Raw genomic sequence first — 66,887 nt, 5'->3', positions numbered from 1 at the left:
CTCCTCAGAAGACATGCTGCCGGGGAGGCTGAGGAGGCGGGGAGATAGACACTCCAGAGGGGGCGCTCCCGGGGGAGGCTGAGAGGCGTGGCCAGAGCTGAAAGGGTGCTGGGAGGACGGAGCCTTAGCGACCAAGCGGCAGCGGTCAGAGAGGACCTCTGGTGCTTTGGCTACGGCCTGCTAGTCCAGAGGCCCGTGCAGGCGATCTCTTGCCTGCTGGGCCCGCCTGCAGGATGAGAGGGCAGAGCAGACCCTAGGGGGACAGCTCCAGGTCCGGGGGGGGGGGGGGGGGTGGGGGGGTGGGGGGGGGTGGGGGGGGGGGGGGGGGGGTGGGGGGGTGGAGGATGTTAAAGCATTCCAGCCCCTAGCCTCTCAGGCTTCCCACAGGTGCGGCCACACACAGTGTTGGGGGCCCTGCTGAGATAGACATTTGTGGGTCTCACCCCGGTCTTAGAATGGGGACGGGGGCAGGCTGGACGGTCTGTTCTTTTAACAAGCCTCCTGGGGACGGTTCTGCAAAGCAGGACACAAAATGTGAGGTCAGTTCGGCTAGCCAGATGCCCCAAGGGGAGTGGTGAGGGCCCCCCCTGGCCTGAGTGGAGGGGGGGGGGAGCCTCGCCTGGCCCCAGGCAAGGCCTCTGCTTAGGGGCCCCCTGTTTTGCAGGGATGCCAGGGCAGGGGAGCAAGGTGAAAACTTAGCAGGGCTTGGCCAGGGCGGGGCAGGGTGGGGTGGGAGGCCCTGCTGGGCAGGAAAGAGAAGCCCAGGGTCCTGCGGGCGGGCGGGCTCAGATAACGTGGAGCAGGCGCCCGGGTGTTTATATTTTCTGAGACTGGCAACAGAAGGGTGACAGCAATGGCGAGGTGTGGAGGGGACCAAGAGAAGTCACAGCAGGATGCAGAGGGGGCACCCTGGGGGTTAGGACGCAGCAGAGGGGGGGGGGGGCTGCTATCCTGATTTCAGCAACCCCCTGCCCCCTCAGCATCCCTAGCTGGAGGCAGGAAGAGACCTGCCTGGCTCTCCAGGGGCTGGGCCTTGCTAGTCACCTGGTCCAACCCTTTACCTTACAGATGAGGAAACTGAGGCCCAGAGAGGGGCAGGCACGTGCCAACGTTCTCCCAGCAAGGCAGAGCTGGTGACCTTGCCGTTGGGCCACTGGGCGGAGGATGCAGCCCTGACCTCCCTCCCCCACTCCCCATACACACAGAAGAGTGACCACAGGGCAGGGCCCGTTAAGAAAAAGCCCCGTTACCTTTGAGTCATTTATCCGACCTTGAGGTTAGCCCCATCCCCAAAAGCGGCCCAGAGGAAGAGAGGGAGGCAGCCCCGTGGCTGTTTCTTCAGGTTTTATTACATGGTGGGGTTGGGCACAGCCTGGGAGATCATCAACGCAGGAGGGGCCCCTTGCTCAGCCCCTGCTGCCCCCAGACTCTCCCCAGGGCAAAGGGAGGAGCGGCCCCCTTTCCCTTCTCACTGGTTCCTGCCGGCTGCACTGCCCCTGTCTGCACTGCCCCTGCGGAGCCCCTGCCCGCCCCCTCCTGGCGGGGGTGGGGGGCCCTCGGCACCCAGCAGGGCACAGGGCGGTGGGAGCAGCCAGGGAGGAGGCTGAGTCCCCCTCCCCCTTCCTTCGACAGGGCCGACCCCCACCCCCTTCGTTCCACCAATACCTGAATCTCCATGTGGGGCTGAGCAGATCCTTCCCCCTCTGAGGGAAGGGCGAAGGGAGGGCCACCCTCTGCCTGGTGCTTTGTACACTCCCCGAGGGCTTTCTGGGACCCTGCTCCTCTTTGTCAACCTCACAACAACCCTGTGAGGTAGGTGGCGGTGGGGAGAGAGAACCCACTGGACAGATGGGGAAACTAAGGCTCAGGGAGGAGATGTGACTGGGTCAGGAGGGAGGGTCTCATTCATGCAGCTGGGGGACCCGGGGGAGGGACCATGGCGGCGTGGGAAACACAGCTGGACAGCGCCACACTTTGGCCACAGGCCAGTGGCTCTGCCCAGGGGTCCCAGGGCCCACCTCAGGCCTTGAGAGGCTCCAGCAGGCCCCCACCCGGCCCCCAGAGGCAGGGGTAGATCACAGCCCCGCAGGTGTAGACAGAAGTGGCAGGGGGGAGAGTGCTTCCTCCGCCTGGAGCCGGGGCCCCACCCCGTGGTACAAAAATAAAGGATTTCAGATCGGAACCCCAAGTCCCTGGAGGTGATCTGGGGCCTCACATCCGGGTGCCTCTGGCTTGTAACAGCTAGAAAATAAGAGGGGGAAGGGGCAGGGGGACGGGTGGGGGGGTGGTCAGAACACCAGGAGAGGAATGACAGGGTGGGGCCAGTGAGGAGGGGTGAGGCGAGGCCAGGGGAGGGCAGAGAGGAGATTGAAATGGAGGGAGGGGAGGGGAAGAGAGGGAGAGAGAAAGAGGTAGGTGAGTTACAGGGTCCCTTCTCAGAAGAGGGGGGGTGGGGGCTGAGGCCCAGAGAAGGTGAATTCAGAGCCGAGGAGGGGGAGCAGGAAGGGGACCCAGCTCGCCCATCCGGGAGCCCCACGCCCCATCCTGGGCTGGGTGGTGGCTGCCGTGGAAGCCAGAGCCTTGGTGACTCTGGCTGGGGAAGGTGGGGCGGTCAAGGTCAGGTCCCTGCCGGCTCAGGCAAAAGGTGACAGACAGCAGCTGCCTATCCCCATTTTAGAGGCAACTGTGGCCGAGACAGGGACAGTGACTTGCCCAAGGTCACAGAGCAGGCGGCTATGACTGAGCGGGGGCTTGGAGGCACCCGGCCAGGGCTTTTTCCGCGACGCCCTGATCCCCAGCCAGCTCTGGCTGACTCCTCGTAGGCCAAAGGAGCCCCGGTGCGGCCGGCTGTCCTTCCCACCCCGGAAGAGACGGGGAACCCAGTGCCGCGAGGCTGTGATGCAGGGGCTCCTGGATGGGCAGGGGCGAGGCCAAGGCGTCTGGCTGCCCTCCCCCCTCCCTCCTTCCCAGCCCGGCTCTGGGGCTGAGGGACAGATGGCAAAGAGGCCCCGCCCCCTAAGGCTCTTCTCTCTGCGCCCCACACCCAAGGCCAAAACAGGTGAGGGGAGAAAGTCGGCTGAAAAGTCCGGCTCAGGTCCGGGGACAGGAGACGCGCCCCCTCCTGGCTGCCGCCCGCCCTCCAGCTCCGCCAAGCTACAAACCAGGGATGGCGGCTCTGGGGGGGCGGGCGAGGGGCCCCGAGGAGGAGAAGCCCTCGCTGCAAGCGCAGCCTCAGCCCTGAGGGGTGCAGACGGGGACCTGCAAGGAGGAAACGTGAGGCGGCGGCGGCGGCGAGGACGGGAGGCGCTGGGCGGGGCGGCCCGGCCTCAGGGGTGCCCGGCGGGGCTGGCGGGCGCCAAGGAGACGCGGCCACGACCCTCGTCCCCAGGCCGGGAGGCGGCAGGCGCCAGAGGGGGCGCGGGAGGCGGCAGGCGGGAGGCTCTGGGATGCGGGGGGGCCGGGGCGCCTGGGTGGAGGGCGCGGGAGGCGGGGGCCGGGGCGGCCCGGGGATGGAGGCGTGAGCAGGCAGAGAGGAAACCCGGACAGGGGCAGAGAGGGAAGAGGCAGGGTGCAGATGAGATCCAGGAGGAGGAAGAGGTGGATGAAGATGAGGCGGGGCCTCCCGCGGGAAGCGGAGGAGGCGGCGGTGGCGGGAGGGAGAAAAGGTTAGCGGGCTCCTGGGAGGACTGGGCTGTAAAGAGAAAGCGAGAGAAGGGATGGTTATGCAGGCGAGGCGCCGGGCGCGCGGCTGAGCTGACCCTGGTGGCCCGTCCCCGCCCGCAGGCCCCGGCCCCCCGGTTCGGCGGCTGGCTCCAGCGGGGCAGTGGGCGGGAGGCTCTGGCTTTTATGCGCAATCATTCTCCTCGGGGGGCGGCTGCACCTTTCTCCTGTGTACCTGCCTCCACCTGCACCTGTTCCACCTCCTGCCGCCGCTCGTCCTCCAGCTGCTCCTCCGTGCTCTGTGGACCAGCCGGCGGACCCAGGGAAGAAAGAGTGGAGAACTAACGAGGGGCCAGGGCCGGCGGGCGGCTGTCCCCGTGGGCCCCCTCTCGGGGCGGGCGAGATGCGGGGGCGGGGGGGGGGCGGGACCTTAAGGAGGGAGAAGCTGGGGCGTCTTGTCCCGTCCCCTGGGGGCTCTGGAAGGGCCTGGAGGAAGGGCACGGGACGGGGCCCCCGCTGGGGGATGCTCACGGAGCAGTCCGGCCGCTACTACGGGGCGCAAGGCCGGGTGAGGGCTGGAAGAGGAACGGGTGGGTGCGCGGCCGGGGGAGCCTGGGAAGGCCTCACTTCAGGAGGGCTGACCCAGAGTAGACACGAGGCCAGGGAAGGCCCGGGGATGCCATCGACAGGTTCCGACGCCCCAAGCTCCCAGGCTTTGGCGCAGAGAGGCAGGAGCAGCGGGCTTGCTCTGCACCCTCGCAAGGCAGTGCCAGCCACTGACCCTGATGGTGGTGGGGTGGGCAGGGGGAGTCGCAGGACGGGGAGGCAGACAGACAGACAGGAAGCTCGGGTTCGTAAGTCTCCGACGCACTGGGACAGACCCCCCCTTCACCCCCAGAGGGAACGGTCTCCCTCTTTCCCCGGCCTGGCTTGCTGCCCTGCCCCATTGGCCCCACCAAAGGCCTTCGAGGCTTCTGACCGGCTCTGGGTTCGAGGCGGCAGGACCTGTGCTCAGCCCCCTTCCCCACAGCCGGCTTTGCTGCCTCAGAGGCCAGGGCAGGAACACGTGGCTGGGTCCCCCCCGGGGTTGCTGACCTCTCCCCTGCAGAGCACCTGAGGAAGGGGCCCGGGGAAGGGGCAGGATGCACAGATTTGGCTTCCCTGCCCCGGCCCCGGCCAGCTGGGAACATTTACCCACCTCTGGGAAATAAACTGGCCATTTTGGATCCCAGAAGCCCTAAGCGTGGCGGCACCAGAGAGGACGTAGTCTACCCTCACTTCTCAGAGAACACACCGGAGGGCCGGGGCTTGTCCAAGGTCACGCAGGGCGCGGCACACCGTGCCCAAACCCCTAGTTCGGTACGCCCTGTGGCCGCCGTGCGAACGGCATCCAGGCCCCCTCTGGCCGTGCCCTTGGGACAATCCTAGCTCCTTTCTCCCCCCGCCTGGGCCTGGGTAACCGGCGTGAGCAGACGGGACCGTGGGTGGCATGGGATGGATGGCATTGGCTGTGACCAGGTGGTTGGTTATGTGTGTGCGGCAGGAGGGAGAGAGAAGCAGGGATGGCTGGGTGGAGGGCAGGGAGAGGATGGAGGAAAAGGGTGGGGGGGAAGCTGAGGTGGTGGGGGGGCTCACCTTGGTTTTGCGGCTGGACTCAGAGCTCAGCCCGTGCGGGGAGGTGTAGAGCTCCTTGGACACCACGCACAGGAACTCAGCCTGGTCCTCGTTGCCATAGTTGTAGGAGGAGCCGATGTTCACCAGCTGGGGGGCGGAGCGTGGGGACAAAGAGGACAGGTTGGGAGGCCGGGTTAAAGGCAGCTGCACAGACACCCGCCCTGGCTCAGCCGGGCTGGGCCTGACCCCTGGAGGACGCCGCCTTCTCTCTGCGGTTCCCCACCGCTCACCCCAGCCCCAGATCTAGAGGCCGCTGCCTAAAAGCAGGCGGAGGCCACGATGGGCGGATCATCGTCCACCTCCGTCCCAGGCGTGGCTGAAGCCGCCCCAGAACCAAGCTGTAGGGTAGGGTTGGCATGGTGGGGCCCCACAGACTATTCTGTTCATTCTCAGAAGCAGAGGTGGAACAGGCTGTCCCCTCCTTAGGCCGGAGGGCAAACGATCGGTGCCCCCTGAGCTGCCTGCTCAGCCTCTGGGAGCCCATGCGATTGCCAGAGGCTCCCGGGGGCTCCACGGAGCCCCACCTTTGTCCCGGGGTCCTTGGAAGAACCACAACCACGAGGCCCTGCGCATGACATTCGGCCCCCCAGGACCCTCGCCCAACAGGCAGAGTGAAAATCAGCCCCTCTGGCAAACGGGGCTTGAAGAGACAGTAACCTGCAGGAAGTCCCCCAGCCAGGAAGAGTGGAACAGGGGTTAGACCCCGGGATCCTGAGTCCTCGCCGGAGTCTTGGAGACTGACATGCTGATAATCTGTATGATCCTGCCTGGCTCCGGTGTCTGGAGTTCTACTCTAGGCCAGGGACTTTACCCATGGTCCTTCTTTTTTTTCTTTTTCAATATTTATATTTGAGAGAGAGAGAGAGACAGAGTGCAAGCAGGGGAGGGGCAGAGAGAGAGAGAGGGAGGCACGGAATCTGGAAGCAGGCTCCAGGCTCCGAGCTGTCCGCACAGAGCCCGACGCGGGGCTCGAACTCACGAACCGCGAGATCGTGACCTGAGCCGAAGTCGGTCGCTCAACCGACTGAGCCCCCCAGGCGCCCCTGTCCACGGCGCTTCTAATCTTCCCAACAGTCTTGCAAAGGGAGCACGACTGGCCCACGCCACAGGATGGGAAACTGAGGCCCAGAGGGGAGATGTGACTCGCTCAGGGTCACATGGCCTGCAAGTGGCAGATCCGGGCCTCTGGCTCCTGGACGGAGCTATTCCTCCGTACCACCCGGCCATCCGGGGAGCCCTGGCCTTCTCCCTTCTTCAACCTCCACGTCCCAGGCGCCGTGGGCAGGTGCGGCTACAGAGCCAGCCAAACCCTCTTCCTTCTCGAAGGACAAATGTGACGTGGGGTTAACTTGCTGGCTCTGTTCCTCTGGAAACCTGAGCCGCGTGACGTGAGCTGCGTGGCCTGGATGGCACCACTCACGACAAGTTGCTCCTGACTGCATCGGTCCCTGTGAGTCCTCGTGGGAAGTCACCGCTTGGGCTTCCCGGGCGTGGCAAGGCTGTGACCCGGCAGGTCCCGGGCAGGGACCCGGAAGCTGCGCCTGTGGCCTTGTCACGAGAGGCGTCGGTCGACCCCAGGTGGGGTCCGCTCACCTACGGGGGGGATCGCGTCCCCTTGCTCCTGAGCTGTCGCCTGGGGGCCAGAGACCCGCCCGTGCCCCTGCGGAGACCACGCCCCGGGGGCTGGGAGAACCCCCACCGAAGCCGCCCGGGTCTTCTGTCTCTCTCCTTCTGGTCACTCCGCGGCCGAGCGTGGCCTTTCCTATTCTTGTTCAGCGTGATGGCTGGGGGCCGTGCCGGGGAACCCCAGCCTGGGGCTTCCCCGTGACGCCGGGTGGTTCCAGGGGTGGCCCCGTGGCCCCCACCCACCTGCTCGAAGCGCCAGCCGTCTGACATGGTGGAGACCATCTGCGTCAACTCCTCCTCCTGGCACTGCAGCACGCGGTACACGTGCTTGGGGGGGACCTGCAGGCAGAGAGGTGACCTGGAGGGCAGCCGGGGGAGGGGCGAGCACCTGTCACCCCCGCAGCTTCTTCTCCCCCCGCCCACCGCACACCCCTAAGGAGACAAGGAGGGGCAGGTGCAAGGTGGGGAGGCGGCAGCCACGTCCTGAGGACCCCCCCCGTGCGCCCAGCCCTCGACACGCACGGTCTCACTTCATCCTTCCCCGCACGCCACGAGCTACGGGATCTTCACAGAGGCTCTGACTTGCCCAAGGTCACGGAGCCGAAGCGTGGCAGAGCGGGAGCACAGGTGGTACGAGGGGGAAGAGAGGCCACGGAGCTCACCCCCTTCAATCTCCGGGGGCCACCCGTCCGCCTGCCCCCACCCACGTCTCCTCCAGGGTGGCCAGAGGGGCCCCCCCAGCCCCGCCTCCAGACCAGGCCCAGGGCGCTCAGAAGCATAAGCCCCAGCGCCTCGCGCTCTGCCCCCAGGGGTCTGCCTGATGTCACGAAATGGACAATTTACTAATCCTGCGTTGCCCCCACAAGGCCCCCTGTGCCTCCACACTGACCCCGTTTTGCCGTGGGGAAGGGAAGAGGGGGCAGGTCTCAGTGGGGGGCCCACTCATACCGCAAACAGAGGCGAGTCAGGGACAGAACCCAGCGTCCTTCTCCCCGTCTGGGGCTTTGCTGGGCAGTCTGGGAGCTGGACAAGCCCCTCGCGTCACCGGCCGGCTGGGCCTCCCCACGTCTCCCGACCCTCCTCCCGCCTCCCCCAGCTCTGGCTCTCCCGCCACAGCCTGCTCTGGCTCCCTGCTGCCTTGCTGCTCCTGACCTGTGTGACGGGATAGTCCTTCTCCTCCATCCGGTCTTTGATGATGCGGATCAGCGGGCCGATGTTGTAGAACTCGGCTTCCTCTAGGACCCCTGGCACAGACAGAGCGGCCCCCGGGTCACTCGGGCTGCCCCCGTGCCCTCCTCTCCCCGTGTCCCTTCTGCCCCACACCCACCCACACCCGCCAGCACCCCCATCTGGGGGCTGCTTCAGGGCTGGCAAGAGGCAGCAGACTCACTGGGGCCGGAACCTAGAACATCACAACAAGAAGGACCTCGGCTGACCCCCCATCACACAGTCCCATCGATGAAGCCCGTGCTAAGTGCCAGCTACCGTGCTAAGCATGTTACGTTCTCTACTGCAGTTAATTCTTAGCGCTAGAAGTAGGTACTGTCATTGCCCCCACTGAACGATGGGGGAAACCGAGGCCCGGAAAGAGAAGCAGCTGCCCAAGGCTCTACCGCCGGTAAGCGGCAGAGCTGGGATCCAAATTCAAGTTCCTCTGACTTCAGAACCCACTACAGATGCATCATCTTTGTACACGTCCGTCCCAACTACCAAATCCTTTACAAAGCCCCCTCAGGCACTCAGCAAGAGCCCTGGGGACACGGGGAAGCAGGCATTATTGTCCCCACAAAGCTGAGGGAACTGAGAGTCTCACCGACAAGCGGAATGGCCCCAGGCCTTTGGAGTCTCCTGAGTGCCTACAGGGCAAGGATCCCTCTGGTTCTTTCCTTGACTGGCCTCCGCCCCCCCCCCCCCCCCCCCCCCAGGACCGGGCCGTGTCTGATCTAGCCTCTGTCCCAGGTTGCCTACACAGCACCTAATACCAAGTAGGCGGCCCGCGAGTGTCGCTGCCTGAGTGCGCCTTGGGGAGCCCTGCCCATGACAGATGACGAACACGGTGTCAGTGACCCTTGGTGCCAGGTGCTGCGCTAAAGGACATACTTGTATTCCTTCCCTCCGCCCTCACAGCAGCTCAGGAAGGCGGGTGCTCTCGCCACCCCGCTCCACAGACGCGGGCATGGAGGCACAGAGAGAGAAGTGACTTTCCGGGTGTCCCACGGCTAGAAAAATCTCGTCCCAGATCCTCCGGGGCCCTCGATGGGGGCCCCAGCCCTGTCTCAGGTGCCGGGAGTAGCAGAACCGGCAGAAACCCGGCACCTGTAAACAGATGTCGGCGGTGACGCAGTGTTTACGTCCCCTCCCCGCGGACCCTGTTCCTGGGCCCCAGCCGTGCCCGGGTACCTGTGCTCCCCTGAGGGGCTGCCCGAGAGCCGAGGGGCTGGTGCCTACCGTGGGCTCCGAGTTTGAAACCCCAGCCCACCGGGGAGCTACGTGGCCTTTAGATCGCCATGTCCCACGGGGGTCAGCAGGGGAGACCGTTGGCCCCGCGTGAGGAAGGATGGGCTGTTCTAAACACCCACAGGGTACAAACACTGGGATTCAGGACACCTGCTGTCCCCAAACACGCTCTCCCCGATGTAGATCGCCGCCCCTGATTGATATAGACATGTGGAGGCTCAGGAAGGAGAAGTGACATGTCCAAGCTGGCCCGGCAGGGTCAGCTGACCCGGAGCCACGCCTTGTGCCCCGAGGAAGAGTTGACTTGGAGCTGTTTATAGTTCTTGCCCCCCCCACCCCCCCCACCCCCCCCCCCCCCCCCGGCTGAGGCTTTGCCCAGAGGATATTGGCTCGGGCATGGCTTCCCCGCCATCTGCTGGAGCCGGACATGGGCATCTACAGGGCCTCAGCCCTAGGCCCCCGGAAGAACCAAACCCCTGCTGGGGAACCGGCTCCCCCTCCCCCACCTCCACCCACAACCAGCTGTGCCACAGAGGCCGCTGGATTTGCAGAAGCGTCACCTGCTCCACCCGCCTGCTGACTGTCAGCCCTTGCCAGGCATCTCAGATACCGGATCACCCGCAGAAAGAGAGCCCGTGCCTCCTCCGGTGCCGGTCTCCACCCTATTCACACCTGCCTTCCCAGGAGGTCAGGAGAAAGGGCATCCCTGCCCACAACACACACTGCCGGCCTCACTGTCGCCCTCTGTCTTCTGCCTCTCCGCCTCCGTCACCTCCCCAACAGCGCTCGGCCAAAGCTCAGGCTGGTCAGCTTGGTGCAGCCCCCAGGCTCAGTCCAGGCAGAGGCTTTGCGATTCAGTCTTGTCAGGGACGAGGAAGTGGGAAACATGGAAGGAATCAAATGTCCCCCCAGCCCTGACTGGGAGAAATGGCTTTGGACTTCCACGAAGGCTCTGGCCGACTGCAGAGGGCAGGCCTAGGTAGGATGCAGTCCCCCCGGCCAGCCCCCTGGACCAACTCACCCTCCTCGGCCATGTCCTTGTCCAGCACCAGCTTGCCATGCCGGAGGAAGTTCAGGATGGGCCCAAAGTAGGTGGGGTCACGGTCAATGAGGTAGGCCCCAGTCTCATCCTAAGGAGATAAGGGGCACAGGCAGTGAGAGGAGAGGCCTCCCCCAACCCACCCGCTTACTTCAGGCCCAGCAATGGTTGGAGGGAGGGAGGGAGGGAGCGTTGAGTCTGCTCTTCCCTGGAACGAAGTGGCATGATGGGACAGAAAGGCTTTGCTGTCAGACCCACGTAAGTTCAAGTCCTGCCTCTGCCATTTCCTCACTATGTGACCTGGGGCCAGTGACTGGGCCTCTCTGAGCCTCACTCCGCTCCCCCATAACCAGGGGTCATGGTGAGCATCCGGTGAGCTCTGAGCAGCACCTGCCGCAGAGTAGGGCTCGGTGATTGTCCCTCTTAGAGGTTGTTCCCCTGAAGCCAGCCCTACGCTATCTCCATCAGATCCCCAGTCATTCTGGGGATGTTGGATGTTTACAAGTTTCCAAAGGAGTCGCTATCTCATTGGACAGGCTCGGCCTGCAGGGAGGCAGGGCGGGCATCTGGACAACTCTACGGAGGGAAAGCAGGCACGTCAAAGGGTGAGGAGACTTGCCCAAGGTCACAGCATCAGAGGGTCAGGGAATGAGGGAGAGGGGGCCCTTCAGGTCACCTGCAGACCAGCCTCCTCTGGTTACAGACAGGAGGAAGCTGATCCTGGAGCAGGGAGGGGTCCGACCCAAGGTCATGCAGGCAGTTTGCAGCAGAGCAGGGATGGGAGCCCAGAAATGGTGGCCGACAGGCCAGGGCTCCTCCCTGATGAAACCCAGCTCGGAAGGCACCCCAGGACTTCTCTACCCAGCGCGCAGCACTCCTAGGCCACCCACACCGCAAAGGGCCCTGGGGAAGCCACCGCAGCCAACTCCTTCCCCGGTGCGGGAGTCCCGTTTGGGTAGGAGGTAAGGCCCCAAAGGAGGGCGAGGGTCCCGATCCACCAGCCTCCTGGGGTGGGAGCCGAGGGCGGTGGTCCGAATGCCCTAAATGGCCGCGGCCCGGCGTTGTCCCGTTGCCACGACAATGGGCACATCCCGCGCTCTCCCTCCTCCCTTCCTCCGACCAGCTCTTCCTGCCTCGGGCCCTGGGGAAATCAAAGCAGCCGAGTTCCCGGCCAGGCCGGCCCGGATTCGGGCGGGCAGAGGACCCCGCCCGACGGCCGCCCCCCGCGCGGGCCTCACCCGGTCCGACTGCAGCTCTTCCCCCTGGCACAGGCGGCTGAGGAAGGACTTCTGCTCCCGGCACAGCGTCTGCCGGGTGGTCAGGAACACCGTGCCCCCCACGTTGAGCCGCACCCACTTGCCCCAGCCGCCCGGCGCGCGGCCGCCCGCCCCCGCCGGCGGCGCTGCCTCCCCGGCCTCCATCCTCCCCGCTCGCCCCGGCGTCTGCATCCTCCGGGCGCGGCGGCTGGGGGCGGGCAGGTACCGCGCGCCGGGCATGCCGGGAGCTGTAGTCCGCGCCCGGGGCGGGGCGGGGCGGGGCGAACGGGGCGGGGCGAGGCGAACGGGGCGGGGCGAGGCGAACGGGGCGGGGCGAGGCGGCCGGGGGGGCGGTCCGCGGGGCCCGCGCTCCCAATCCCACCGCCTGGGTGCTTCCTGGGCGCAGACCCGGCCTCCAGAAGAAGCCCTTTGGCCAAATCACCGTGTTTGGGGAAGGTCAAGTTCGAGGTCAGTGGGGCAATAGTGAGTGCCACCCCAAATCGGTGCTCCTTCCTCCTGCGTGTTCTTCCGATAACTGTTTTCTCTTGCTCCAGTTTAGATTATTAAACAATTGGTACCAGGAGAAACATTTGCTCTCAGGATTCTGTAGCACTCACCTGTATCTGTTTTCCAAGATTCTTTCATACTGCCCTTTGGGTTGGGGGGGGGGGTGAAGCGGGGGATGAAGGAGGGGAGGCTGGGTTCTTTGCCAACATAAATTGAGGACAGCATAGTTGGGCTTAAAGTCGATGACCACCCACTACATTCCAGATGCTTTGTATGTCTGTATTTGGCCCTGAAGCTCTCAGCAGCCCTGTGAGGTTGGTATTACTGCACCCATTGTACGCATGAGGACACTGATGTGAAGTGACCCCTCTGACTCACACGGCTGGTGAGTGGCAGGCCAGTAAGGACCCAGGTGGGCTCCAGGTGCCTTTCTGCCACCAAGGCCCCTTTCCTGCTCCCCTGCCTTGGGCTGTCAGTGCTCCTTGGGAAAGGTTTCTAGGGAAGAGGGTGGAAGGGGCACTGGATCAAAGTCGAGAGAACTGGGTTTTCATCTTGGCTTTTGTGGGACGAGGTACTGGGCAAGGTCTCAGCTTTCCCATCTGTAATTTGGGAGGGAGAGAGGGACTGGTTGTGTGCGCCCCCTTCTAAGCCAGACAACTTGGAGTTGGGACTGTTGCCATCATGGGGACTGCAGGGTGGGGAGGGGAGGGGACTGCAGGGTGGTCCTCTGGGCCCAGGGAGGGACAAGGGCTGAAGGGGAAGCTGTCCTTAACTTTCTCACCTTCTGGATGCTTGAGTCTTTTTTTTTTTTTTTTTAATGTTTTTAATGTTTATTTTGAGAAAGAGAGACAGAGCATGAGCAGGGGAGGGGCAGAGAGAGAGAGAGAGAGGGAGACACAGAATCGGAAGCAGGCTCCAGGCTCTGAGCTGTCAGCACAGAGCCCGACATGGGGCTCAAACTCACGAACCGTGAGATCATGACCTGGGCCAAAGTCAGACGCTTAACCGATGGAGCCACCCAGGCGCCCCAGCGGATGCTCGAGTCTTGATCCGGATTAAGGGAGAGGGGTCCGAGGCTCCTCTCAGTGATCCCAGTGTCCCCCTCCTCCCAGGGCTCCCCACACTGGGCAGCCTGGCTTCGTGCTGAGAGGAAATCTCCTCCCCTGGGCAGGGAATCGGTCACTGCTGCTACAATGCATGCTCTTGAGCAACTTCCTCTCTGAGCCTGTTTTTCCTTTTGCAAAATGGGAACTCTGATAGTTGCTACCGTAGAGCGTTGCCATGAAGATTAAATCATATAGTGTCTATTAAACACCCGGCCTAGGATTAAATCGTATAATGTCTATTAAACACCCGGCATAGTCCCTGGTCTTTAGCCTATTGAGTTGAGCAGGGGGCTGAGAGGTCAGTCTGGGGCCAACCTGTGTTTGCTGTGCCTGTGGGGCAAGTGACAGTTGTCCCTCCAGGTGTGGCGCTCTGGAGATTTACTTGGACTGGAGAGGGGAGGAGACCGCCCACCAAAGAGGACAGGAAAAGCCCCATGCGTGGGCCAGTTGGAAACAAGTTCATATGAGGAGTAGGTTGAGAAAGCTGAGGCTCAGCATGATGATGCCTCAGGAGCCCAGGGCTGGCCAGACCCAAACTGCTCCCACAGACCTGCCCCAGGACTGGAGGCACAGAGTGACTTGCAAAGGGTCACTCAGCAGGACGCGATCCGTTCCCACCTCCGTCCTCCAGAAGACGAGACCGTGGCTCCCAGACCGTGAGCCTTCACAGGTCGTGCTGGAACTGGCTGCCGAGCGCAAGGCAGCCTCCAAACCTGGTCTCGTCGTGGGTTCTGGAGCCCAAGCCAATAACCACCCTGCTATCCTGCCTCCCGCGGAGTCCCGAAGCCGTGCCCTTAACCCCGTCATCAGATGAGGACACCGTACTGCGGTCACAGGGCTGACACCCTTCGCTCCCACCAACCATCACTCGGTGCCTTACTGTTTGTTGAATGCCAGCCACGTGCCAGACATTGAAACACGGAGGTGAAGACGTCAGTCGTGGTCCCTGCTTTAGAGGGGACCTCGGGTCGGGGAGGTGAATTGGAGTGGCTTTGACAAAACGTGGAAGCCCAGACGGTCCTGTTTCTGATTATGGACTGGCACTCTTCCTAGGTGTGTGTGTGTGTGTGTGTGTGTGTGTGTGTGTGTCTTCCCCGTTTAGAGGACAAAACCACAAACGCCCCTTAGACAGTTTCTCAGGATGATGGTTACCCAGGACGCGAGCCAAACTTCAAATGCTTGCTGGTTACACCGCCCCCTGCTGTCCCCTTCTGGGAAGAGCAACTTTCAGGTGCTTTTTAATAAGGCTCTAAAGTGGGCTTCTGAAGGCAAGCGAGAGAGGAGGAGAGGTGATTGATTAAGGGGCTCAGGCTGCCAGACAAGGATGCCAGCCAGCCTTTGTGGCTTGCTAGTCAGGGGACCCTGGCAGAGTCGCTTAACCTCTCTGCACCTCAGTTTCCCCACTTCTAAACTGGGAATAATAATAGTATCCGGCTCATGCTGTTGTGAGGGGTCGTGTTAGCAGCATCCCTGGCTTGTCTCACATCAGCCGTCAGTTCCGTGGCTAAGATGTCACTCAGCCCTGCGGGGATTTGGGGTTCAGCCCTCCCCTCCCCACGTTCAGATGTCAGAACATCCTGATCAGCCTCGACTCTTTGTTGTTGTGTTTACATCACATCCAATCCAGTCGCTGCCTTGGCCATCAGTTCTGGCTCCTGCGTCTGAGTCACCTTTTCAGGTCACCTGAGGAGAGAAACAAGGCATATTCAGTCAGGGGGAGTGTGTCCTGACCAGCCAGAAGTATTCGGACAGACTTTCAGAGGCCAGTGGTCCAGGGGGTGGACTCCCCGGCTCCCTGGCTGTGAGACATGGTGGCCAGTTACACAACCTCTCCAACCCCCTACTTTACGGCTTTTGCAATATTTACATCATGATGTTATTCATACTTCTTAGCACTCTTTCATGCACTAAATGTTAGCTATTATAACTGACCACTTACTGGGACTAGAAGTATCACTCCAGCCTAGGTCAGTATTATTGTGCCCATTTTTACAGATGGGGCTCAGAGAGTCGGCACAACTGATCCGTAAACTTGAATATTTATTAGAGAGCAAAGATGCCTCGATGTTTTTACCTAGACCTTCCTCTGATGGGCAACATTCACCAAGCCAGCACCCCCCCACACCCCTCCCCCCCACCCCCCCTCCCCCCCCCCCCCCCACCCCCCCCTCCCCCCCGCCGCCAGCGCTGGACTGTAAAGTTTCCAGAATCAAGGAGCCCCAGACCTTCGCCAGGAAGAGCTCACACAGCCGGCCCATAATTTCTGCAGGCTCCAGGGGGCGCCATTCGCACCGCGAAAAGGCCGTCGAGTGTGTGGAGGAAGGGGCGCCTTTCTCTCCAGTTTGCACCAAAGGGCCGCCGGGCCTGGCCGCGACACTGCCCTCCCGCCGCCTCCCCTCCCCTCTCCTCCCTTCCTCCCCTCTCTTCCCCTCCTCTCCTCTCCTCCCCTCCCTCGGGTCCTCAAGCCTGGGCTCTGCCCTCTTCAGCCAGGGGTCTGGACCTCGTCCCGGGGGCCGGCGGCAGGGGGCGCGCCACCCCGCCCGGGTCCGTGGAGCCCCATCCCGCCTCCACCGGCGGCGCGCCCCCAACCACCGGGCAGGCCCACGCGGTCCGTCTGCTCCTGCTGGTTCTCTTTGCAGCTCAGCTCCCGGGAACTGGGGCCCTGACAGTCGGTGGGCTCAGTCTTAGCGGCCTTCTCCAGGGACCTCTCTTGCCTGCAAACGGCGCTCTGGCTCCTGCTGATGTCCTTTCACGGCTTGAATTAGGACTCACAAGGAACCAGGAATCTACTGCCCATCCCCCTGCCCCCCTCGGCTGCCCCAGGGACATTTATGAGCACGTCCATGGGCCCACCTCTGCGCCATGCACTTTCACGGATTATCTCTTTTCATCTCAACCCAACAGGGAGCTGCGATGGTGATTGCCGTTTTACACAGGGGGGGACCCCCTCGGGGTGTTCTGTGCGCCCCCAGAGTCCCCTGCTCCTCCCCCTCCTCTCCTCGGTGGCTGGTGGGGAATGAAGATGGGAAAAGAAAGGGAAGATTTCCCTCGCCTGGGGCGCACATCCTCTGGTGGCTTGGCTTTCGCCAGAGCAACGACCCAAGCTGGCTAGGTTTTTTTTTTTTTCCTGAAGGACTGTTTCGAGGGTTCTTTGGAGCCCCCACTGCTAGGAGAGGCTCACACTGTACTTTCCTTCCTGGGCAGGGGCTCCTCTGGGACACCTCCCACCGGGTGCCACTGCCCACTCCCCTTGTGTCCTGTCCTTGCATAAAGTCTCTTCTGGGCACAGCAGCAAGTCACGGCTCCTGACCCAGGTCCTCAGCTGGCCCCCTGGAAGCCAAGGCCCGGCACTGACGGGGTTCACCACGTACATCCCATTCCACCACGGACCAGCCTGCCGGCTCTGCTTCCCGCCTACAGGCTTTCCCAGGCTGGGGTCCCGCCTAGCCTCTGAGCGCCACCGCCACCCCTGTGCCCCCCCGCCACCCCTGTGCCCCCACCCCCCAATCCAGGGCACAAAGGCCAGGCTCTGCAGATGGCCTCGTGGAAAACTCTCTTACTCAGCCTTCAGGGAGGGGAGCACCACCCCCCCTACACAGGGCGGGAGAAGTAAAGACCCACAGCACCCCAACACCTCCCTGTGGAGAGAGCCCCCCTCTGCCTGCCAGCCGCTCCGATGGCGTCTGTCTCCGCCGTAGGTGGGAGGCACGGTCTCCCGAGGCTTCTAAAACTAGTTCCCAGCCACCTGCTTTAGAAGGTCTAGCACCTCGTTTTGGAATGTGGGTGCCGTTGGCAGCCCTGGCTGGAACCGGATCAGAAGAGCCTGCGTTTAAAAAATAGCATTTTATTTTGCAGCACTCTCAGACTTTGAGCAAAGCCGCAAAAATAATACCAGACTGGCGGAGGCTTCACACAAGAGTCACCAAACGTTCACTTTTTTTTTTTTTTTTTTTACTACATGTGCTCTTTCATTCTCTGTCCCTCCTTTTCTCATTTTTCTGAACCGTTGGCGAGGAAGTCATGGAGTTAGTGGCCTTTCGCTCTTAAACTCTTCAGGTGATCTACAAATGGGGACCGAGGTACAATTACCCGCGTCAGGAAACGAGTTGTCCTGCTAATGTCCTTTGCGGCCAAAGGGGGGCGGGGAGTACTTGAGGTTCCCCTCCAGAAAGGGTTCTATTCCGCTGGCCGGTCGCTTTAGTCTTCTGATGTGGAATGATTCCTTGGTCTTGCTCTGTCTCCCATTCTTGGGGAGAAGACGCTGTGTATTTCGTAGAATGCCTTCAGTTTGGGTTTGTCTGAGATTTCCTGGCGATTACACTCATTGTGTGCATGTTTGGCAGGAATATCAGAGCGGCGAGGCTGTGCGCTCAGGGCCCCCCCCCCACCCCCGGCACGAGGTACACCTGTCAGTTTATGCCATCACTGGTAAGGTGAACTGATCACTTGGTCAAGCCGCTGATCGATACAGTTCCTCTCTCACGCTTTGAGTGTCTCAGCATCTTGGTGGGGAGATACACTGAGGCTCTATTAATATCCTATTTTCCAGCAAACACATTTATCTCATCCTTAATTTTAATATTCGTGGATGGTTCTTTTTTTCCTTTAGGTTTACTTATTTATTTGGAGAGAGAGAGCGCACAAGCAGGGGAGGGGCAGAGAGGGACAGAGAGAGAGAGAGAGAGAGAGAGAGAGAGAGAATCCCAAGCAGGCTCTGCGCTGTCAGCCCAGAGCCCAACATGCAGGCCTCAAACCCAAGATCATGACCTGAACCAAAATCAAGAGTTGGACGCTTAAACGACTGAGCCACCCAGGCGGCCCCATTGATGATTCTTGCTATAATAAGTACTATGGCGATTGCCGAATTGTGATTTTTTTTCGAATTCTGTCATTTCTTCTATATTCCCAAAAAAAATTTTTTTGGGGCGCCTGGGTGGCTCAGTCGGTTGAGCGGCCGACTTCGGCTCAGGTCATGATCTCGCGGTTCGAGCAAGTTCGAGCCCCGCGTCAGGCTCTGGGCTGACGGCTCAGAGCTTGGAGCCCATTTCAGATTCTGTGTCTCCCTCTCTCTCTGCCCCTTCCCCGTTCATGCTCTGTCTCTGTCTCTCTCTGTCTCAAAAATAAATAAAAAACGTTAAAAAAAAGTTTTTTAAAAATAAAAATAAAAAAATTTTTTTGATGTTTTATTTATTCTTGAGAGAGAGAGACAGAGTACAGCAGGGGAGGGGCAGAGAGAGAGAGACACACACACACACAGAATCCGAAGCAGGCTTCAGGCTCTGAGCGGTCAGCACAGAGCCCGACACGGGGCTCGAACCCACGAAGCGCGGGATCGTGACCCGAGCTGAAGTCGGACGCTCAACCAGCTGAACCACCCAGGCGCCCCTCTTCTGCATTTCTTAGTGGCATTCTCTTGTCAGATGGGAGCTGCTAGAGCAGACTCCACAGCGAGTCAGGCCAAGGGCCAAGTCAAGAAGGCGGAGGCCGGACATGAGTACCAGGCCCATGAAGGGCAAACAGGCACCTGAGAAGTTGCTCAGGGCCAGGGGAGCGAGGAGCCAGCGGGGAGTGAGGGTGGGCAAGCCTGAGGTCACATACCTCCCCAGGGGACCTCTCCAGCTCTGCTCCCAGCGGTGCCCAGAGCAGCTCCTGGTGGCCGGAAGTTCTTGCCTGGCCCACTGCGGTCTCTAGCTGTTTCTGTCTGTCCCTGCCCATCACATCCCGCACCTCACCTCTCCCAGAATCGTGTGAAGCCACAGGCACCGCGTTTGTAGCCGCAGGCTGTCGGAAGAGCCGTCATGGGTCTGGTACTGAACTCCTACCCTCACCGGCCCTCCACAGGTGGGGGTGGGGGGAGCGCTTACCTACCACGTTGGACCCCAACCCTCTTGGAGAGGAGAGAAAGGGGTGCTTCCCGGAACCCTAGGGAAAGAAAGAAACCCAGGTGAGCAAAACTCATTACCTACCTGCTTTCTTGCTTTCTTTTTTTTAAAGTCAACCGGGCAGCATTGAAAATGTACCCATCCTGGGGTGAGGTTTTCTCTTTTCGTGATCTAGCCCGGGGGTTACATGAGCATCAAAAGCCCATGCCTTTCACCCACAACGGAAACTCTTGGGCCGTTTACTTGATTTGCTCTCTTCAAGGGCTTGTAACTGTGTTTCAAACCTTTCATGGTTCAGAAATGGGGAAAGTCTGTGCCAGGAAGCAGAAGCTGGCAGGGGAAGAGGAAAGAGCAGACACAGCCAGCCTCGGTGGGGGAATAAATCCCCACGCACCAGCCCCGAGAAGCCTCCCTGATACCCTGGCCTGGGGACTCCTGCGGGCCCCTCCTGCCTCGTTCTGGGCCACACATTCTGGAGCGTGGTTCGTGTCTTCAGCGAACTATTACGGCCGTATACTCATTGCCTCCAGGACTCCGATCCTCGCCCTAACCGTCCTGCCCCCTCTCTAAGGCCCGACGCTCCTTCTCTGTAAAATGGGGGAGAAGAACACGAGTTCTCAGGGTTACGGATCCAATGAATACAAAAACACTTAGCATCTTCCCTGGCAAGGAAGGTGCTGGATAAATAGGAGGGATTATTAGGGTCTCTCTCAGCCCCGCCAGGGTATGGATGCGATGGCAAACATTCACAAAGACCTGTGCACGTCAGTCACGGTGCTAGGGCCAGGAGGAGAACCATAGATAAGATAGGCACCGTGAGGGTGTATAGGCCGTCACAGGGAGGCAGGAGTGAGGGGCAGCACAGCATGTCAGTTACAGTAATAACGCATCTATGTGGTGCTTCCTGGGCTGGGCTTTGTTCCCAGTTCTTTGTATAAATCTGATCCTGTGAGGCAGGTCCTGGGTTAGACCCACGGAGGTAGAATCTGGAGACTCACTGCCAGGTCTGGGCACGGGCGACCCCGGGACGGTGGCCTCGCGTCCTGAGACAGGGAACATGGACAGGGGAGCGGCGTTAGGGTACCAGCAGGCAGCGGACACGGGGGTCTGAAATAAATAGGGATCCGGGCCCAGCGAGCTGCTGGGGGCCCAGATTTGAGAGCGACTGGTTGGGCAAAGTGGGTTAAGCCACCAAAATGGCTTATCCGTTATCCAGAGAGCATGGGCCCACCTAGAAGCAGGCGGAGACTCTGGAGAACATGCCAGTAACCGGGAAGGACAGTCAGCAAGAATAATCCAGACTTGGGAGGACCTGGAGAGTCACACGGCAGTTGGGGCCACTTAGTTTAGGGGCAAAGCGCCCCCAGAAGGTATCAGTAAAGCCGCTGAGTGCTCAGGTGCCCCCGGTACAGCATGCTCCCCCTCCAATATGTTAAACCTTTCGGTGCTTAAAATGATAAAGCTTCGGTAACCTAAAAATCTCATCTCTTCCTGAATGACTCATTCCCCACGAGTTAAGAATAAACCTCTATTGTGCTCGTATAGCTGGGTTATTCCAGTGGGAGTGACACCTGATATTGTTGTGAACTTTACCTTACCTGACATCACATCTAGAATTTGCTCTCATTTCTCAGCCTGGGCGACTTGAGCCCCGCCCCGGCCTGAAGGATCTAGAAGGCAGACCTTTTGGGGGGCCACGTGCAGCCCTGCTTCCACGGCCCCGGGACCGATTCATTATTCAGTCCGCCGTGTGCGGGGTGGGGGCTTCGGGCCCTGATCCTTCGTGGCAACGATCCAAGGAGTGAACACGTCCCAGTGCAGCCGGTTAGACGAGGCTGGGAAACTTCTGACTATCCCTGACACAGGAGGGGTGTTCCGGCAAATATTTGCCAAGCGGATGAAAATTTCATCATCCTTGTTATCCAGGGCGGCAAGTTCCTGCCGGGAACACAGCCGGTGGGTAGGATGGGCTCTGGCAGAGGCCAGGACCCTGCAGTGAGTGGTTAATTATTCTGGGAGTTCAGACTTGAAGGGGCTGAGGGCGGAGCCCGGCCAACTCCTCAAAACGGCGGCTCCGGGAATCCTAGAAAGGCGAGGCTCAATTTCCTTTCTCCCGCCTCTGGGCCCTTCTCTGAACCTGTCCAGACCCATCCAGGACCTTCCCAGGAGGAAAAGCCTCAGCTCGGATCAGCCTGGGTTCCTGCCTGGGAGGAGGACCCAGGGAAGGGAAGGGGAGCCTAGCTGAACCCCTGGCTCAGAACCCCACAGCTCAGAGGGTCTCCTCGTGGAGCTGGGAGACACGTGGCCGTCCTCCCTGAGCTTGTCACTGGTGCGTCCAAACCCTGCGTTACACTCCATTCTCCCTTAATCGTGAAATCTGGAAAACCACCACGGGCAAGACCCACTGGAGGGGCGTCTCCCCTGCAATTTCTAACTGCGGGTGAGGCCCCGCTCTCAAACTAGCTGTGTGCCCTTGGGCAAATCGCTCAACCTCTCCGATCTTGTTTTTCTCACTTCTAACAGGAGTCTGTCATCACTTCACGGTACTACTCCCTTCCTTCTGGAAATATGGTAGCACGGGCCAGTTTTACTCCCTGGCTGGGAAGCTTTACCAGGGCAGGAACATAATTCTCACATTCATTGTCCCCTCTCCCTGAACGCAGACGTACAGGAGACACTCAACATGCTGCATAAGTAAAAGTCCCTTAAAAAGAACAACAACAGGGGGTGGGGCACTTGGGTGGCTCAGCTCAGGTCGAGATCTCAGGGTTTGTGAGTTCGAGCCCCGAGTCGGGCTCTGTGCTCACGGCTCAGAGCCTGGAGCCTGCTTCAGATTCCGTGTCCCCCTCTCTCTCTGCCTTGCTGCCGCTCTCTCAAAAATAAACGTTAAAAACAAAAAACAAAAAACAAAAAAAAAACGGGGGCACCTGGGTGGCTCAGTCAGTTAAGCGTCCTACTCTTGATTTCGCCTCAGGTCATGATCTTATGGCTCGTGAGTTCGAGCCCCAAGCTGGGCTCTGCGCTGACAGTGTGGGGCCTGCGTGGGACGCCTTGCCAACATCTCTCTCTGCCCCTCCCCTGCTCTCGCTCTCTCAAAATAAATTTTAAAAAATTTAAAAAATAATAAAATTAAAAAATAACAGGAACACCTGATATTTACTCTGATATTTACCTGATATTTACTCTGTGCCCAGCACCAAGCTAAGCGGTTTCAGTGCATTCTCTCATCTAATCCCCGTATTTCTCAAGGAAAGTATGATGACTCCCTTTTTAACGATGAAGAAACTGAGGCCCAGAGAGGCTCAGCAGTGTCCAAGGTCAGGCAGCCTCGTACGGGGCAGCTGAGACAGAAGCCAGATCCGAACTCACATGCATCTGTAGACGAAGCCCTCTCCCTGAAGCAAAGAGGCGGGGACGTTTCCAGGAGAGAAAACGAGGCTTGGAAGCATAAAAAGGAAGTATAAAAGGAAGGAGCTTTCTGGACGGCTAAACTCAGCCTCCAGGGGGAGGGGTCGTGATGAAGGATCCCCTCCACCTTGGGAGTCCTTGTCTACACTGTTTCTGACTGCTGTGCTCAACTGTTATTTGCTCCTAAAGCAGTGGGTCTCAATCGAGGGTGATTTTTGCCTCCCAGGGGATACTTGGTGATGCCTGGAGACGTTTGTTGGTTGTCACAACCGGTCCGTACTACTGGCTGGGGGCAGACATGCTGCTAAACGTCCTACATTGCACAGGACAGCCTCGGCAACAAAGAATTATCCCGCCCGAACGTCAGGAGCGCTGAGGTTGTGAAACCCTGAGCTCGAGAAATGGGACTCCGCAATGCCGAAACCTTTGTCTGACATCCTCCTCCTGAGCTACGCATTATTTCCCTTTTACAGGTGAGGAAACAGACTCAGAGAGGTTGGGACTTAATTTAGAGCTCTCATTCAGAAAACCCGATCCTATCCAATCGGCTCCCTCTTGCCCGTGGACTTGGGAGGTGACTCAGTGTCAGAGGAAATGGGATGGGCCGGGGGGCGGCGGGGGGGGGGGGGGGGGGGGCGGGGATCGCAGGTACAAAGAAGAGTAAGTTCGGAGTTTGGGAAATCTGGGTCTGGTCCAGCTCTGTTGTAATCCATCGTGTGACCTTGGGTAAGTCAATGCCCCCTCTGGTTTCATTCTTCTAGGGTTTTCCCCAGTATCGACTGATGCGGCCCGTCTACTACTGAGGGGTTCTTTGGGGGCTTGGAGACGGGAGGGGTGACCTGGCTGCAGGCAGGGGCCATCTGGGGCCTTCTCAGACACCATTTCCATCTCTGCACAAAGGACAAATACAGAAGGAAGAAGATAGAGCCTCGACCCTTGGGCCTGGGGTGGGGGGTTTGGGGGGGAGGCAGAGGTTTTCCTTATCACAGCAAGATTCACCTTTCAGTAGCCCAGAAGCCAGAAGGGGAGACCCCCAGCATTATGGGGTGGAGGATGGTTGGCTGGGGGCATTCTGCTCACAGGACTAGAAGGGCTCTGGGGCTCCAGCCCTGCTCGGAAGGCAGGGGCAGGATCCCCCAGACCCTCAGGCTCCACTGAGCTCCCTTTGCTGGGCATTCTGGAACCACCGGCTCCTTAGGAAAACCAGGCAGCCCCACAGTTGGCAGCATTTAGCACTGTGCTGTTTTATTTCTTCAACAGGGAAACAGAAGGGAGGCAGGACCCCCGCTCAGCACGTGGGGCGCTGCCTCCCTCTGTCCCACCACCACCTTCTCTCCGGCCTCGGCTGGGAGCCCGCAGGTCGACAGAACTCCTGGCCTCTGGGATGTCGCCCTCTGCGCCACCTGACTTGCAGGAAGAAACACTCTCTCGGTCGAGGCAGAGTCAGAACAACCAGGCCGGGCGCCGCCTCCCGTGTCCTGACCCTCCCCTCAGTGGGTCTTGCCCCGGCCCTCGGAGATGACTTCCTCTGGCTGGGCTCGCATGTACCACTCTACCCAGGAGCCATCATAGATGGCCACGTCGGGCTTGCCGCAGACGTAGGCCCCCAGTGCCACGTGGCAGGCTGTGACGCCGGAGCCGCACGTGGCCACCAGTGGCTGGGACAAATCCACCTTCTTGTCCTGGAACAGACGGCGGATCTCCTCGGGGCTCTTCTCCAGGCCCTCCTGGGTCAGGAAGTCCGTGAAGGGGATGTTCACAGTGCCGGGGATGTGGCCAGGTTCGATGCCTGCAGCAGGAGGGCAGGAAGGAGGGAACACATACAAAGGGGGTATGAATGGCCCCTGGGTACTGAGAGCCTCCCATGCGCCCACGGCGCTAACCCTCTATGTGCATCATCTCGTGTAGTCCTCACAGCCAGGCAGCCCAGGCGCTATTCACAGGCATTCCCGTTTTACGGACAGAGATGCTGAGGTTCCGTACTGCCCAAGGTCCCGCATCCAGCAAATTGCTGGCTAGAATTGGAACCCAAGACTCAGACCTCACCAGAGCCTCACTCTGCCCCCAATTTCCTGATCACCTATGAGCCCTGGGGGCAACAAAGATAAGTAAGCCCTCCGCCTGGCCAGGAGTCATTGCACTTGTCCTACAGAAATTGATCTGGCAGGGCAGACAGGCAATAACTGAGCCATTATGAGTATGAGGGTGTTACACCCTGCGGGGGGTTATGGGGGCATATTATAAGAGGTATTAACAGTAATCATGATGGCTCGTGTTACTGAGCGCTTACTTTGTGCCGGGCACTGTGCGTAGCCCCTCTGCTGTATTTTCTCCCCCCCGGACTCTAGGGGACAGAAATGATCATCCTCCCTTTTACACAGACGAGGAGCGTGAGGCACACAGACTAACTTGCCCGAGTCAGAGGGGCCCCAGAGGGTGAGCAGGGTTCTATCAGGTAGAGAGGTCCGGGCAGTGGGGGCTGAGGGCACGCCAGGCTGGGGAAGGGGAGTCTTTAGAGGGGGTAAAAGTCATTGGGCCAAAGCCCAGACATGGGGGGAGGTCGAGGCCCAAGAGGAACCAGGAGGCACGGGAACACCGTAGCAGGCCTGGATTAAGACGTAGGGCTTTGGGGCACCCGAGTGGCTCAGTGGGTTGAGCGTTTAACTTCGGCTCAGGTCATGATCTCTCAGTTCATGGGTTCGAGCCCCATGTCGGGCACTGTGCTGACAGCTCAGAGCCTGGAGCCAGCTTCAGATTCTTTGTCTCCGCTCTCTGCCCCTCTCCCACTCACATTCTGTCTCTTTCTCTCTCTCCCAAAAATAAATAAACATTAAAAAAAAAAAAAAAAGACGTAGGGCTTTGACCTGACTGCAGGGGGAAACCAGACTTCCGTTTTCAAAAGATCATTTTGATCCTAGCACAAGAACCCTAGAGGGCAAGGCTAGAACGCTGTTCATAAAGAGGGCCATTCCCCTAAACCCGGTCATTTTGGTTTCACCACCCTCTGAGGGGCAGGTGTTAGTAATATTCCCATTTGCACGCCAAGGACTGAGACTCCCAACAAAATAAACCCTCACAGCCCATGATTCAAAAATCCCGGCCATTCAGACTCTAGGGTGAGGCTCTAGCCTCGTGGCTTCTGCCTCGATTTCCCCCTGCAGCGGGTGACACTCCTACAGAGAGCTGCGGACCCGTGTCGACAGTTACTGCTAGACCTCGGCACCCGGCCAGCGCTCTGAGCCCCCTGGTGAGGTTGGAACGCGCCCTGCACCCCCAGTTAGGTGCAGCAAAGCCTCACTGAGACACATCACGTAGAGACCAAACTGGAGCAAGGAAGGAGAGCAAGCTCTCGACCCAGGTTGGCCGCCGTCCGAGCAGGGCTGTCCCCGCGCCTCGAACCCCGCCAAGCAAAGCAGACTTCCCCCACCCCTGCTGAACGACGGCAACGCTGTGATGCCCTCCACTGATCTAGATCCAGCTTTTACGCGCACTGGCTCGGTCGGTCTCTACAACAAGCCTGCTAGGTGTGTGCCATCATCTCTTCCTTTACAGGTGAGCAAGCAGGAGGGGTGAGCATTTAAGCGCCTCTGTAAAGCGCCAGGAGCACGGACGAAGCACACAGGAATTACGTCACCCTCCTTGAGGGCACCTTATGTGTGCTGAGCGCTCTATACGTTTCTTCTCGTTTGACGTTTGACGCTCACCGCATCCTTACCAAGCCCTGTTTCTCCTCTGATTTTGCACGCGCAAACGCTGCAGTTCAGAGATTAGATTAGGTGACCCGCCAAGTGGCTCACTGCCCCCACCCCCTCCCCCAAAGGGCTGAGCTGAAGGACCTAACGGGTTCAAGGTGGAACCACATAAAATTGTCACCTATGCGGGTTCCAAAATGGCTGGCTATCAGCAGTGCCCTACGGTTGGATCTCAGGTCAACACTGCTCTGCACGTTTCCATGTAGTGGGGTCCTTCTCGAGTCCCCAGATCTCTCTGGGACGTTGATCCCATGCCAGCTGTTGGGTCAGTCTTCGGGGATGCACAGGGAGCAGGGCCGACCCTTACCCTGGGGCCATGCGGAACTGTGAGGGGACGGGATGGGCCCAAGCCGCTTTGTAAGCACTGAACAGAAGCCCCACCCTCATTCAGGGGCGATAGGGAGGCGGATGCCATTCAAGGAAGACCAAGTAGCAACTTCCTTGCATCCCCCCTGAAAAAGGCACGAGAGACAAAAGGCTGGGTAATGACTGCTTGCTCACTGCAGTTAAATGTACCGCCCCAGCGCCTGGCCGGGCTGCTTCCTGACCTCCAGCAAGGTAGCCATTCTGAGACTCCATTTCCTCCTGGGTACAATGACGGCACCCATCTGTCGGGGTCATTGAAAGGCTCACACGACCGTGGCCATTGGCCTACCCGTTTGCGGGGAGCCCTGCCCACGTCATCCAGGGCTTCCCTGTGGTCTCCTTGCCTGGAGAATTCAGCTCCCAGACACAGGGCTCTGCTCCAACCCAGGCCAGCAGCCACCTCTAGTCAGTTTCTCTCCAACCTGGGACCGGTGATCCCGCGCGCGCGCACGGCCCCTCTCTCTCGTGCCTTCTGCAAGCCTTGACCCCTCTTAGGGGCCTTTCATCCACTCCCCTACCCCAGACTCCTCCCCCTCCTCCTCCTCCTCCAGTCTGCCTCCATCAACAGCGGGGGTGGGTACACCCGATCAGGCCCCATCCCTTTGGGGGCTTTTCCTGCCGCCCCTCCTGTTCCGCAGAAACCGCCCTACATCCGCAGAATTGGGGTGGGGCTGTTTGGCTTCTCACCCTAATACAGGGCACCCTGGGTTCCCAATGAGTTTGGGGGCGAAGCAAGTATTCGTGTCCACTTTTAAGGAATAAAGCCCGGGAGGCTCAGAGAGTGAGACGACTGGAAACCGCATCTCACGGCCCCGCCCCATGCGGCGTCCTTCAAAGGCGAGGCCGAGGCAGGGCTCAGCGCGCCCCTGACCCCGCGCCCCAAGTGACCTCCCGCCCCTTTGCGCGTGTTTGTTACCGTCTCGGGGCTCGGGCTCGGTGCCGCGGAACCGGCCGGCGGCGCGGGCGTCCACCACCTGGAAGCGCCGGGATTCAAGGTTCTCCTTCATGTCCTCGTATGTCTTGACGAAGGCGGGGTCAAGAGAGGCTCGGAACTCGGCGGGCGCCGGGCGGCTCTTCCCCGAGCTCAGCGGGAGACCCAGGCGGAGCCAGTGGCGGAAGCCGCCGTCGAGCAGCGACACGGTGCGGTGGCCGAAGGCGCGGAACATCCACCAGACGCGCGGCGCAGAGTAGAGGCCCTGGTCGCTGGCGTCGTAGATCACGACGTGGGTGGCGGCGCCCACGCCCAGGTGGCCCGCGTACTCCGCGAAGTGCGCCGCGCTGGGCAGCATGTGGTCGTAGGGGGACGTGCGGTCGCTGCACTGGTCGATGTCGAAGAAGGCGGCGCCGGGGATGTGGCGCTCCTCGAACTCGCGGCGCGCGTCGCGGCCCAGCTTGGGCAGGTACCAGGAGGCGTCTAGCAGCTGCAGGGGCTGTCCCGCGCGCGGGGTCCGCAGCGCGTCGGCCACCCACTGCGCCGACACGAGCGCGCGGAAGAGCTGCTGTGGGGGCATGGTGGCGACACCGGGGCTGCAAGCCTGGGCGACAGGGAGGATGTCAGGAGGGAATCGAGGAACAGGCCGGCCAGGTCGCTGCAGATGCCCGCACCGCTGGGTCTGGCACTAGCCCGCAGGGGCGGTGGAGCCCCGGGAGGGCAGAGTCCAGGGAACACAGAAAACCGGCAGAGGCAACCCCAGGGGCAGACTTCGGTCACCGGGGCCTCCCCTCCCCCCCTCCCTCCCACCCAGGGCACCTACACAGGGAAGAGCAACGGAATGACCCTGACCCCTTGGAGGGGGCCAGGCGGACCCTTCATCGCTGCTTGCCGGGGTCAGGGGGGGCGGTAGGGACAGGTTCAAGCACGGGAAGACAAGCAGAGGGCAAAGTCTCAGCCCCTCCCCAAGGTCCCTGGTGGAATTTGTAAACTTCTTCATCAAACGTTTATATAAGCAGCCTCACGGGAAATAGTAGCTGAATTTACTGACTCCTTGCTATGTATCATTTCCTCTCACAATACCTCGGAACACTGCAGGACACAGAGTAGGCTCTCAATTATTCGCCGGACAAGTAGCCTCCGGAAGGTTGGTAGGGGATATTCTCACTGTCACGGAGGGCGGCACTGAGGTTCAAAGGCTCCGGCGGCCAAGGTCAACAGCTAAAGTGGCAGCGACACCAGAATCCTGACTCTCGCTGGCCAGTGCCGTGCAGGCCCTGGGGGTCCAGCCAGGTCCGATTTTGCCCCTTGGGCCTGAACTGAGTCTCTGAAACTCGGGGCAGCAGCAGCAACAGGGACAGCGCCTTCCCACCGCCCCCCCCCCCCCACCCCAGTCCCTTCCACTCCCCTGCGGGCCAGCCACTGAGAGTACACACAGTCCACGACATGACACGCAGGCCACAGCCTGCCAGGGCCAGGATGCCCTGAATGTGTTGGGCGCCTGTGCAGACAGCCCCTAGTTCGTCAGGTGCCTCCGCGCGGGTTAGGGAAAGGTGCCCCCTCCGTCAGGGCATGTGACTTGGGTGGGTGGAGCCTGAGCCGCAGGTCAACCCCCATAGCCCGTTGGCAGGGCGTGGCCTTACCATCCATTCCAGGCCGTCCTGCCACAGAGAAGGGGTGGGGAGAGAACAGGTGCTTCGTGGGCCAGGCCACACGCTAAGCCCCGTGGCCTTTAGTGGTGGGCATATGACGATGTCTGCCTTCTGCGCGAGGCAACTAGAGATGTGCTTTGGCCTTGCTCACACAGCTGGTCAGCTCCGGAGGCTGGACCGCTTCCCCAGCCGCGGGTCGGTGATGACCAGGGCCTAATCAGTCCACAGTGTTACGCCTCGTACCCAGCCTCTCCCAGTCTGGCTTTTAGGAACTCAACTCCACCCACGCGGCCAGGCCTTGTGCTGGACACTGAGAAACTCTTAACGTTGCCAGGCCCCGGAGGACGGGGGGCTGTGGCGGGTAAAGACAGGCCACGGGCCTGCCCAAAGGACAGCAGCATTGAAGAAAGTCTGGGGTTCAGTGCAAGCACCAGGGACCGACACCTCAGCCTAGGGTGGGAGCAGAGGAAGTGGGAAGTCTTCCTGGAGGAGGAGGAAGTGCGCGCAAACTGATTTGACCTTTCCAGGGGCCCAGGAAACTGCGGCTTGACCTTCAGGATGAGGAGGCTGCCCCGAGGTGGCTTTTTTTTGGCTAAGGGGCGATCTCAGTGCCCGTGGGTCCTACCGCAGCTGAATAGTGTTGGCAGATGCTGCGGGTCCCTTCTTGAAGAACCCATCTGGGAACCACAGTGGCTCCTGCCCCCTGGGATTCTTGGGGCTCCTGGTTTTCTATCCAAGGATCCATTTAGAGTAGAAAGAACCCTGCACTGGGAATCAGAGCCCCGGCCTCAAGTTAGTGCGAATCACTCGGCTCCTTAACTAGCCGTGCGAGGGCGGGCATGGTAGGCTCCCCGGCCATTTTCACTTCTTATAATGGAGCTTCCAACCTTCAGCTCTTATGGTGGAGATTAATGAACAGTTAATGACTGTCGAGGGGCCATCACGATGCACTACAAATGGCCGGTGTCAATAATCATTAAAAACGGCTTAATAAAAACCCAATGATTTCTGAAAAGTTATTCCCATAGGTGGCCTTTCAACAACAACAACAACACATCTAGAATCTTAAGAATTTCAGGATTGGGTGGGACTTGGGAGGTCTGGGGTCACCCAGCACCCCCCCCCCCCCCGCCCCCGCTTGATGGTCAGTTCTCACAAAGGACTGCAGGAGGCAGGGGAGGGTCCGGGGAGCAGGCTGTGTGTCACCGAAGGGCGGGGCCCAGGTCCTGGCCCACTCGCCAAGCCTGGACCACCTCAGGTGGGGGTGCTCTGGGTGGGGGTGCTCTGGGAGTGAAGGACTCCAGGACCCACAGGACAGCCCTAGCTGTATCTCGCGAGTGTCTATACCCACTAGGGGAAGTGTGAGCCCCAGGCTGCCATCTAGGGGGGGGCCCTGGAAGAAGAGGGGCTCCAGGCAGACTGGGCTATCCTCGAGGACTTCCCCCTAGTCTGCTCCTTCCTGGTACCCCTCCTCTGCACGTCAGGGCCAAGCACAAAGTTCGGAAGATTCTGGAGGCCAAATGCTTGTCAAAGTATGAATTTCTCAACTTCCTGTGAGACTAGCATTATTTCAGAATAAAAAAGAGCCTTTCCAAGGGCGAGGAGAAAAAGCATTCGGGACATATGTAACACGAATGCAAAAGCAGCTCAGGAGAGCAGGGGTGAGCCACCAGCTTGCAAGGACCAGTTGTTAAGATTTTTCAGGAATGATGTCGCCTGGTTGTTAAACGCGGCCCATTGTTAAAAATCAAACGCTATAACCTTATAATTAAATAGGTTAATTAAAAACAAAGGCAATTGTTTTGAAAAGCATGAGGCTTTGGGGTGGAGCCAGGTAAACCGAGGCAGATCCGATGGGCCTCAATTGCTTGGTGTGCCCGTGGGGTAACCAGCTAGGCCTGTCTGTCTGCTCTCGAAATGTAAAGTTTCTGGCCTACTCCGTAGGGTTGTTGTGAGAAGTCAGTAAGGCCCTAGGAGCGAAGTATCTCACCGAGCAGGCCTTGGCCAATGTTAGTTTCGTTTTGCTCCGGCAAGTTCTTGGCCAGTTTCTCCTCTTGGAGCCTCGGCCTTGTCTCCCTGGCCTCTCTGTGGGGTTTCATTGGTCCTCTTCCCTCCCTCTTACCCTCTATGGTGGCACCAGGTGACCCCCCCACTCCACCCCTACCCCCCCCACCTCCCCACCCGCCACTCACTCGGACGTCACCCAGCAGGCCGCCCCGAGCGGCGGCGGACAGCCATCCTTAGGGCGAACTCCGGGGCGCGTCTTCCCTCCTAGACTGCAGCCCCCTACTCCGCTCTGGCCCCGCGGGGGAGCCCCGCGCCGCGCACCCCGATGATCGACCTCCCCCCAGAGAAAGGCAAGCGCGACGCCGCAGCAGTTACCCCGGTCTCGGGTTCCGCGCTTCCGGGCTCGGTCATGGCCCCAGAGCAGGGCGCCCCCTCCCCGCGCCCGAAGTCGTCCCCTCCTCCCGCCACCAACCTGACGCCGGCCGAAGGGAGGAGAGTCGAGCACTGCCCACCGCCGCGGCCACTCGGAGCCGCGGCGGCTCGCGCCTTCCACTCTCTGGGCCAGGGGGACACCCGCGCCGCCGCGTCCCGCCCCGCGCCGCCCCCGCGCCCCCCGCGCCCTCCCGGCGGGTCCCCGGGGTCCGAGTGGCGCTGCGCGCGGTGGGACGGCGCGGGGGGGGCGGCCGCGGCGGGACTGCACGAGGCGGGGGCGTGGCGGGCGGCGCGCCGTTCCCCCCTCCGGCGGCGGCGCGATGGTGCGGGCCGGCCGGGGAGTTGTGAGCTCTGGGTTTGAACCGGCCAACTTCTCCCGCGGTCGGGGGCGAGCGCCAGGGCTGCGGCGAGGGCGAGTGAGTGCGGCCGGGTGGGGCGGCGGCCAGGCACCCCGGCCGCTCGGGATTGGGCCTCCGATCTGGCCCCGGCAACCCAGGGGAGGGTCCCCCTGGCGAAAGCGGGACGGGGTGCCCTGGGAGCCTCCGACCCAGCTAGGGTACCGAGCCCGGGCGAGTCTGGAGGCGGGCGAGTCCGCCCAGGCTGCCGAGATTGGCCGCGGGCGCGCTTGCCGGGGGCGCGAGCGAGGGCCTCTGCGGGCTCCAGCGACCCCTCCCCCCAGGCGCCCACTCCCCTACCCTCCCAACAAAGGGGGCTCCCCCGCTCCACATGTCATTTCCTCCCACCTCCTGGCCATCTTTTCGCCTCTCTCTTCTGGCAGGACCTCCAACGCCTGTATGGTAGCTTCCGGAGCCAGATGCCCTCCGGGCCAGCTCCCCCAGTGGGGCTCCGGGGAGCTCTCGCCCCGCCCCCTTCGGCCCGGGGCCCCAGGGAGGGGCGGAGCAGCCCTTCCTTAGGGAATGCAAACCTTCCCACTGGGTGCCCGGGCCCTGCCGGGTGGCTGCGCCGCTGCAAACACGCAGCCCTGCGGGGAGCGCGGTGGGAAAAAGCTCCTCCCAGGTCCCGCTCCCCTGCGCGCACGGCCCTCACACGCTGCTCTCTTTTCCTGGTTTCCACCCGCGCCAGGTGATGCGCAGAGCTGAAACCATGGTCCATCAGGTACTCTACCGGGCGCTGGTCTCCACCAAGTGGCTGGCGGAGTCGGTTCGGGCTGGCAAGCTGGGGCCTGGCCTGCGGGTGCTGGACGCTTCCTGGTACTCGCCGGGCACCCGCGAGGCCCGCAAGGAGTACCTGGAGCGCCATGTGCCCGGCGCCTCCTTCTTTGATATAGAGGAGTGCCGGAACGCGGCGTCGCCCTACGAGATGATGCTGCCCAGCGAGGCCGACTTCGCCCACTACGTGGGCCGCCTGGGCATCAGCAACCAGACCCACGTGGTGGTTTACGATGGTGACCACCTGGGCTCCTTCTATGCGCCGCGGGTCTGGTGGATGTTCCGTGTGTTCGGCCACCGCACCGTGTCGGTGCTCAACGGCGGCTTCCGGAACTGGCTGAAGGAGGGCCACCCGGTGACATCTGAGCCCTCACGCCCAGAGCCGGCTAACTTCGAAGCCACACTGGACCGCTCCCTGCTCAAGACCTACGAGCAGGTGCTGGAGAACCTTGAGTCTAAGAGGTTCCAGTTGGTGGATGCCCGGTCCCAAGGACGGTACCTGGGCACCGAGCCAGAGCCAGATGCAGTAGGTACGTGTCCTGCTGGGTGGGTGATCCCTGGGGGAGGGGAGGGGGTACTGCCCAATGAAATGATGGAGAGCAGGGATGTCTGGGACCCTCTCCAGCTTTTGCCCTCAGTTCCCCCATACGTGGGCCCCAGTCTGCATCTGTGAAATGAGAGAATAGAGCCAAATCCAAAAGCTTTTTCAGCTGTGATGCATGAGGACCTACATACGTGTTCCCATAGCCACGTGCTAACTAGCAACCTGGTATCTGCATGGGGTGGCATCAGCAGAGGTGACTGGTGACATCTCCACCCACGTCCCTGCCCAGGCGCTCCTCCCCCACATGCCCAAAGGTATGCCCATGAGCCAACACGTGCATCTCTGTGCAAAGCTCCCAAGGACACCTAGCTTGTTGGGGCCGCTCCGGTTCCCCGGAAACCCCCACAGACATCAACCCTGCCCTTCCCGCAGCACCCCCTCCCTCCTTCCAGCCCTCCCGGACCCCCTGACCTTTCCAAACAGCTGCAGCCTGTTTGCAGAGCTATTAAGAGTAGCTGCCATTTCGTGCTGAGTAGTTCACATTGCATTGTCTCATCCTGTCCTTCATCTGAGAAGGCCTAATATCCCCATTTTAGAGAGGGGGAAACTGAGAAGTGAGGACATTAAGTTACTGGCTCTGTTAAGTGGCAGAGTCAGGAATTCTGCCCAGTGCCGACTGGTTTCAAACCAGTGCTCTAAGCCAGGCATCCACAGGGAGGTGGCTCGTGAATCCTCTGCTGCGGACAAAGGGCAGGCCTGGGGGGTTCTACATTGCTGGAGGTGGGGGGAGTCTCAGGAGAGGACATGCTGAGTTCTAGAACCTCCTAACAGAGAACCATAGCAGTCTCACCATCACCCTGCTAGGTTTCCTCCGGCCCCTGCCTGGGCACCTCTGGTGGCCGGGACCTCACTGCTTTGGGGGTCTCTGGTGGCCCCGGCTGGCCTGAGCCCTCAGAATGATCGGCACCTCCTGGCTCTGGGCTCTGTCCTCGGGCAGGGTCTGCAGAATCTAACTCCCGTGCAACATTTTTCCTGACTTTCTGTGCCTCTGAGGGGAGAGGACTCTGTGACAACAGTTTTGGACACTCTCCGGGCTGGAGGTCCTGAAAGATCACCTCGTGGGACAGAGGGGAGACTGAGGGAGACTGAGGCACACAGAGGCAGGGGCAGGTCAAGGCCACATGGCCAGTTAGTGGCAAAGTCCTGGACTTCTTCCAGGTCCCATGTCCCCCCGCCCCTTGCTCTCTGAAGGTCTGGAGTTGAAGATTCAGAGACTTCTGGCCCGGCCCTTCCAGCAGCCCCACCCTTGCCTCTGTTCCACAGGTCTTCTCTCCTTAGAACTTCCGGTGCCCCTTGGGAGATGAGTGGTGGAGTTGATTCCCTTGCTGCCTCCGGGCTTGCCCTGAAGCAAGCTGGAAATAAGCGAAGAGGTGTCAGATCCAATCTCCTCACTCCCATTTTAGAGATGAGGACACTGAGGCTCAGAGAAGAGTCCCTCCCCATTCTCCCTCCTCCCACCGCCTCCAGATCCCAGGGAGCATGGATCCTCAGGAGAGGTCAGCCCCCCCTGTGTGGGGGGATCTCAACCCGATGTCTTGGCCTCTCTGGGTTCCCTCATTGTAAAACGAGAAGAGGAAAGCCCAGCCCTCCCCACCTGGCTGGAGGGGTATTTTGAAAAGGGGGGGGGGGAGCTCTGCAAAGCCCAGGGCCACCCAGAAAGCATGGAGTGGCACTCCCTTCCCTCATTCCCTAAGAGGCTTTGCTGGCCTCCCAGGCAACGTAGTTTGGGGGCGCAAAGGCACATGAGGCTCCCTGAGTTCACGGTCCCCAGCTTGGGGTGGGCTCAGGGAGGCAGCCCGTGAGCTCCGGGGTCCAGATGCAACACCCAGAAGGAGGGTCCTGAAGCAGGAGCTGGGAGCAGGGCCTTGGACACCCCATGAGCTTGCATGATACCCTATGCAGCCTCGCGGAGTCCTTGGCCTCTGAACCCTTCCCTCCTTAATGAAAGGAACGGGCTCACCTTATAGAGCGCCGGGGAAAGCCAGCGAAGGAGGGGACGGTCAATCCAGCCCAGTTATCTTCATAAACCTTGAGGGCAGTGAGGGTGAAGAGGGTATCGACCCCCTAGTAGGCATTTTTATCAGCCCAGTGTTTTATACATGTTCTCTCCTGGTGGAAGGTGGGGGTTAGGACTGATCCCAGTTTACAGGTGGGAAAGGGAGAAGTGGGTTCTCTAAGGAGGCAGAGTGGCCAAGGTTTGACCCCAGGCTGCAGGCCTCAGGGTGGGGCTGTTTCCCAAGGCCACTGCTGTGTCAACAAACACAGGGACTGGGGGAGAGGGGAGGCCGGGGGAGGGGAAGTCACAGCCTCACGGTATAGTGTTGCTTCATGGGATCCTGTGTTCACAGCCTCCTCAGGAGCTGGGAGCCTCCCCCCCCCGCTCCCCCCCCCCCGCCGGGGTAATCTGAAACCTACCCCCAGATGCAGAGGGCAGGGCAAAGCCTAAGAAAGACCAGGCCACTTCAGGTGGGTAGGTGGCCGTTTTCATATGCAGGGGAACTTACAAGGCTTGTCTTGGCTGGCCGGCCGCAAGACGGGTAGATGTCCGCACCCGCCTGCCAAATCTTGAAAGTTTATACAGAGGCATTAACTGGGTTGAGTCACATACACACGGTCCGGCTGGTCTCAACACCGCATCGCTATCTCAATGCCATGTCCTTGGAGCAGCCTCTGGGAGCCCGGAGGTCAAGCAGAACGCACATCCCAAGGACGGGAGGGGGAGAGGCATCTCTAGCTGTCCCGGTCCAGCTCATGGGTCAACTGGTGCTCTCCATGACCTCCCCCGACTTTCTACCCCTCACGTCAGCTCTCACCACCTCACACGCATGCCCCCTCTTCTGCACTGTGCCCTGAGGCGTCAGCAAGGGGTTTCACGGGGCCTGGTGGTGGCTCCTTTGGAGGCTATGAGGCTGCATTGGAGGCAGGTGCCATAGCGACAATATACGGGCACATGCAAGAGAAAATACAGAATTAAGACAATGAACCCGCAAGTCAGGGATGGCATTTTCCATCAAGAGCCCCGTCATCTGAACCATTGGTTTATTAAGTCCCCTGGGCTGGGGTTCAGATAATTCAGGGCATTTACTTGTATTCTCACGTGATGCAGTGAAGGTGATGCCTAATAGACGCACCAGATATGAACACACAGCATTCTGTTTGGATAATGGCCTCCTTGCAAGGCAGCGCCACCGTCTAAGTCCATCCTGTTTCGGGGGGTAGCTTTTCTCGCTAAAGACATTTCAGGGTTCAGCAAGGACAGGTTTTGGTGACTATCATTCAAGGCTGGCTGGGTGAATTTCGTAAGGGCTGGCGCATGTGCTAGAACATCCGCCAGGATGGGGAGCGAGACAGCAGCCCAGTGATGTACCAAGCGGGAAACGGCATGTGCCCACCTGGCCTCAAGGAGACGGAGATTGTCAGCTTTAGGACCTCTGTCTGGTTGTGCGCACCACGTGTAGGGGCCGGGGGGCAGGGGCGGGGGGGGGGGCGGAACAGCGCTTTCAGGTGGGAGGCGATGGGCCTGGGGGCAGGATGTGCCCGACCAGGACCCCCACCTCTTCCCCTCTTCTGTTCCAGAGATTGCGCATTTTCGCAGGCCCCTTGCAGCAGGACCGCGAGATCCCAGCGGAGACTGGGCAGGTCCCCCTCACCCAGGGGCGTGCGAAGTAACTCGCCCATCCTGGTGGGATATTTCACTGCAAACTGCAGGAGGGGATACCTTTCCATGGAACCCGATGGGGGCCGGGCTCGAGCTCATGAACCATGAGATCATCACCTGAGCCGAAATCAAGAGCTGGCTACTCAACTGACTGAGCCACCCAGGCGCCCCTCTGTTGTCCCCTTTTGCAGTATGACCCCCCCAATCACTGTTTGGTTGATGAGGGTGTCTAAACATGGCGTTTCGTTTCTCTAATCCCCTAATGGTGGCAGCCTGGTTTGGTGATCGGGGAAAGCTTGGGCTAGGCCAGACACGGTGTCTACACAAAGCAAGCATAGCGAAAACCTTCACTGAGGGAGAGAGGAGGCAATATAACCAATTTGCCCCTCTGTCGTCAATGGGGAATTCTCGTGAATGACCCCAGGCCCCTTTGCCAGTCACCTTGGGTGCTGCTTACAATACACGGGGCATGTTGTTAGTGGATTAACCAAATCACTGTATTTCAGGGGCAATCGAGCATCCTTGGCAATAGGCCAGCCTACCCGGGCACGCTGGCAGCCGCTCTCTCCGTGCATCCGATCGGCTGTATCTACTGAAGGTTGTACCCGGGCTAGGGCCTCAGCCTCCTGATTGCCAGGGGGGTGTCAGTGCCTCGTGAGCCGGGATACGGAGAAGGGGAGGACTGCCTCAGACTCTTGCAGGCGAGCCCAAATATTCCCTCATATGCCCTGACCCCATAAGGGCCCACTCATGGTCATCCACCCCTCCGCAACCCCAGTAGGGTTGATCCCTTTAAAATAGGCCAGCTGTCGGTGCAAGAAGGGCAAAAGTCCAGGGTGCAGGGGGAGACTCTCAGCCCTCTGAGTTCAGCCCACTGGCTGCCGTGGCTTACTCCTCCCCGAGAGTCTCCATCCGGAGGAGCCCTGTGGACCCACTGCCAGGAGCTGGTGCTCTGTGGGGGTGACCAGAGGTTTTGCCCCCTTTCCAGAGCTGCGACTAAAATCCTAGGGGGACTCTCTGTGTAATTAATTCTTATTCAGGTCAGTGGTATGATCTTAGTTATCAGAAACCTCTATTTCTCCGTCTCTTCCATGAATCTCCCCGAAGGTGGAACACCTGAGGGGGACGGAACGCTTTTGCAAAAGCATCCGAAGTGAAGCAGTAACTCCGGGTAAGAGTTCATGCTAATGCAATTGACAAGGGGATTCGGTTATTTTGAGGGTATATATTTTAAAGTAATCACCAAGGTTGTGATCAATTGATGCTGTTATACCACGACATACCAGAGTTTTAGGAATATTTTTTAGGGTTTTTTTCATTTTATTTTGAGAGGGAGAGACAGTACAAGCGGGGGAGGGGCAGAGAGCGAGGGAGACCCAGAATCCGAAGCAGGCTCCAGGCTCTGGCTGACAGCTCAGAGCCTGACGCGGGGCTCCAACCCGTGAACTGCCAGGTCGTGACCTGAGCAGCAGTTGGACGTTTAACCGACTGAGCCACCCAGGCGCCCCCCCTTTTTAGGAATTTTATATACTTTCTGGAACACTTCTATCAACAGCTTCCATATACATATTTCCTAAGGAGAATGTAGTTAGCATTTCTTCCTACTTGACTTCCCATGTAATTTAACATGTGAAATGAGTCTAATTAGTTTCATATTTCTCTTTTACAAGGAGGAAAAAACCCAAATCTTTTGAGATGGTCCAGGAAAATCCCGAAGTTAGTCCAGGGTAGGTAAGGTTTCATTGAGAATTTGATTTAGGGGAATTTTGTCTAAAATATCAAAAGGTTTTATTTATTTATTTATATTAGTTCGTAGATTTATATAGAAGAGTTTTAGATTCGCAGAAAGAATTGCAAAGAAAGGACAGTTCCCATATACCCCCACACCCAGTTTCCCGTATTATTAACATCTTATATTAATTAGTGTGGTACATTTGTTACAGTTAATGAATACAGGTACAGTACATCCATTCATTTAATATAAAAAAAAAAAAGTCAGAGCCAAGAGAATTCTAAGGAGACAGGAAGATTAAATATAATGTGGTCTCCTAGACGGGGTCCTGGAACAGAAAAGGCATTTCATAAAAGTAAGGAAATGTGAATAAAATATAGACTTCAGTCAAAAGGTTTTAAAATACACGGTCGCATAGGATCGCGGGTCGTCGTGAAACAATATTCACTTATCCGTTAAACCAAAATGACAATTAAAGTCCTCAAAGGCAGGTATAGAAGTTGCATGCTTGTAGGGGCGCCTGGATGGCGCAGTCGGTTAAGCGCCCGACTTCAGCCAGGTCACGATCTCGCGGTCCGTGGGTTCGAGCCCCGCGTCGGGCTCTGGGCTGATGGCTCGGAGCCTGGAGCCTGTTTCCGATTCTGTGTCTCCCTCTCTCTGCCCCTCCCCCGTTCATGCTCTGTCTCTCTCTGTCCCAAAAATAAATAAAAAACGTTGAAAAAAAATTAAAAAAAAAAAAAAAAAGAAGTTGCATGCTTGTAGAAAAAAAAAAAAAAAAACAAAAACAGAAACAAAACTGAAAACCAAAAACATAGCTCTTTTAATAGAGAAGACTGCTTTTTTCTTAAGTAATCAAAGACCTGATCAAGACTATATGAAGTATAGGAAATTATTATTTTATTATTTTTTAAATGTTTATTTTTGAGAGAGAGAGACAGAGCAGGGGAGGGGCAGAGAAAGAGGGAGACACAGAATCCAAAGCAGGAGCCAGGCTCTGAGCTGTCCGCACAGACCCCAACGCAGGGCTCGAACTCATGAACTGTGAGATCATGACTTGAGGCAAAGTCGGACACTTCACCAACTCAGCTACCCAGAAGCCCTGAAATTATTTCGATAAAACACAGTATCTTTGTTTGACCATCCCGTCAAGAACGGACTGATAGTTCAAGAAACTGTTATCCTTTATGGCGGGTGAGAGCAAATGAAATTTCAATTTTACCTAAGTGCACTTTGATATATAGCTTATTTTTAAGCTGATTAAATAGAGCTCTTGTACAAATTAATTTTGGTGATACCTTCAGAAGGTAGAAAAACATATATACTTAGCCCATAGCCATAGACATATGTAAACGTAGAAACAGCCAGAGACCCTGTAACTTAGCCTTTGATGAGTAATCTTAGGAAGGCTGTGGGCCAGGCTTTGGACAAGGGAACTTCTAGAGCAATCTGTACGCTTCCCCCCGCCCTCCCCCAGATTTTGTCCTCCAGTCTCTGTGGATAGTGTTTTGGTTAACTCTAGGGGTGTTTACGTATCAAAGACGTGATAAAATTTGCGACTGTGACTTTCCAGAGAAAGAATGTCGATTATCCCCTAGGATTGGGGGCAATTGCTATTTATTTATTTATTTATTTATTTATTTATTTATTTAAAAATGCTTATTTCTCTATTTTTGAGAGAGAGAGAGAGAGAGCAAGCAGGGGAGGGGCCGGGAGAGAGGGAGAGAGAGAATCCCAAGCAGGCTCCGCGCGGTCAGCACAGAGCCGGACGTGGGGCTTGAACTCATGAACCTGGAGATCGTGACCTGAGCCGAAGTCAAGAGTCAGACGCTCAACCGGCTGAGCCACCCAGGCGCCCCACAAGTGCTATTTAAGGTTCTGCTTTGCATTTGGGGTGGGAAGGCAGGGGGGCATTTCCACTTTCTCCTCCACCGCAACATCCTCGATTCTGGTCGCTTGCTCAAGGATTCCCCTCTCGGCGCCCTAATCAGGCTTTGTCACAGGCTCCTGAATCTCAATCCACAACATCTCGTGCCTTCCTCACCTTGCACAAGGGCACGCTAACCTCCGATGGACTGCCCTGCTCTCCCACCTTGGCTGCCGGCCCCGGAGCCGGCAGGGTAGGAGACGCCCGCTCGTCCTTCTCAAACCTCAGCTCTTCCCACTTTCCAACTTGACTTTCAGCCAGCCCCAGATGCAGAGAGCAGGGGGAGACTGAAGAAAGGGGCAGACGGCTCCAGATATGTGGGTGGCAGGTTTAAGAAGCAAGGGAACTTACTTACAAGGCTTGTCTTGACCGGCCGCAAGATGAGTAGATTTCTGCATGCACCTGCCAAGCCTTAAAAGTTTATACGGAGGCCTTGACTGGGTTGAGTCCCATACACGTCATGCAGCTGGTCTCAACGCCGCATGACTATCTCCAGGCCATGTCCTTGGGGCAGCTTCTGGGAGCAGGGAAGGCAAGCAGAATGCACGTTCCCAGCGCAGGGGTGGGGACGAGAGGCGTCCGAGGGCCAGGGTCCAGCTCATGGGGCAACCAGCGGTCACACCCTCTCGATGACTGCCCCCCCCCAGTGACTGGCCTCCTCCTGGCCAAAGCTGGAACCCAAAGTCCCAGGCCTCTGAGCAGCTGAGGAATATGAGGGGTCATCTCATCTTTCCCCCTGCCTCCTCTCCCTTTCCAAGAAAGGTTCAGGGTGGTCCAAGAACACAGGTTTTTAGGGTCGGACACGCCTGACTCCACAGGCCTGTGTGTCCTGAGGTAAGCCACCTCACCTCTCTGAGCCTGGGCTCCCCATCATCTCCTGGCTTTGTGAGGATTTGGAAGGTTCTGGAGCGAACCCACTGCCTGACGCCTGGGGCCAGAGGTGTCGGCCTGGTGGCAGGCCCGCTGGGGGGAGGAAAGCCACGGGCCTGCAGTGGAAGCTAGGCTTAGGAGAAAAGGCCCCTGCTTCTGGGTCCTTCTGCCGGCTGTTCTCCAAGGCTCTCTGGGCTGGGTTCGTCCCGGCCCTTGCCATGCACAGGCAGTCAGCACCTGCTCATTTAAATTCCTCGGACAGGCCCTGAGCCCTCGCTGGCAGAGACGAGGGGGACCCCCGCCTCCTGGGGCTGGCCCAGTTTGGGAAGCCAGAGTCACGGAAACCCCCAGTCTTCTCTACTCCCGAGAGGTGCCTTTTATGCAACCAAGAAAGCAGGGGTGCTGTTGGCATCGGGGACCAGAGGAAAGAAACAAGACGGCATTCAGAACGCCACAGACACTCGCGCTTTGAAATGCACTTCCTTTCAGCCCACTGCCTGGATGCCCAAAGATTTCTAAGTTGGATTTCTTGGCACGGGAGGCCCTTGAAGCCAACAGATCCATTGGCTTCTCCCTGGTAGGGGCGGCAGGCGTCCAGCCTCCAATGAAAATTTCCAGACGAAAAGACAAAATTCCCACAGGAAAGACTCCCCGGAATGTATAAGTGGAGACCTCTATTCGGTCAAAGGAACCCCTGACTCATGCCGGTGGATTTTTGGAATCTTCTTTGGCTTCAGGGGATGGGGGTTGGGACATTGCTGGCATGACTGTGCACCTACTGTGTGCCCGGGGTCACTAGGGGCTTCTGCCTACAGTGGCTAATCTTCCCCATGAGCCTGTGACGTAGGCGGGGTTATCTGTCCATTTCACGGGTGGGGAGGCTGAGGCTTAGGGATGCAGGGCCTCCTGGCTGCACCCTGCCCCAGTGTGTGTCTTCGTCCAGTCCCCTCCCTCCCCCTGCTGCCCACCTTGGTCCTGCTCTGTCCCACAGGCCAGGTTAAGGGGGTGGGGTGGGGGATTTTGGAGGAAAGGGAGCTCCAAGAGGCGCCCAGACCTGCCTTGGGCCCCGCTCCCAGCATCCAAAGACTGCCAGGGTGTGGGGTGCTTGAGGAAGAGAGGAGTGACCTTTGGCATGCTAAGGGTGGGACCAAGGCCTCCGCCCAGACCCCTTTGCCCCACTTGCTGGCTATTCTGAAAGCACATTTGGTCTCAGACTCACTGGGAGGGGAGACTGTTCCGGAAGGGACCTTGACCAGCTCAAACCTCCCACTGTGCTCCTAGCCAAGCCTCTCAGGGTTGCTAGGACGGCCCTGCAGGGACCACCCCTCGCTGTCCTCACCTGCCCCCAAGGGAGGCGGTGAGGTGGCCAGAGCATCGGCCTCTGAGGGTGGGTGGGCTGGCCTCAGTAGTCGGGGCCTTACCCCTGACAACAGCCCCTGCCCGTGAGTACTCTCATTCCCGTTCAAGCCCTGGGGGAAACTGGGGCCCAGAGAAGTGACGGGACTTACTTAAGGGGTCACCCTGCTGGTAAGTGGCAGAGCTGGGATTCAAGTGTATGTCTAGCACCAGGTCACATGTGCTTAACGGGAACCTCAGGGGACTCAGTAGAATCCCGGGTCTGCCTTCGCCTGTGTGGCCTCAGCTGAGCCATCGCGCGTGGCCAAGCCTCAGCGCATTCATCTGTAAAATGGAGCGACATTATGTGTAACGAATCACGGGGTTATCCGTTTAGCGTCTGTCTTCCCCGCCTGGCTGTGATCTCCCCGAGAGCCGGCCCATCTCTCCCACCGCTGTGTTCTTCGCCATCAGCACAGCTCGTAGCGTTCGCTTCTCAGCAACCCTACGAGACAGCTGTGTGCCATTGGGCCCATTTTACAGACGAGCAAACCGATTCAGAGAAGTGAAGCGTTGTCCGGGGTAAAACGGTAGTGTAAAGGTTGGTGAGCGGCAGAGGTGAGACTCACCCCTGTCCCCTCAAGCAGGTATGACTTCGGACATCCCTGCTTCAAGGCAGGGTTTGGGGGCAGAGCGCCCTTTGGCTTCTATCTCAAGCATTGACTGTAGGTTGGGCCAGGAGGAAATTGAGCTCCAAGAAGGGCAAAAGCCTTACGTTCCTTCGTGTAGCTCCTATCCTTATAGCCTAGCGGGTTTGGGCCCCCAGGCCGCCCTTAACCCTGTCCTTCCCCCCCTTTGCCTTCTGCTGCGCCCAGGACTGGATCCGGGCCACATCCGAGGCTCAGTCAACATGCCGTTCGTGGACTTCTTGACCGAGGACGGCTTCGAGAAGAGCCCAGAGGAGCTGCGTGCTCTGTTCGAGGCCAAGAAGGTGAATCTGGCCCAGCCCCTCATTGCCACCTGCCGGAAGGGAGTCACCGCCTGCCACATTGCCCTGGCCGCCTACCTCTGCGGCAAGCCCGACGTGGCCGTCTACGACGGCTCCTGGTTCGAGTGGTTCCACCGGGCCCCCCCGGAGACCCGCGTGTCCCAGTGGCAGCGCGGGAAGGCCTGAGCGGTGGGCCTCCTCGGTGGCCAGAAGCTCCCGTCTGTTCAGTGACCGCAGTCTGACACACAGCGCGTACCTCGTCGGCAAAGGAGACCGACTAGGTTTGAGAACTGCCGGGCAAAGCTCTCCTTTCCTCCCAGACACTGGAATAAACCGCTTTTTCTGAGGAGCTGTGTTTGCCTGCCTCTCTCTGGCTTCCACCCCGGCCCCCTATGCCCGTCTCCTCTGGACTCCCTAGAGCCCATCGGGGCAAGAATCCTCCCGAGCAGCCCCTAGCTGGGGAGGCCGCCCTGAGGGTGCCACTCTATTATTTAGTTCTGGCAGAAGAAGTCGCCTGCTGTCGTCCCATGTCCGGTGGAGCACGCGGGGACCCACTGGGAAGGGGCCCCAGGAGGTGGAGAGAAGTGAAAGCAAGGACAGCCGGGCACCAGCCCCCTCCCCCTCCCGGTGTAGGCCCAGCCCTCGGGGGGGTGGGGGGAGGAATGGTGGAGGGGGCATCTGGCCTTCCAAAGAAGGGATCGAATGGGCGTCACACAACACAGGCCCTGGGGCCTCTCAGAGGAGGCGATGCTCAGGGGCGCCTGGGTGGCTCAGTGGGTTGAGCGTCCGACTTTGGCTCAGGTTATGATCTCACGGTTTGTGAGTTCGAGCCCCGCGTCGGGCTCTGTGCTGACGGCTCGGAGCCTGGAGCCTGCCTCGGATTCTGTGTCTCCCTCTCTCTCTGCCCCTCCCCTGCTGACGCTAATAAATACACATTAAAAAATTAAAAGAATAATCAGACTTGCTGAACGAGGGGGGCACAGGCCACCCCCACAAGGTCAACCGGTAGCCTCCTTGGCGTCTGAGCCCCCTCTTGGAAAAGTGAAAGAAAACCCTGTGGTCCTTTCGACTAAAGGCGGTTTCAGCGCACCCACACAGAGGAAATCAAGTCGCAAGATTGATTACTTCCAGATCCCAGCCATGGGTGGGGTGGGGGCGGTGATGAGCCAGGGGAAGGGCGGTCCTCTGTCCCAGGTCCTGCGTGGGCAGGAGAGACGAGCAGGGCAGCGAGTTCCCATTAACTCACAGGGTGGTTGGGGCGGAGGGTCCTCACTTTTCACGGGCTCAGCTCTAAGTGGTTATTCCAATATGTGCCCCGGGAAAGGCAAAGGCGGAATTTGACACGGGAATCCTAAGCTCAGGTCCTTATCTAAATGTCCAGACTCGGGCTGTGAGGAGGGCTGTCACATTGTCAGCTGTCTTACTATCTTGGTAGTGCTTCAGGGTGGCTGTTTCCTCCTTCCTTCCTTCCTTCCTTTCTTTCTTTCTTTCTTTCTTTCTTTCTTTCTTCGTTTCTTCCTTCCTTCCTCTTTCTTCCTTCCTTCCTTTCTTTCTTCCTTCCTTCTCTCCCTTCCTCTTTCTTCCTTCCTTCCTTTCTCTCTTCCTTCCTTCCCTTCTTCTTCCTTTCTCTCTTCCTTCCTTCCTTCCCTCCCTTCCTCTTTCTTCCTTCCTTTCTTCCTTCCTTCCTTTCTCTCTTCCTTCCTTCCCTCCCTTCTTCTTCCTTTCTCCCTTCCTTCCTTCCTTCCTTCCTTCCTTCCTTCCTTTCTTTCCTCCCTTCTTCTTCCTTTCTCTCTTCCTTCCTTCCTTCCTTCCCTCCCTTCCTCTTCCTTCCTTCCTTTCCTCCCTTCTTCTTCCTTTCTCCCTTCCTTCCTTCCTTCCTTCCTTCCTTCCTTCCTTCCTTCCTTCCCTCCCTTCCTCTTCCTTCCTTCCTTCCCTCCCTTCCTTCCTTCCTTCCTTCCTTCCCTCCCTCCCTTCCTCTTTTTTCCTTCCTTCCTTCCCTCCCTCCCTTCCTCTTCCTTCCTTCATTCCCTTCCTCTTTCTTCGTTTCTTTCTTCCTTCCTTCTTCCTTCCCTCCCTCTTTCTTCCTTCCTTCCCTCCCTTCCTCTTTCTTCCTTCCTTTCTTCCTTCCTTCCTTTCTTCCTTCCTTCATTCTTTCCTTCCCTCCCTTCCTTTCTTTCTTCCTTCCTTCCCTTCCTCTTTCTTCCTTTCTTCCTTCCTTCCTTCCTTCTTCCTTCCCTCCTTCTTTCTTCCTTCCTTCCCTCCCTTCCTCTTTCTTCCTTTCTTTCTTCCTTCCTTCCCCTCCTCTTCCTTTCTTTCTTCCTTCCTTCCTTCCTTCCTTTCTTCCTTTCTTCCTTCCCTCTTTCCTTCCTTCCTTTCTTCCTTCCTTCCTTTCTTCCTTCCCTCCCTCTTTCTTCCTTATTTTCTTTTTCTTTCTTCCTTTCTTCCTTCCTTCCTTCCTTTCTTTCTTCCTTTCTTCCTTCCTTCCCTCCCTTTATTCCTTCCTTCCTTTCTTCCTTCCTTCCCTCCCTTCTTCCTTTCTTCCTTTCTTTCTTCCTTTCTTCCTTCCTTCCCTCCCTCCCTTCCTTCCTTCGCTCCTTTCTTTCTTTCTTTCAAAGTAGGCTTCGTACCCAGTGCAGAGCCCAGCGTGGGGCTTGAACTCACAACCCTGAGATCAGGACCTGAGCTGAGATCAAGAGTCCGACACTTAACCAACCAAGCCACAGGAGGTCTGTTTTCTCCTCACAGCCTCATGAGCCTAGGCCTCACCTCCTGGAGGTTCCCTGTTGCCACTGTGCAGCCTTCCTGGGCAAAGACAGGGTCATGGAGGGCCAGGGACCAAGTCTGTCAGTGACCTACCCCAGGCCCTAGCCTGACGTTGAGGCAGGTGGGTGCTCAGTAAACGCTGAGGACACTGGGGTGTCACGCTGGGTCAGGCCGGATGCCTGCGGAGTCTGTGCGGAAGAGGGCTGGGACTGACCCCTCCCCCTCCGTGCTGTCGTCCTTGTCATGCTAGCTTTAGGTCCTTTATTGGAGCCTCGAGTGACCAGAGAATCCAGCTAAGCCATGGCAGGTGCCCTGACCCACAGCAGCTGCCATAATAAATGTGTGCGAAGCGGCTAAGTTTGTGGTAATACTGTTATGCAGCCATAGAAAATTATGGGGCGCCTGGGGGGCTCAGTCGGTGGAGCCACTGACTTCGGCTCAGGTCATGATCTCACCGTTCGTGAGTTCGAGCCCCGCCTCAGGCTCAGAGCCTGGAGCCTGCTTCAGATTCTGTGTGTGTGTCTCTCTCTCAGCCCTTCCCCTGCCTGCGCTCTCTGTCTCTCCCTCTCTCAAAAATAACATTAAAAAAAAAAAAGAAAAGAAAATTAATACAGGCAGGAGAGCAAATCCAGGAGGCGAGGGAGGAGGCAAGAGGTCTGGACTGGGGGCAGGGAGAGATGTGGAGGTGGCTAAGGGCGTGCGAGTCTGGTGTACTTGGAAGGCCTTGCTGACGAGTGGCTTATGAGGTTAGCACCGGGCTACAGGCGACGTCTCTCTGTGGCGGGCAATGCGCCAGGCATTTCCCGAAAGCGACTTCGCTCAATCCTCACCCTTGCCCTTGGCGGTGAGCTGTCTCTGCTTCACACGCGAGGAAAGTTCAGCCAAAGAACTTGACCAAAGTCACGCTCTTTTTTTTTTTTCTTTTTTTAATATGTATTATTTATTTTTGAGAGAGAGAGAGAGAGAGACAGAACGTGGGCGGGGGAGGGGCCGAGAGAGAGAGAGAGAGAGAGGGAGACACAGAATCCGAGGCAGGCTCCAGGCTTGGAGCTGTCAGCACAGAGCCCGACGCGGGGCTTGAACTCATGGAGATCATGACCTGAGCTGAAGTCGGACGCTTAACCCACTGAGCCACCAGGTGCCCCACATTCACGCCTTTAGTATTCAAGTCCCTTCCAAACTGTCAAACTCCTATACATCCCTCAGAGGCCAGCTCAGATGGCCCCTCCGAGAGCCCTGACTCCTTTCTCCAGACAACACTGATCGCTCTACTTAATCCGCTGTGGCTCCGAGAACTTTCTTTCCACCTGATGGCATCCGAGCCCTCCGTGTGTCACATGTGCGGGGCTCGGGAAACATATTGAGTGGAGACAGAGCAATGCTTGAAGGCCCCTCCTTCCCCTTCAGTACCGGCTTCCCCCCGGCCTCTGTTCCCCGGTGGGGGTGCAGGGGGGCGGGGGTGCGGGCCCTCTGAGGTAACAGAGCCGTATGTATAGCGGTCACCATGGCGACTCCAGGGAACAGTGGGGGAGGGGGGCGCTCTGGCACCCAGCCAGTGGTCTTCAGGAGTGGGTCTGCCCTGTGGATCTGCGCTCCTGAACTTCAGCTGACATGAGAGAGAGCGGAGAGGTGAGGCAGGGGCCTGTGAGGTGGGCCGGGGGTCTCTCGGGACCCAGGATTTCGCCATCCCTCTCTCTATTCAGGGCCGCTCGTGAGGGAAGAGTGCCTGGGCCCAACCGGACCTCCTTCCCCGTCCTCCTCGACTGACGTCTCTTGGGACCTTTCTTTCCAGATCAGAAACCGGCAGTGAGTCCACACTTCTGTTCCAGCCGGTCCAGGCTGCTATGGACTGGGGGTGTCGCTGGGGCAGATAGGACACTGCTGTGGGCACATGGGCGGGGGGAGGACTGGGATGGGGGGTGGGGACGGGAGCAGACGGCTCACTCGAAGGAGGCAGAAGAGGTCGGGCTTGGGTTCGGTCCCACTTGGCTGAGGTCCTATTTCTTTTCTGAGCCTCAGTGTCTCCATCTGGGAAAGAGGGTGAGTTAATACTTTCTCTGAACACCTGCTTCCTTATGAAGACGGATTAATCTACTAAATGTAAGAGTGCATAGCAGATGAGCTGTATTAGTTATCCCTTGCTGTGTAACAAATCACCCCAAAACTTAGTGGCTTAAGAACATTTTTTTTACAAACCTTTTTTTTTAACATTTATTTATTGTTGAGAGACAGAGAGGGACAGAACACGAGCAGGGGAGGGGCAGAGAGAGAGGGAGACACAGAATCCGAAGCAGGCTCCAGGCTCTGAGCCGTCAGCACAGAGCCCGATGCGGGGCTCGAACTCACGAGCTGTGAGATCATGACCTGATCATCATGAGCTGTGAGATCAGATGCCTAACGGACTGAGCCACCCAGGCGCCCCAAGAACATTTTTTTTTTTTAATCTCACAACTCCTTTGGGTCAGAAATGCAGATGCACTCCCATGGCGGCCATCTCTCAAGGTCATTCACGGTATATAATCAAAGTTCAACTAGAGGAGGACCCCTTTCCAAAGCTACTCATATGGTAGGGCTCCGTTGCTCACGGATTCTTGAACAGGCCTCCCTCAGATCCTTGCCAGGGGGGCCTCTCCTGAGGTTAGCTCACAACGTGGCCGCTGCTTCTGTCAGAGTGAGCGAGCCAAGAGCCTGACGGAGTGTGGACAAGACAGAGTCGCAATCTTCTACGTTCACTCTCCGAGTGGCATCCCATCCACTATTCTATTGGTTAGAAGAGGGTCAACAGGCCCAGCCCACGTGCCAGGGGAGGGATTATACAAGGGTCCCCCGGAGCCATGTGGGTTGCCTACCTCAGTGACCCCTCTAGACCCCAATAATATACATGCCTTCTTTTTATTTTTTTTTTAACTTTTTTTTTTTTAGTGTTTATTTATTTTCAAGACAGAGAGAGACAGAGCATGAACGGGGGAGGAGCAGAGAGAAAGGGAGACCCAGAATCGGAAGCAGGCTCCAGGCTCCGAGCCATCAGCCCAGAGCCCGATGCAGGGCTCGAACTCACGGACCGCGAGATCGTGATCTGAGTTGAAGCCGGACGCTTAACCGACTGAGCCACCCAGGCGCCCCCATGCCTTCTTTTTAAAAAAATTTTTTTTTAATGTTTATTTATTTTTGAGACAGAGAGAGACAGAGTGCGAGTGGGGGAGGGGCAGAGACAGAGGGAGACCCAGAATCCGAAACAGGCTCCGGGCTCCGAGCTGTCCGCACAGAGCCCGACGCATGGGCTCGAACCCACGAACCGCGAGGTCGTGACCTGAGCCGAAGTCGGACGCTTCACCGGCTGAGCCACCCAGGTGTCTTCTGAATTTTGGCATCTTTTGGCACCTGAAGAGGATGAGGTTTTGCAAAACCATCAAGTTCTGCCTCTTTTGTGTTTAACGGTGCTTCCTTCAGTGTTTCTTTCCCCTATGATACTTCGCTGCAAGCAGCAGCAAGAAACCGGGAGGCACCTTCCGTGCCTTTGCTTGGAAATCTCCCTTGCTACCTCTCCTGGCGCATCAGTCACATGTCCCACTTTCCACATAACAGGACAGTGTCACTAAGTTTTCTTCGCTACCTAACGAGGACACGTCTTCCTCCAGGTTCGAAGAACGCGTTCCTCACATCCTTTCGTACATCCTCCAAGCCCAGGTTTCTACTCATTATCCGTTTAAGGCAATTGAGGCTTTTTCCATCCCGTTCCTCAAACTCTACCCACGCCCCAACCACCGCTTGGTTCCGAAGCCACTCCCACAGTTTTAGGTTATTTGTTACAGCAGCGGCCCATTCTCGGTACCGGAATCCATGCTGGCTATCTATTGCTGCGTGACAAATGACCACAAGGCGTAGTCACTTAAGACTATGTGCTTGACAAAAGTACAAATTTATTCTCTCACAGCTTCTGGGGGTCTGGATCCTGAGTGTGGCCGGGCTGGGGCCTCTGGCTCAGGGTCTCCCACGAGCTATAATGAATGTGTCCGCTGGGCTGTGTTCTCATATGAAGGCTCAACCAGGGAAGGATTCACGGCCATGCTCATTCGGGTGAAGGGTCAGGTGGTTCTTTGAGGACCATTGGACCAAGGGTCTCCATTCCTCATGAGCTGTTGGCCTCTCCCCGGGGCAGCTCAAAACATGGCAGCTGTTTGCGGCAGAGCAAGGAAGCCGAGAAGAGCCAGAGAGAGAGTGTGAACGAGACAGAAAGCACTAGGGGCCCCTGGGTGGCCCAGTCTGTTGAGTGTCCGACTTTGGCTCAGGTCACGATCTCACGGTCTGTGAGTTCGAGCCCCACGTCGGGCTCTGTGCTGGCAGCTTGGAGCCTGGAGCCTGCTTCGGATTCTGCGTCTCCCCCTCTCTCTGCCCTTCTCCCACTTATGCTCTGTCTGTCTGTCTGTCTCTCTCTGTCAAAAATAAATAAACATTAAAAAAAATAAACATTAAAAAAATAAAAGACAGAAGGCATTAATCTAACACCTGCTCTCGGCTCTCCTGTGTTGGCCAAGCCGGTTTCCTTCGCTCAGGCTTGAGCGACCGGCTGTTAAAATGGACACGTTGTAGGGAGGCAGATGGTCACCAGGATGGGGGGACCTGGGGCAAGGCACCCCGCAACCAGGGGCCCGCTGGGGGCTCCCAGGGGAGCACAGGGTGCTGCAGATCGGGGAGAAGTGAAGGAAAAGGCAGCAGAAGGCAAGAGCAAGGCTCGGGGCCTCCAGGCTCTTTGAGAAACGTCTTTGGGGCCCCGGCATTGGAAGTGACCGGGCTTTCCAGAGAGGGCAGAGTGGGCAGGGGTCCAGAAGGCAGGCCAGGGGGGATGGGGGGCTCGCTGAGTGCCAGAGAGCACTGGAAACAGCATGGAGGGGCCCCTGGGTGGGGTCCGGACAGACGACCACGGGCCTTCATGTTCAGCTCCAGCTCACCTGCCTCTGCAGAGACCGCGTGTCATCTGAGACGACCACATGTGTTTCTTGGTCAACAGGACGAAGCTTGGAATTACTTGTCCCAGAACAAGAGTCCATGGACCCGAGCCGCCGAGCAGGTAAGACAGGCTGGCCTGGGATGAGTTCCGCTCGGGCACCCCGGGGGCAGCAGGGAACAGCCCCTTCTCCCCCTCCCTGGGTCTGGGTCTCTGTCTTGCTTGGGTCTCCAGACCCACGGTGGGGCCCTGACTCCCTCTGCATTCTGTTTGAAGACAGAAATCAAAGGCAGGGGGAGGAATATCGCTGGCGCCTCCCATCCACCCCTCTGCCGTGTCCTGTCTGCAGGGCTGGGGTGGGGGGGCGGTGCGGGGAAGCGTGCGCCCGAGGGCAGGGCTGAGGGACAACCCAGCAGGGGCCCGGCTGGGTGTCCGGAAAGTACATGTAGGTCCTAAGCGAGCCCCGTCCAGGGAGTGGTGTGGCCCAAGGTGGCGAGAAGGGAGTATCCAGGCATGGCGAACAGTGTGGGCAAAAGTCTAGAAGTCAGAGGGCTGGTGCTTTGGTGGAACCTAGAGAGGTCGATATGGCTGGAGAGGCAGAGTGGGGGCCTGACCCCTGCATTGGGGGCTCTGCCCTCAGGACAAGAGGAGGGCTTTCAATGCAGGCGTGACTGGGTCGGGTCAGCTCTGAGAGGGGCCCCATGGTGAGTGGCCTTCCAGTGAGATCGGGGAGGACCCACCTGCTGGAAGCTGTCTCCAAAAATCCAAGGACCCCGGCCTTGCTCAGTCTGGCTCGGATTCCAGCCTCTCCCAGCGAGGTTCTGATGCAGGCGCCGGGAGGGCCCTGGAATCCGCAGATGTGTAAGGAGCGGGGGCGCGATTCTGATCGAGGGCCAAGCTGGGGAAACGAACCACTGACCATTTGACCTTTACTCTGCCCATTTTTCAGCTGAAGGGATGGAAGGCTGGTAGAGTTGCAGTGAGGTTCCTGAAATGCCAGCGACATTCATTCATTCATTCATTCCTTCGTTCGTTTGTTCATTCATTCGTTCATTCATTCATTCCACAAATATGTAGCTCCAAGAGGACAGGGGTTGGCCCTTTAGTTCACTGCTGTGTCCCCAGCGCCTGACCTAGCACCTGACGCGGTCCGTGCTCCCTCGGTGGATGGTTAGTGAATACGGGCTCTCTGAACCAGGGTCCGGCGAGTGAAGCTCTTGTCACCCCAAAGGGCTGGCAGAGGGTGGGCGGGCAGTTCCGCTGTAACTTGCCGATAGATGAGGCAGTCAGGGGTTCATCCTGGGAGAAACGGGGAGCCCTGCCCCGTGAGTCCTGAGCTCAGCATCCTGTGCTCAGCCCCAGGCCCCCCACGGGCAGGAGGAGGGACCGTGGTTGATGAGGTGGGCGCTGAGCGCACCCCATACTCTGCCTCCGCTCTGTTGAGAAGGGTGCCCGTCCCCATCCTCGGCCGTCCCCAGAGGCGCGCCCATTTGTTCGCTGGGGCGGAAGCAGGACTGGATGGAGGGAAGGCCATCTGGTCCGGCCTCAGGAACAGGTTCTCCCTCTGCCTTTTGTGTGGATGACAAAGGAGCAAGAATGGAAGGGCATCTGATTTCACCGGTGGGGGGCAGGAAGGAAGGCAAGCTTTTTCTAAAGGCGCTGCGGCAAACCCCCCCCCCCCCCCCCCGCCCTGGCCCCGGGGAAGGGTCTACAGCTCCTCATGGTGGGGGCGAGAGGGGCTTACACAGAGCACCACCACCCCTTGGTGACGGCGCCCCGCGAGAGTGAAATGAAACCCCCAGTGACCGGGGGTCAAAACCCGCTGCTGTCCAGCGGCCTTCTCTGGAAAAGAAGCCTGGAACATTCTGAATGCCCACCCGCGGGGCAGCTGCGAAGTCCTGCCCAGTTAGGTCTGTGTCTGCCGCCGTAAGTCAATCCCCGAGGCACAGTGGTGCGTTTTTTACCAGCAAGTTAACAAAGCAACAGGTAGAAACCGATCTCCTTTGTAAACAAAAGCGAAGCAAAACTATGTATCCTTCAGGAGGGCTGGAGGAGCCGTGTGGAATGCTTTGGAGGGAAGCTCCCCAAACGCATTTGCAGCCGTAACCTGGGATTGAAGACTGGGGAGCAGGGGTGAGGCTGAGGCTGTGTGGAGAAAGGGAAAAGCCCAGGGTGGTGAGACGTGTGTGCAGCCTGCGGCCAGGCCAGCCTGGGGTGGGTGTCAGGGAGGATTCTTGGTGAGACAGCATTTGAAGGAACCGAAGGGTAGGGTTTTGACTCCGGGAGAAGGAAGGGCAGGCCTTCCAGGTGGCGGAACCAGCCTGAGGGGGGGGCGCCCACCGAGCTGGGTGGTGGGGTATTACAAGGTGGGGGTGGGGCAGGGGCTGCCGTTTGGTGGGAGCCAGGGGTGGGTGAAGAGAATGCGGGCCGGCGGGCTGGGACTAGAAGTCCGGGCCAGAATGCGCGGCTGCTGGTGGGAGAGCCCGAAATGGCTGGGGTGATGCCACCTGCAGAGTGAAAACAGCAGAAGGAAGTGGGGGTTGGGGGGGCAGCTCTGAATGGGGAGCAAGGACCTGGCCCCTCCAGCTCCATGACTGGGCCAAGCCAAGGAAGCCCTCTGCCAACTTCCTTCTGCCAAGCTGCTGGCTTTCTTCACTGGATCGCTGTGGGGTTCAAAGCCGGGAAGAGAACTAATCAAACGGAGCTAGGTTCACCAAAGCGCGGAGAGGTCAAGGTCACACGCGGCAAGGCCTCAGGGCTGCAGCTCCTGTTGTCAAAACCAGTGTGGGTTGATCCTGTCCCGTGGGAGGCCTGGCCAACGGAGCCACCGTCTTCCTCGGTCTCTCCTGATTTCTCACCTGTGCTTCCGCTGGCTGCTGTGACCGCTCTCTGTCCCTGTCCCTTTGACCGTCCCTTTGACGTGGGCTGGCTAGGTCCGAGGACCCGAAGAGGTCCCGCCGGACCAGCCAAGAGGGCCCTCGGCTCTGCATGGGATGGAAATGAAACGCAAGCCGAGAGGAAGTGAGAGCAGAGTTTGTTGAAGATGCAGAGAGAGATGCAGAGGCAGACAGAATGTCCGGGAGGCTCGGGAGGCTCGGAAAGGAGAGGAGAGGGAGCGTCGTTGCCCCATCGCCGTCTCCCTCCCTGTCCCCCACTCTGCGTTTATCTGTCTCCTTCCCTCCCTCCCCTCCCTCTCTCCCCCTGTTCAGGTACCACCACTTTGGCCAGGGCCCATCTGAACCACGAGGGAGGCCAGCAGGACACGGACCCTTGGAGAACTGCCTGCAGCCCTGTGGGCACCTCCAAGTTCAAGTACCAGGCCCCAGTCTCCCCACAGCAGAGCCTGTACCAGGGAGGCAGCCCCCTAAGGCAGATCCACTTGGAGGAGATCCGACCTCCACCCCCAACGGCCATCAGTAGGGACTCTCTGTCCTCGGGGTTGGACCCACAGTGTGGGTCTCCGAGGAAGGCAGATTACAGACCCTCCTCGAGGGAGAGCAGGGCTTCTATCCCAGAGGGGGCTCCGCTGTGCCAGGGACTGAAGGAAGGTCCCAACGCGGGAGCCCAGGACCAGGAGAGCAGCGTCATTCCTGACAACATTCGTCACAAGTTTGGGAGCAACATGGTGGACGAGCTGGTCTCTGAGGAGCAGGTATCAGAGCGGGCACAGGAGGCTGAGGGCGGCAGGTGGGTTCAGCATGGAGACTTAGGGGGACCCCCAAGGAGCCTGCCCTCAAGTACAGAGTCTCTACGATAGTATCATTAACGAGTGCTGGCTGTGCACTTGCCTGTTCTGGCCCTTGCGGACTTTTCAGCGTTAAGTCTGGTGTTCGGATTAGAGGCTTTTAACTGGGACCAGTCTCCTGAAGGAGACCGCGTGGAGTGGATGGAGAGCACTGGCTGGGACTCAGAAGATCTGGGCTTGAGCCCTGGCTCCGCCCCTGAATGCTGGGTGACTTTGGACAAGTTAATTCCCCTCTCGGGGCTCCGGTCCCTACATCTGTAAAGGGAGGCAGCTGGACGACATCGGGCTGGCAAACACGTGACACGCCTACCACACCGTTCCTATCCTGCACACGGCAGACATCGCTAGTCGATGCCGGCACTGTTCCCCACCTGATAGGTCATTCAGTGGAGTCCCTACTGATCAACTGAAAAGTTGACATAAAACTGCTCTTTCTGGTCAAACGCTAAGAGCTCTCCTGGTCTGGCGTTTTGAGAGATATTTTCTTTTCTTTTTTTAACGTTTATTTTCGAGACAGAGAGAGAGAGAGAGACGGAGCATGAGCGGGGGAGGGTCAGAGAGAGAGGGAGACACAGAATCCGAAGCAGGCTCCAGGCTCTCAGCTGTCAGCACAGAGCCCGCCGCGGGGCTCGAACTCACGGACCGTGAGATCATGACCTGAGCCGAAGTCGGACGCTTCACCGACTGAACCACCCAGGCGTCCCTTGAGAGATATTTTTCAAAGCCATCATCTCGACCCTCACATGGTGCGAGTTATGGCTTCTTTTTTGAACAGATGGTACAAGAGAAGTTCAGAGAGGTGCCGTGAGCCACTTGGGGTCACAATGAGCAAGAGGAGTTACAAGGATCACAAAGGCTGTGGGCCGGGCCCCCCTCTGCTTTGTCATCATAAGGTGTGGTACCCACACCCACCTGCTAGTCTGGGAAGTCACAATCCCTAGCGTCTTGAGGACCTTGCCCCAACCTGAGGTTGGCTCTATGATCACTACTTGTCACTGCCCCTCTCGGCCTCAGAAACGTGTCATTTCGCCCTTTGGTCATCATTGTCCTGGGCCTGAATAGGGACCTGGCTTTTCTGTCTAGCTTTGACACAACACAGATGTCACTGAGCCAGCAAATATCAGAGCTGGAAGCTACTTCAATGACCATCCAGTTTGGCCCCCACCCCCATTTTTTACAAGTAGGGAAACTGAGGCCCAGAGAGGGGCAGAGACTCGCCCGATGTCAGCAGCTGGGTTATGGCAGAACTGGGACTCCCACCCCGGTTTCCTGGTTCCTCAGCCAGTCTGAGCCTCGGTTCCACGCTACAGGAGGGGGTTGGCCCTGATGAAATCTAAGGGGCCACCCAGAGCTGACCTGGGTGATGCCTCGGTTCTCGGGGCTCTGTGGTTCACCAACTGTGACAGCAGGGCGAGTCCTGCCCCGAGGCTCGAGTTCCTCATGTATAAAAGGGCAGGAAGAATATTACCTTATGAAGACCTCTCCTGATGGTGTATACATTAGGTGCTCAAAACAAGGAAGAGGCTCTATGATCATTACCGTCTCCGATGCCCGTGTGGCACGTGGGGACGTGTGAGTGGTGGAGGGCCTTCAGGTCTCCCAGTCCCTGGCCCCGGGCCTGGTTGAAGGCTGCAGGGTAGGGGTGGGGTAGGAGGTGGCGAGGGCAGGGTGAGAGGGAGGAGGAGTTGGAGGGGAGCTAGGGGGCTGACGCTGCTTCCCTGGTCTCTTCCTCACTCGCCGCGCAGGCTCAAAGGGCCATCGGTGAAGGCTCTGAGGGCCAGAAGAGGGCCACCTCGTGGCCCAGCAGGACCCAGAGTCCCATGGGAATCAACGCCATCTTCTCAGACTACTATGATCTAGGCTACAACATGCGGTCCAACTTGTTTCAAGGTCAGGCCAAAGGGCAAGGGTGGAGGTTGCCAGGCATAGTGGCAGGGGTATTCACCTTTGGGGTACTCACCCCTTCCCGGACCCCTATGGGGTCTGAGACCTAGGACTCATTCCCAGGGACACTCATTTCACAGCCACCAAGGGCCCTCTCTGGACCAGGCCCTGTGCCGCGTGCTGGGAATGTCCAGGCTCCAGGCACATCTGTCCTCCCCATGCAGACGACCCATCCCAGTTGGCAAACAGTCCCTCACTCCCTCCGACGCCTCCCGTGTCCTAATCTGGTCACAGTGCCGACAGTATCGGGCTTCCTAGGTTCAAAGCTCAGCTCTGCCACTCCCTGGGTGTGGCCTCAGGCGAGATCCTTCACCTTCTCTCTGCCCCCACGTTCGAGTTCGGCCTCACTGCCACATATGACCTCTGTCTGGCCTTCTTCTTTCCTCCCTCTGTCACGCCAGGCCCTCTCCAGTGTCCCCAGGGCCTGGCAGACCTCCTCACTTGGCTCCGATCCCCGTCACCCAAGGAACCAGACAGCCACTGGAAGCCTTCCTGGCTTTTTCTTTGAGCCTGGAGGAGGGGTGGTGCTGGGGGAGGGAGAGAGAATACAGCTCAGCTTGTCCTCTGCTCCAGATCTCAGGGTCCCTGCCTTCCATTCGTCTCTGTAACAATAATCACCCATCGGCACACACACCCTTGTGGGGTAATGTCCACACAAAGGGAAAAGAATAGTATCAAAAGCCTCCGGGCGCCCATCACCAGCCAGAGAGACACAGCCTTGGCAGGGCTTGTGCTGGAGCCGCTCCCACCAGCTTGCACCAGCTCACAAGAGTCCCTTGTTAAATTTCCCTTAACTGATTGGCATCGCAGTGCTATTTTACTAGTATCTGTACTCTGGAAATTGGCAAGGGCCGTCCGCTTGGGCTTCACCTTCAGCACCAACTCCCGGTGAGCTTTGCCCGTGTGTCCCTTTCGTTTCCACTCACTCTGTCTGCCTTACGCTAGCTGTTTCAGGTTGTGGTTGAACAAGAGCGAGGGAGAGGAGGGGGCGCCCGGCTGGCTCGTTCAGTTAAGCGCCCGGCTCTTGATTTCAGCTCAGGTCATGATCTCACGGTTCGTGGGTTCGAGCCCCGCATCGAGCTCTGTGCCGACCGTGAGGAGCCTGCTTGGGATTCTCTCTCTCTGTCCCTCCACCACTCATGCTTTCTCTCTCAAAATAAATAAATAAACTTGAGAGAGAGAGAGAGAGAGAGAGAGAGAGAGAGAGAGAACGTCAGAAAGGCAAAGAGCTGGGTGGGGAAAGCCGCCAGAAAGTCTTTCCTCTTGAGGGGTTGGGAAGCCAGGGGAGGGTCTCAAGCAGGAGAACGGCATGTTTTTGACTTAGGTTGAAGGACCATTCTAGCTGCCTTTGAGAACTGTGGCAGGGTTGCTGGGGCAGAAACAGGGAGACCGGTGAGGAATTGACTATAAAGGTCCAGGTGGGGCAGATGATGGTGGCTTGGTCTAGGGAGCAGGGCTGGGACCCTGCACAACTCGGGAGGCACCATTGTGCAATATGGCGGCCCAGGGAGGCCAGGCTGAACGTGGCCTGATGTACTAGGTGCCTGGGTATCTGTGCAAGCTAGAGCACGCGGAATATGTCAATAAATGGATTTGGGGTGTAGGAGGGAGGAATGAAGGTGGATTCCAAGGTTTTTGATCTGAAAAGCTGGGAGGATGGAATTACTATTTCCTGAGAGATAGAGTTCCAGAAAGACTGGGTTGAAGACATCCTACCCCGTGTGAGTCTTAAAGAAAATCTCTTACAGAGTCTTCTAAAATATTTAGTTTTGCTTTTCACACTTGGGTCCCTAATCCCCCTGGAGTTGATTTCTGTTGTCAGTGAGAAGTAGGGATTCCTGTTTAATTCTTCCTTTATGTGGATTACCAACTCTCCCAATACCTTTTACTGAATAGTCCCGCCTTTCCCCCCCAGTGACCCACAGTGGTTCCACTGGTGTCCACCGAGCTTCCACATGTGCAGGGGTCAGTTTCCAGGCCCTCCGTCCTGCCCACTGTCCAATATTATGCTTTTAATGACCAAGTATGAGAGGTAGTCCGGTATCTGGTTGGGCAGGTATCAGCCCCCGTCTCCATCACGACTACCAGCATTAAAGCCTTGGCTAGTCTAGGTCCTTGATTCCTCCACAGAGATTTTAGAAGCAGCTTGTCTATTTCTACAAAAAACAAACGAAACAAAAGCCCTTTTGAGATCTTAGCTGGAAGTATGTCGAATCTATAGCCTCAAATTAGGGGCAACCATCTGCTTTATGATAAGGTTCCCCTTCTCTGTGCTGCATTCTAGTTAATTTCCTTGTCTATATCTTCCCGCTGGCCATTTTTTCTTAGCTGCATTTAATCTACTATTTTCCCTGTCCCCTGAATGTGCCTTTAAACATTCAGATGCTAATTTTCAAACTTAGAAGAAGAGAGAACAATGAAATGGCTACATGTCGCACTCAGAACCCAGCTTTGACAATTCTTAACACGTGGCCAATCTTGTTCCATTGTTTCTCCCACCCACCCATCGGCCTGCCCTGCGTTATTTCAAAGCTAATCCCAGACCTCTTGTCATCCACTGAACTTAATTTTCAATTACTATATGTTTCATTTTCTGAGGTCCCATTTGCTTCTTTTCCTAATCTATTCTTTCTGGGTAGTTTCTTATTCTTTGCTTATTCTTTTTGTCTCTCGTGACTTGAAACATTAAATTCATTTGTTGCCCATTCTGTGACCGATCATTTGAATCCTTGCTATCTTTGGGGATTTGGTCCTCTGTTTGGTGTTTCTGCTGACTTTTGATCATGGTAACTTATTTCTTTTGTGTGTGTGTGTGGTTTAACTGTACGCATAGAAATACATTTTCTGAAAAATGGACATATTGATTGCCCCATGCCAGATGCTCCAATGAATCTCCAGTAATGTGATCTTCCCAATCTTGCAAGAAAATGTTATTCCTTTGGATAGAGGAAGAGGCCAAAGCTCTGAGAGGTTAAACACTGGCCTGAAGTCACACTCCATGAATGGCAGAGCTGGTGTTTGAACCCAGGCCCACCTCCTCACACCCCTACCTTCCACAGTCCACCATCCATTGGGGAAACTGACATCCAGGTATGAAACCCTGAGTGCCTGACCTTCGTTGACTTGAGGCTTCTGGGGATTTCTTTATGGGCTTCCACAGGGGCCTCTGAGGAGACGACGAGCCTTATGAAGGCCTCCTACACCCCAGAGGTGATTGAGAAATCAGTGAGGGACATAGATCACTGGCATGGCAGGAAGACGGATGATCTGGGTATGTTCAGGGCTGCGGTGAGGGAGGCGGGTGCTCCCCTACCTGGGCAGGGTGTGTTGGCCCCAAGGTTGGGAGAGAAGCCACAGCAACAGGTAGAGCTCTGGGGCGGGCCTGGAAGAGGCATGGATCACCGCTGGGGCCCCGGGGCACTCCAGAGATCCTCTGGATGATCTGAGCTGGCTCCTTCCCTGCTCTCTGCAGGCCGGTGGCACCAGAAAAATGCTATGAATATGAACTTACAGAAAGCACTGGATGAGAAATACGGAGAGAAGGGCAAAAGCAGAAACTCAAAGTACTAGATACGACCGAGAAGAGGTGCCTTCCACTCCAAGAAATGGCAAAGAATAAAGAAAGGCACCCGTCTGAATGTTCTCTTTGTGATGCCTCCCTTTCATGTTGGGGTGGGGGCTGATGTGAGGTGCTGGAGAGGCCAGCTGAGGGAGGAGAGAAGCCCGGAGGGCCCAAACTCACCCCAGACCTTCCCCTTAGACACGCACCCCTTCCCTCATAATTCCCGGGCAGGATGTGGGAGCCGAGCGGTAGGCACCCATACCCTGTGGGAGGGGCCTCACAGTGGTTCCTGCGGGAACTGAACCTTGGATGCCTTCCTTAGCTGAACCCCAATTACTTCCAGACACCCATTCCTCCCCCAGGAGCCCCTGGACTTGAGAAGAATCAAACATGCCCCTCCTTCAAGGCAGGGGTGGGTTTGATTGGTCTCAGAGTAAGTTTTACCCCTCCCCCTACACACACAAACTGATTGGTTCAGAAATGGGCGTATGACTCAGTTTGGGCCAATGAGAAGCAAGGAGAGGTGGGAGCGCGCGGAGCCCTCTGGGAAATTCTTTTCTCCGCCCGGGAGCCCGGGAGAGCGGAGGGAGCATCTCTCTCTCGCGCCGCCGTGTAGAGGGAGGAAGACGCAGGGCAGACCGCAGCTGGCAGACAGTCTGGGAGCGGGGTGGGGGCGCGGGGGAATCGAAGACGCCGCGGCACAATGTGGGTTGTCCGCGACCTCGCTGAGCTGCCCCATCCCCCTGGCCGGAAGCCGCCGCCTCTGGGCTTCTTATCGTTGGAGCCTGGGCAACTTTGCATTGTTTAAGCCAAAGTCATCCTTAACCAGTCACGATCCCCGGAGGACCTGGGAATTGGGTTCCCAGGGAAGAGTCCCCCCCCGAGATGGTGTTGCAGGTTAGACAGTCACGTCTACCAGCTGATCCTGAAGTTCTTTTTGTTTTTTGGTTTTTTTTTTACCTGGTGGGTCCCCAAGCCAGCAGCTCACCCCACCCCGCATGCCACTGACGTGCACTCTCTACACCTGTCCCACTGGGCCATTACTTGCTGTGTTCCAGACCACCCTCAAACCTAGAGGCTTAAAACGACAAGCCTCATCTGTTTGCTTGGGATTGTGCAGTTTGGCTCATTTCTGCTCCGCGTGGCACCTGCTGTGAGATGGCGGTTTCTCTCACGAGCCTGGGGCCTCAGCAGGGATGGGCGCCGTCGCTGGGGGCCACCCTCCTTGTGGCCAGCTTCGGCTTCCTCTTGACATGGTGACTGCGTTCCAAGCAGCAGCCTTCCAAGAAGACAAGACCCTGATGTGTAAGAGCTTATCGCGTCTTGCACAGGCTTGTTAAGGTCCCTGTGGTCAAAAGGACATATGGTCCAGTCCAGACTCCTAGTAGGAGACTGTGCAGGAGTATTGGTATAGACAGGAGAGGTTCAGGGGGATTCACCACGATACCAGACTGCCTCAGTGATCGTCATGCTTTGGACGAATGCAAAGCAGATCCCTGCCAGGAGGAGCGGGGCCGCAAAAGGGAGAGACTTCTTCAAGATCAGATTGGACCAACGTGACGTACCGGAAGTGAACTTGACTTGATTTAATATCGATTGGGTACCTAATGATGTGCGCGGTGCTGGGTTCGGCTCAACCTCTTTGCCGGGTACCGAACTTCTACAAGGCACTGCTCTCGTGCTGGAAAACCAGACTTCGTTTTTACTGAGTCGCGACTATCTGCCCACCCCATGTGGCAGCTGAAGAACAGGAGCCATCCCGAGTGTTGCGACGATAGTGGACCCCATACTATTTTGACAGAGAAATTATAACGTGCCCGGTGCCTATGATTATATGTCAAGTGTTTTACACACATGATCTTTTTCATCCCGACACCAGTCCTCAGAGCGATCATCTTTATGAAGAGGAGAAAAATGAGGCTTGGAGAGGCCAAGTTAATTGTCTGAGCTCAACAGGAAGCTGGAGACAGACACGTTAGTATATGGACGCTCAGCAGTTTTACACAGGGCAGCAAGAAGTCCATACGGGGCAGAGGAAGCACAAAGGAGAGCTTGGGATGGGATGGGGCTGGGGGTCACGGAGGGCTTCACAGAGGAGGTAGCTCTTGAGTCTTGGCACATGAACAGGTACGTTAAGGTGGACTGGAAGAGGGGCGCCTGGGTGGCTCAGTCGGTTGGGCGGCTGACTTCCGCTCAGGTCATGATCTCGTGGTTTGTGAGTTCGAGCCCGGCGTTGGGCTCTGTGCTGACAGCTTGGAGCCTGGAGCCTGCTTTGCAGTCTGTGTCTTCCTCTCTCTCTCTCTGCCCCTCCCCCACTCATGTTCTGTCCGTCTGTCTCTCTCTCTCAAAAATAAACATTAAAAAAATTTTTTTTTAATAAAAAAAAAGGTGGACTGGAAGAACCACAGGGTTTGAGACGGAGGGCACAGTGTGAATAGAAACCCAGCACGGCGTACTGGGTCGCCCACACACCCTGGATGTCTTATTAACCTTGGACAGTAGGGCTCCCAAGGTGGGGCACAGAAGCCAGATGGGAAAGGCAGACGGAGAAATCTGTGCCTGGATGGGGTTGCGCCCTGGGGAGAGGGGGGCTCAGATGTGAGACCCAGCCCCTTCCTCCAGAAGCTCACAGTCTAGCCAGATCAGAAGGGTTAATAATGACTAAAGAAACCAGACAGAAGAGTATCGCCAGGGATCAGAGAGATACGCACAAAAAGTCCTTGGGTTGGCAAATATTAAAAAGCAAGTGTAGGGGCGCCTGGGTGTCTCGGTTGGTTGAGTGACCGACTGACTCTTGATTTGGGCCCAGGTCATGATCCGAGGGTTGTGGGATTGAGCCCCGCATTGGGCGCCACACTGAGTGTGGAGCCTGCTTGAGATTCTCTCTCTCTCTCCCGTAAATAAATAAAATAAAATAAAATAAAAAGCAAGTGTAGGTGAGGTGGGACCCCTCATACACGCAATGAATTGTGAGCACAGAACAGCAAGGAAGAATTTAGCAACATTGAAGTTCTATCTTACAGCCTAGAAACTCCCATTTCTGTGTAGCCTGGAGAAGCTCTTACATGCACACAAGGAGCCCCACACAAAGACACCCATTGCTGCGTTGTGTGCACATTACACGTCCGCCAGCAGGAGAAATGGACAGATGGGGGGATCTATAGCAGGGGAAAGACATGACCCAGGTCATCATATGCCAGCGTGGAAAGATCTCCCCGTATGTCTCCGTGGGTTTTGGAAACGACGGTCTGCAGGACGAGCCCTTCAGTATGACACACATCATTTGTGTGACCTTCAAAAGGCACACGCGGAGCCGTGTGAGTCCTTTGCTGACGGACTCAGCGAAGAGCAGGGGAGGTGGGTTGGAAGGATGCTGCGACTTTCAGCTTCACATGGTATTGATTCGGCGCTTTTCAGATGCTTCGCTTTCTGGATAGCTTAACATTTTTTAAACTTATTTTTCAGTAATCTCGACACCTGAGATGGGGCTCGAACTCACAGCCCTGAGATCAAGGGTCGGGTGCCCTTCCAACTGAGCCGGCCAGGCGCCCAGTTTTGCCTTTTGTAATCGCAAGAGACACCCTCCAAGAGAACGCACACGCTAGAAAGGGTGGCGGAGTAACTGAACGCTGGGTGGCTGATTTAAAGGCAAGCTGGCAATTTCAGTTTGGACACAAGCGAGACATTGTAACAGATTTCATGCCTTAGCCTCAGTTAAAGATTTCACCTCAGATCATGAAGAGGAACTCTTTGAAATTAAACATGGAATATTCTGGAGACAGAGAAGCTGTAATACCGGCAAGATAAGACAAGCATGGGTTTTCTTAATTTTTTAAAAATTTATTTTTTACTTAAGGCATTTATCCCACTGGTGCTGTTTCCAACACTGCTCTTTGTGCTTCTGAGGCCCCTAGATGGTGGGATTCACAGTGATTCTTTAAAAAAGAATTTTTTTTAATGTTTATTTATTTTTTGAGAGAGAGACACGGAGCATGAGCGGGGGAGGGGCAGAGAGAGAGGGAGACACAGAATCCAAAGCAGGCTCCAGCTCTGAGCTCTCAGCACAGAGCCCGACGCGGGGCTCGAACCCATGAACTGTGAGATCATGACCCGAGCGAAGTCGGATGCTTAACCGACTGAGCCACCCAGCCAATGCCCCCCATTCACAGTGATTTTTAAGTTTCAAGGAGGTACGGGGTCCAGGACTTACGTTGCATTAATTCACATGGCGGAAAAGGCATCCATTCTCTAATCCTTGCCGTCTCATTTGCTCAGAGGGATTCAGAACCATCTTCATAATTTCTGTTCTAAGTACAACCTGAAGGAGGACCTAAAAAAGCAAATTCTGAGGCTCTTCACTCCAGAGCCAGTGCAAGACCTCCTAGAGCTATTTTCTTAGTCCCGCCCGCCCCCTGGTGGCAGTTTCTCTAAATTGCAAGCTGAGTCCTTAGGCTTCATAAATCCAGGAACCTAGAGATCATCAGGTTCCTTCCATCTTTCTAACCACGCCTCTTTTGCCCCTCCATTCGCAGATGAGGAAACTGAGGCCCCGTTGAGTGGATATATGTCCAATCTGAAAGCGAACCGTCCATGTGGCCAGCTTTGCAAATCCAAACCGTCAGAGGCGGCGCGGGGTGGCAGACAGAACCTTTCCCTTTCTCCCTCCGGGATTCACGGCCTCTGCGGTAAAGGAGGAGCCAGCAGGGACTGCGGCAAATGCAGAGGAAGATCCAAATGTGAGTTTGTAGTCCAGAGGCGACAAGAGACTTTGCAGCCGAGGTCTGTGTAAAGATCACCTGAGAAAATGCACGCCCAGGACGTGGCGTGTAATCAATGCTCGCTCCTTTCTTTCCATCTGGTTCAGGTTTCGGGGAACACAGCACCATGCTGATAGGTGTTCTGTAAAAAGTGTTCCCTTGTCACATGAGTTTGGGTTATGCTGGTTTAAATAACGCTAAACAAGTTTCTTTTGTGCAAGACTTCTTAGAACCTGGAATATGCTAGAATTCATTGCATCGCTCCAAATTACTGCAGGCAGGGTTCCCTGTTCCCCCTGGTGCCTGGCACAGAAGGAGCAAGCCACCGACACCTGTGACGATAATAATGGTTTTATTAAAATTGCAGGTTCAGAAACCCGGGAAGTCAGCCCAGAAAGAGTAACCCTGTTTTGGGGGGGGGGTGGTGGCGGTAAATGGACCGATGTGTGAACCGAGACGCTCATTGTCAAGGTTCCTGGAGAACTGTAGCCGCCGAAGGGCCTGGCCGCCTGTTCTGTCTGGCCAACCTTGCAGGCATCCGACCTGTCATCAGGTAATCAGAGTGAGCCTGTCCTCGGGACAAGGGGGACGAGTTTTACGACCGGTGCTGCGCAAGGCGGCTGAGGGCCGTCCCAGCCTTCTGCTCACTGCTCTGTATTGCTGTCTTCCCTGGTTTACAAGCAAAAGGATTGTCCACCGCAGGCAATGGCCGGGAGGCAGGCCTGGGCCTCTCCTATTCCCAATCTCCTTCCAGTGGGCTGGTATTTGCTGAACACCTACTATGTGCCAGGTGTGTGGCACCATGGGAGAAACGGCTATGAGTTGTCCTTCTGTGCAGAGGGCTCCCAGGCTGAGGTGTGATCATGGGGGACACAGATGAACCTATCAGCAGGGAGGGAGAGGGTCAGGACAGGACGAGGGGAGAAGGCGCAGCTCGGGCAGGCCCCCAGGAGCTGTGATGTCCTGCTCCAGGCCACGGGACACTTAGGGTGAATATCGCTGGAGCCCTGGAGGAGGGGGTGAGGGTCCTGGTGGGGCAGAACATTCCAGATCTGAGGGAAGGGGATTTGTGACTGCCGGCCTGGCGGAGGTCCGAAGTGAAGGGCTCCACCGCTGCTTATTTGCCCCCGTTAAAA

The 66,887-nt window shown here is 57.7% G+C and overlaps 4 protein-coding genes across 12 annotated transcripts; 2 read left to right on the top strand and 2 right to left on the bottom strand.

Moving 5' to 3' along the window:
* Nucleotides 1–1,341: 1,341 nt before the first annotated feature.
* KCTD17 (potassium channel tetramerization domain containing 17) lies at nt 1,342–11,925 on the bottom strand. 6 transcript variants are annotated; one of them, XM_042947711.1, is made up of 7 exons: nt 11,695–11,925; nt 10,439–10,547; nt 8,113–8,204; nt 7,204–7,299; nt 5,296–5,421; nt 3,881–3,959; nt 1,342–2,241 (listed from the first exon to the last, which is right to left on the bottom strand). In XM_042947711.1, the coding sequence occupies exons 1-7, from the start codon at nt 11,902–11,904 to the stop codon at nt 1,865–1,867; spliced, it is 1,089 nt and encodes a 362-aa protein (XP_042803645.1). In that variant the 5' UTR covers nt 11,905–11,925; the 3' UTR covers nt 1,342–1,864. The 6 variants fall into 6 exon arrangements, with proteins under 6 accessions (XP_042803645.1, XP_042803646.1, XP_042803650.1 ...); XM_042947712.1 differs by having other exon boundaries at nt 3,896–3,959; XM_042947716.1 differs by having other exon boundaries at nt 2,127–2,241; nt 3,900–3,959.
* Nucleotides 11,926–23,834: 11,909 nt separating this feature from the next.
* MPST (mercaptopyruvate sulfurtransferase) lies at nt 23,835–32,719 on the bottom strand. Of its 4 annotated transcripts, none has more exons than XM_042947709.1 (3): nt 32,499–32,719; nt 27,650–28,268; nt 23,835–24,404 (listed from the first exon to the last, which is right to left on the bottom strand). In XM_042947709.1, the coding sequence occupies exons 2-3, from the start codon at nt 28,242–28,244 to the stop codon at nt 24,106–24,108; spliced, it is 894 nt and encodes a 297-aa protein (XP_042803643.1). In that variant the 5' UTR covers nt 28,245–28,268; nt 32,499–32,719; the 3' UTR covers nt 23,835–24,105. The 4 variants fall into 4 exon arrangements, with proteins under 4 accessions (XP_042803643.1, XP_042803642.1, XP_042803640.1 ...); XM_042947708.1 differs by lacking the exon at nt 32,499–32,719 and adding an exon at nt 31,796–31,862; XM_042947706.1 differs by lacking the exon at nt 32,499–32,719 and adding an exon at nt 31,699–31,789.
* Nucleotides 32,084–44,367, top strand: TST (thiosulfate sulfurtransferase). Its single transcript, XM_042947710.1, has 3 exons — nt 32,084–32,171; nt 32,839–33,454; nt 43,923–44,367. The coding sequence occupies exons 2-3, from the start codon at nt 32,842–32,844 to the stop codon at nt 44,219–44,221; spliced, it is 912 nt and encodes a 303-aa protein (XP_042803644.1). The 5' UTR covers nt 32,084–32,171; nt 32,839–32,841; the 3' UTR covers nt 44,222–44,367.
* Nucleotides 44,368–48,311: 3,944 nt separating this feature from the next.
* TEX33 (testis expressed 33) lies at nt 48,312–61,074 on the top strand. The gene is made up of 7 exons (XM_042947705.1): nt 48,312–48,427; nt 48,502–48,604; nt 51,807–51,866; nt 54,953–55,395; nt 57,234–57,378; nt 60,593–60,703; nt 60,905–61,074. The coding sequence occupies exons 3-7, from the start codon at nt 51,845–51,847 to the stop codon at nt 61,000–61,002; spliced, it is 819 nt and encodes a 272-aa protein (XP_042803639.1). The 5' UTR covers nt 48,312–48,427; nt 48,502–48,604; nt 51,807–51,844; the 3' UTR covers nt 61,003–61,074.
* Nucleotides 61,075–66,887: the final 5,813 nt, after the last annotated feature.

Source organism: Panthera leo, chromosome B4, assembly GCF_018350215.1.
Source record: "Panthera leo isolate Ple1 chromosome B4, P.leo_Ple1_pat1.1, whole genome shotgun sequence".
Lineage (NCBI taxonomy): Eukaryota > Metazoa > Chordata > Mammalia > Carnivora > Felidae > Panthera > Panthera leo.
Note: the sequence above shows the minus strand (reverse complement) of the source record. Positions and strands in the feature narration are given on the sequence as shown.

Excerpts from the sequence above, each read along its gene's own strand:
- KCTD17 (XM_042947711.1), bottom strand. The coding sequence starts at position 11,904 with ATGCAGACGCCGGGGCGAGCGGGGAGGATGGAGGCCGGGGAGGCAGCG. Across the intron at positions 8,205-10,438 it reads CAAGGACATGGCCGAGGAGG|GGGTCCTAGAGGAAGCCGAG; the intron begins GTGAGTTGGTCC and ends TGTCTGTGCCAG. Across the intron at positions 7,300-8,112 it reads AGGACTATCCCGTCACACAG|GTCCCCCCCAAGCACGTGTA; the intron begins GTCAGGAGCAGC and ends CTCTGCCTGCAG.
- MPST (XM_042947706.1), bottom strand. The coding sequence starts at position 31,734 with ATGACCGAGCCCGGAAGCGCGGAACCCGAGACCGGG. Across the intron at positions 28,269-31,698 it reads GCGCGGAACCCGAGACCGGG|GCTTGCAGCCCCGGTGTCGC; the intron begins GTAACTGCTGCG and ends CCTGTCGCCCAG. Across the intron at positions 24,405-27,649 it reads CGAGCCCGAGCCCCGAGACG|GCATCGAACCTGGCCACATC; the intron begins GTAACAAACACG and ends CTCCTGCTGCAG.
- TST (XM_042947710.1), top strand. The coding sequence starts at position 32,842 with ATGCGCAGAGCTGAAACCATGGTCCATCAGGTACTCTACCGGGCGCTG. Across the intron at positions 33,455-43,922 it reads GCCAGAGCCAGATGCAGTAG|GACTGGATCCGGGCCACATC; the intron begins GTACGTGTCCTG and ends TGCTGCGCCCAG.
- TEX33 (XM_042947705.1), top strand. The coding sequence starts at position 51,845 with ATGGACCCGAGCCGCCGAGCAG. Across the intron at positions 51,867-54,952 it reads GGACCCGAGCCGCCGAGCAG|GTACCACCACTTTGGCCAGG; the intron begins GTAAGACAGGCT and ends CCCCCTGTTCAG. Across the intron at positions 60,704-60,904 it reads CAGGAAGACGGATGATCTGG|GCCGGTGGCACCAGAAAAAT; the intron begins GTATGTTCAGGG and ends TGCTCTCTGCAG.